Source organism: Arachis hypogaea, chromosome 3 (assembly GCF_003086295.3).
Source record: "Arachis hypogaea cultivar Tifrunner chromosome 3, arahy.Tifrunner.gnm2.J5K5, whole genome shotgun sequence".
Lineage (NCBI taxonomy): Eukaryota > Viridiplantae > Streptophyta > Magnoliopsida > Fabales > Fabaceae > Arachis > Arachis hypogaea.
The window spans coordinates 52,246,923-52,319,011 of record NC_092038.1 but is presented as its reverse complement, the minus strand read 5'-3'; the positions used below and the strand labels follow the sequence as shown (position 1 = coordinate 52,319,011).

General features: G+C 36.8%; 1 long non-coding RNA gene across 1 annotated transcript; it reads left to right on the top strand.

Annotated features, from left to right (window-relative positions):
- The first annotated feature begins 40,824 nt into the window (after positions 1-40,824).
- LOC112770665 (uncharacterized) lies at positions 40,825-66,857 on the top strand. Its single transcript, XR_003186635.3, has 4 exons — positions 40,825-41,125; positions 41,205-41,498; positions 43,262-43,360; positions 66,194-66,857. It is a non-coding gene; the product is annotated as an uncharacterized lncRNA (long non-coding RNA).
- The last annotated feature ends 5,232 nt before the right edge of the window (positions 66,858-72,089 follow it).

Sequence of the window (72,089 nt, the reverse complement as noted above, 5' to 3'; positions counted from 1 at the left end):
TCTTTAGGTAATATGTAACGTTTCATGAAACTTAGGATATGATAGGATTGAATTGATATTGGTTGTTAATGATTATTGTTAATTGATGATGATATTAATGATTGATGATGCAAAATGATGTTGTTGGTAATCAATGATGATTATTGAATGTTTTTTATAAATGATGTGAATGAAGAATTTTGACGATGGTGAACTAATGATGATGATGATTATAGAGATTGATTGTGAATGGTAAAGGTGTTTGAATTGAGTTGGATATGTTGGTAGTGATGTGAGATTATTTGGTAAGGTGCATGAAGTGTAAGATCGGGAATTGGTATGTTTATATTTGGTTTGGTTTGAGGTTTTGGAAAACTAGAGAACCTTGTATGTTTTGACAAAATTTTGTTTTTGATAAACTTTGACGAGGCATAACTTGATCTCTGGACCTTTGTTTTTGATGAAGTTTGATTTAAATAAAATTTGGGTCCGAGAGCTTTAAGACGTTTGAAGAACGGGAGAAAAATATTTTAAAAGAAAAAAGTTATGCATTTTAAAGTTTGGTAGGAAAATCTAAATTCTACAGCTTTTAAAGTTTTGCACTATCTGTCCTTGCTACAGAAATCAATCTGTAAGCGGGATTACACCTCCGTCCTTACTAAACAATTCATTAGTACGTGAGCGGGATGGAACCTCTGTCCTCACTACAGACGGGATAAAACCACCATCCCTGCACAATAGTTTACACACTGAGCAAGCAGGATTATACCACCATCCTCACCAGGCCAGAAACCTTCATCATATTCATAATCACTACTGTACACATTCCATTCATTCTCGGAATATCATACTCATAATCATCGTTATGCACATTCCATTCAATCTCATGAAATCACTTTTCTAATTAACCGCTTATATGCTAACAGGCCAAACTTTTATAATTCTCAATTTCAATTTATGCTCATTCCGTCCATACCACCATATCACTTCAATCTCACCATCAATCATATTTCACTTCATTCATGATCATAATCATAACCATTCATCATCTTTCATATCAATTCATTAGGTCTCATAACAGAAAATACTCTTTTAGTTCACCCAATGCACAGAGGTTTACAAGCTTGCCGGGAAGGCTAAACAGTTAAAAATAGGATTTTAGTACAAAAATAGGGCATCGTGCGTACGCATCATACTGTGCATATGCATGCACCAGGCGACTTCCCCAGCGTGCGTGTACGCATCATAGTGTGCGTATGCACAACTTGTAAAATTTCCAAGGTGTGCATACGCACCCCTCCTACGTACGCACACCCCCTCCTGCGTACGCACAAGTCTCAACACACACTCTGGTCTGTGCATGCATACAATATTGTGCATAGGCACACAAATAAGAATTTCTGGTTTTTTGTAACATTACAGAGTTCATTTTTTTATACCTAACTTCTGACGTTCATAACTTTCTCTACAAAACTCCAATTTCTCTCATCTTTATACCGTTTTAAAGCTCTCACAACCATCTTCAATTTGAAATCAAGTTTTCACTCAATTCCAAACTCCAAGAGCCAAGTTATATCCTGCCAAAGTTGGTTAAAATTGTATTTTTACCAAATTATGCCAACTCATAGTTCTCAAAACTCACAAACCAAAGCCAATTCAACCATACCGAAATTAATACCAAAACAGCTCAATCAAATGCCAACACACACCCAAATCAATAGCCACACTCCTATACATTACCTATTGCTCATCAATCCTTCTTTAATCATTCCACACCTAATTTTTCAGTTCATTCAAAATCTCTATTCACAATTTCACCACTTTCATAATTATCCTCAATCATCATCATAAATATTAATAATTTTCATTTATTTTATTACCTCACCATCAATATCCCTCACATACAAACTCTTTCCACAAACCATACCAAATATTCATTTCAATCAATCAATTTATGCAATTCATCCTATCTTAAAAGCCACAAGCCTAAGTTTCACACAACATTATATTATCTAGCAAAAATCAAAATCATACCTTGGCCGATTTCCTCCCAAGCTCGAAACACCACAAAAACCTTCCTAAAAAACTTCCAAGCCTCCAAAATGATTCCACAAGCTCTGGCCACCAACGCTCAATTTCAATCACTCCAAATTGCTAATTCAACTCTAAACCAACATGAATTTCAAGCTAGTTCACACAAATTATCACGATCAATAATAGGGTTCACAAAATCATCAAACCATAAGGGTATAGAGTTTTCTTACCTCTCCTTTAATGGCTCCATCGCGAGATTGACTTTTATGACTAACACTCCGACCCCTCCATTGACACTATCTATCTCGTCTACTCTGTTGGCTACTTCTATGACCTTCTCTCTGCCACCCTCCGCTGCAACTTCAAAGCTCCTTGCAACATCCACCAATTTTCAATCCACAAACAGACCATCAGATTCTCCACTTTGGCAATGTCGGTTCTAGGCAGGATGATCGCACTAAAGCTGCGTTTGGCTTTGACAACCTCCCAGTCGACGACGACGTTAAGAGAATGGCTGTTGACGTAACAATCATCGTGTTAAGCAATATGAGACTTTAGGTTTCGGAGTTAATAATGTTTAGCTGCTTAGAGAAGTTAGGTGTTGAAAACCTTCTGAGAATCTGAACTTAGAATTATGCTCAATTATAAACACTTTGAGAGACTGCAACCCTTCCAAAATTTGATCTGGCAATGTTTGCAAGCTTTTACATTGACCTATAAAGAGTTTTTGTACAGCGCTGAAGTTAATGGTTTTAGTTGTGACTGCCTCTAGTGTAGAGAGAGATCGAATCTCCAATGTCTTCAAAGAGGTAAGGCCCTTTCGCACTCCATTCGGGAAGCACGTTAACTCATCATCACTCCCATCAAAGGCAATTTAAAACTATGCAAATAGAGGAGAAGAAATGTTAGGGTGAGGCGAGGAGAGTTAGAACCCTATTAATAAGTGATTTGTAAAGAGTAATAGATGGGTATAATGGTAAATTTACTCTTTCTTAACGTTTTTTGTAATGTTTGCTGTTTTGAGGGATTTCATTGAAAAAAAAAATTGGTTCAGGGACCCAATTAAAACAAAAAAAGTATAGGGACCTAATTAAAAATTTGGAAAAACTATAAAGGTTAACAAAATAATTAAACTTTTTTTAGGTAGGGTAATTTTGTATATGATGAGTAGACATGTTGTGATTTTTGTTGCGGTTTGAGTCACAGGCTAAGCTACCTTTCCTAATGGGGTAGTTGTATGTACTTGGAAAACGATATTGAACTTGTATGGGCCCAAGAATAAGATGAGTCCCACGTAGAAGGTCTAATCTGCTAGTACCACCATGGTCGATGCCTCTACCTTACAATCTGACAATCTTTGAAACAAGATCGTAGACCTCAAGAACAAAATTGTTCTATTTTTTCATTGTAAAATAACTGACACAGGAAACACTTACCTCAAAAAAGCAACCTTGATTCTAAAGTTTAAATTTAAAGCATATTAAAGAAGCTAAGTTGTTTGGAGAAGCTTTCTCTCAACTGAAACATAGTACATTAATGAAGTTATTCTTGGTATAAAGGCATTGAAAAGTAGAGAGACAAAGACAAAAGAGGGGGTTTTCAACAGATCTTTAATGATCTCTACTTATATAAAGAAGATCCAAACTCTTGAAAAAGAAAAATAACGATCATATTTAATAAAGTGCTGCTATTTTCATATTTCATTTTATCTGTGTTTTTTCTCTTCTTCATTTTTTTATCTTAGAAAAAATTACAATTCATCAAGTTGTAATATAGACAAATCATAATTTCATATCTTAAGCCATATTACATTCTTGTAATTCTTAAACATTTCTATGTTCATTTGTATCTAAAGATAGCAAAGATTTAGCATGAGAAGGAAGATTTAATTGTGCTAACCTAGTTTTCCTAAAACAAGGGAACAATGGATGCCTCTTAAGTCTTTGAACTTCTCAGAATCAAGTTATGGAGATCCTATATTGTCATATTATTCGAGAATAACATCTTAAATTTTGAGAACACAATTATTTTTAAAATAAATATTTGAAATAGTTTGATGATGTATTTATATTGGAAGCACAATTTGAGATACTTCACATGGTGAGATTGTTCTATGGTCCATAGAGAACTTCATATCCAATATTAAAAGAATCTAAGGTATGAATAGTGTAACACCCTACCACAAAGAGCTTTACACCTAAGATGTAAAACAGAGGTGAAGAGGCACTACGACCTCTAAAATAAAAATATAAATACATATGATAGTCGAAGGAATGTAGTATACTAGGAGCCTTGAAGAATAGGTAAGACAAAATTGCAACATTAAAAGCGGAACACTCAGGAAAGAGATTACTTGCGTGTGAAGAAACTAAGGTTCAAAGGCATAATTAAACAGAAAGTAGGAATATAGGGTCAAGAATACAAATATCAAGCTTCGAACTCAGCCTGCGAAGCTAAGGTTGGCCAGAGAATAGTTACATACATATATATAAATAATCCATAACCCAAAATACATAAAAAACAGCCCTAGTTCTCCATAAACCTCTATGAGGACTAAAAGTAAAACATATATACATAGAGAGAATCTACACACACACACACACACACACACACACACACACACACACACACACACACACACACACACACACACACACACACACACACACACACACACACACACACACACACACACACACACACACACACACATATATATAACAAACAAAATAGAAGTATAAATCCAAAAAGCCCACTTCGTTGCAGAGAACTCCAGACGCCTACCGAGCTGCCTCCCGACTTGCATCTGAAAGCAACAAGACAATATGGAATGAGAACCGGAGGTTCTCAGCATGGTAAAGGTGCCATGCACATAAGATATAAAGTCTTGGGAATGCCAGAGGCAATCCTAGAATGCCGACACTTAGATTATAAAGCTTAAAGTACTTAACAGAAACCATAAAAAGGGTGGTCATCTAGAGAATCCTAAACCTAGCTTAAACTTGATCTCAACTCTAAACCTTTTTCCTCTTTCCTCCGTTCCTCCATCTCTGGTGAGTTTGCAAAGACAGACAAATAGACAATTACAAACACAGATAGGAAACAAGTAGTGCAAGTGGTAAATATAACAGTTAACATAATATATTCAATTAGACATTCCCAAATAACTGATGAATAGATTTTTGACGGTTTAGAATTTCACTAATGAAATCTCGTCGAAGTATAGTCTCTAAACCAACAATAATCCTCTCATACAAAAATTTGTTTGTCACAAGTACAAACCCCTAAAATCTATAAACCGAAGTATTTAAACCTCGGGTCATCTCTCAAAGGACTTGCAGGGTAGTGTTCTTGTCATTGGTTATGGATTTATTTATTTTGGGGTTTTAGATGAGAAAAATGAATAGCAAATGGTAATGAAATTGTATTAACAAAATGGTCTTGGCAAGGTTTGGTTGTCAAGGGTCTTCATCATTATCACTAGCCACAAGCATGGTAGTTGCAAGGATTAATCTCACTAAGTCATCCTTTAATCAAGTAGCAAAGGAAAGTCAAGTGAGTAATATCAATCCAAGTCCATAAGTCCTAGCTTTTCACTAATTGGATTATTGAAGGCTAGAGTCAATGGCTATCAACTATCAATCAATTGGACACTAGAAACTCAAGAAATCCTAAGTCACCTTCTCAAGCCAAGAACATAGAATTTTACTCTAACATCCTCTCAATCATTTCATCAAACACTTGGAGGGTAATGAAAGAAAGCATTTTTATTTGTAAGAATAAAAGGAATCAACAACCAACAATTACAAAGAATTTAACAAAACAACAATCAACAACATCACAATCACATGAATTATCTCAAATTGCATTATTAAAAAAAAAACAAAAGAACAAAAATATCTCAATTACAAAACCTAGAAACAAAATAAGAGAAATTACAACAAGAGAATAGAGATAGAAAGAAGAACCAAAGTGTAGCAATCATCAATTGAAGGTAGAAGTAGAAGGAGACTTGAATTAAATCTAGAACTATGAGATCCTAATCTAACCCTAATTCCTAATCCTAATTCTAGAGAGAAGAGAGAGCTTCTCTCTCTAACTCGTTCTAAAACTAAACTATGACTAATGATCAAAAGTATGAAAAAGTATGAAAAGTGTCCTCATTCCTCCTTCAATCCTTGGCTTAAATAGCATCAGAAATGAGTTGGATTGGCCCTACAAGGCTTCTAAAATCGCTGGCCACGTGTTGCATTAAGTGGGTAATGTGCCACCATCGGTGTGTCTGCGTACTGTGCGCGTGCGCGCGACTATGTGCGATGCAACTATGGCAAATCTTATATCGTTTCGAAGCCCCGGATGTTAGCTTTCCAACCCAACTAGAACCGCATCATTTGGACCTATGTAGCTCAAGTTATGGTCGATTAAGTGCGAAGAGATCGGCTTGACAGCTTTTACGTTTCCTTTATTTCTCCATGAGTTCTCCATTTCTACATGCTTTTCCTTCATTCCCTTGGTCCCATCTTTGCCTCCTAAACCTTAAGTCACTTAACAAACATATCAAGGCATCTAATGGAATCAAGGTGAATTGAATTTATTTATTTTAAGACCTAAAAAGCATGTTTTCACTCTTAAGCACAATTAAAGGAGAAGTTATAAAACCATGCTATTTCAATGGATAAATGTGGGTAAAAGGTCATAAAATCTCTTAAAATCAATACAATATAAACCCTACAAATGGGGTTTGTCAACCTCCCCACACTTAAACCAAGCATGTCCTCATGCTTAAGCTAAGAGAAAGCAAAGGGCATCAACATTTATTCAATGTAAGTAAACTATATGCAACCTAAACTATATGCAACTAAATGCGAAATGGTTTTACCTACTTGGTTAAAAATAAATCAATCTCCAAGACATATATGCACAAGTAGGGCCAAGATCATATAACGATTCATGAGTCCTACCAATTGAAGTATAAACATGAAGTTCACATAGACTTGCAAGAAGAACGCTCGTGAAAGCCGAGAATTAAGGAATTGAGCATCGAACCCTCACCGGGAGTGTTTGCACTCTAGTCGCTCGGTGTTTGGGGTTGATTCTCTCAATTCTCCCCTAATCATGCTTTCCAAGATTTGTTTTTCATCTAACAATCAACAATTATTCAATGCACGCATACAATTATCATGAGGTCTTTTCTTTAGGTTGTAATGGGGCTAGGGTCAAGGTAGGGTCATATATGGCTAGTGGACTTAGGATTTGAATCTTTGATTAACTTAAACTTTCCCACCTAACCTATATAATGACCTATACAATTAAGTACTAATCTAACTACCCATTCCTCACTTTTTCACATACTCATGCATTTTCTATTCATTTCACGACACTTATGCATTGATTTTATTTGAACTTTACTTTGGGGCATTTTGTCCCCTTTATTGCTTTTCTTTTTCTTTCAAACTATATACAAGAACATCAATGCATAAGGTCTATACATTTAATCAATACATGAGTATGTACCCAATTCCCTAATATAAAAATACAAAACACAAACACCTTTTTATCCCAACCAATGTCCCAAAGTTTTCCCACTCTTGACTGACACTCACACTCACTAGCCTAAGCCAATCAAAGATCCAAATAAAGGACATTCATTGTTTTCCGCTTTAAGGCTTGTAATGTGCTAAATTAAAGAACAAGTGGGTTAAGCGTAGGCTCAAAATCGGCTAACAAAGGAGAGTAAAAGGTAAGGCTATCTGGATAAGTGAGCTAATGAAATGATGGCCTCAATCATATAAATGCATGAATACAAGGAATAATGGGACATATAGATTCAAACAAATCAAAGATTACAATCATAGAAAGAGAACAATTACACGCAAGAAGGAAAATAAGTGGTTATAAGATGTAACCACACCATTAGGCTCAAATCTCACAAGCTTGTGTTCTTAGCTCAAAAACCATGTTCCAAAATAAATTCTTTCAAGCAAGTTCAACAAAAATTTTCAAATTGGTAGGGTGCCCTAAAAACATAGTTTTTTTTGGAAAAGAAATCATCACCATAACCAAGTAGTCCTAATATGAAAGAAGTGGTAAGAATATGTACAAATTCTAACTAACATGCAACCTATCATGCAATGCAATAGCTAATCTAACAAAGAAAATAAAAAATTTGGTGTTGAAAAGGAAATCTTTACCCATGGAGATCGGTCGAACGACCTCCCCACACTTGAAGATTGCACCGTCCTCGGTGCATGCAAAGAAGAGCAAGGTGGATGGGTGTTACAATTGATGGGCTCCTTCAAAAGGTTGTGCGGATGACTTGTTTGTTGCCCCATTTAAAAGCTTTTCCTTTCTTCTCTCTTGGTGGCCAACCTAAAAGGGAAGGAAAGAAGAACGACAATTAGGCCTACAACAAAGATATCAAAACAAGTAGAACGTAGGCCGGGGCTAATGCCAAATAAGAGTAAGGTTCTCTACTACATGGTAGCTACAACATGTGAATGAGAAATCAATATAAGCAAAAGGCATATCAACTGATACTTGATGCAAGAGTAAAGTTAAAGCATGGAGAGTATATTGAGCATCAAGATCAAATAAGAATTGACACAAACAAGATTAGTGATACGCATGAAAGCATTTAATTCTATCCTAACTCAATGATGAAGCGGTACAAGAAAAAAACAAAGGGTAATGAATTAGGAAGGACTAAAGCACTAATCTTGTGTGTTGACAAATATTGCAATTAATGTAACAAGTCATGAGGCACCAAAACAAATGCAAGAAATTCTCAACAATTGAGTGAGAGAATTCAACACCATTATTAAAATGAGAAATTTAGAAAATAAAATGAGAACAAATTATAGAAACAAAATTAAAATGCAAAGAATAAAAGTATGCAAATGTAATAGACAAAAGGAAATGGAAGAAGAGAAAAAAAATTTTTTTATATTTTTAATAATTTTTTTAGTATTTTAATTATTTATTTATTTATTTATTATTATATTTTTTTATTATTAAAATTTTTTTTTATATTAAAAGAGAAAAGAAAAAAAATCTTTCAAGAGAGGAAGAAGAAAAAATATGAAAAAGAAAGAAGAAGAGAAGAGGAAAGAAGGAGAAAGGAGGAAGGAGAAAAGCAGGGAGCAAATCCGCGCGCGTGCACACAGCGCGCTTACACGTGGATGAGGTTGGGAAGATCCGCGCGCGCGCGCACAGCGCGCTTACGCGTGGATGAGCTTGTGCTCCCAGCACAATGCTGGCACAACGCGCGCACAACTATCTGGTTTTTGTACCAAAAGTTGCGGAAGTGCAATGTGCACGCGCGCGCACAGCGTGCTAGCGCGCCGATGGCCGTTTTTTTTTTTTGCCCAAAAAGCGGAAAAAATGCCCAAGAGCTCCTTATAATGTCCAAAACTCTTCTTTATTCAATCAAATATCAAACAATTCACAAAAATACAATTTGATTTTAGGATTTATTCATCTACTACTAATGAATACAACATACTAACAACCAATCTTTACCAACAAATCAATATGAAATGAAAATCTACCTACAATGGCAACTCAAATCACTTATTAAACAAAACTAAAAGAGGATGGAAAGAGTTTACCATGTTGGGGTGTCTCCCACCTAGCACTTTTAGTTTAAGTCCTTAAGTTGGACATTTTGAGGGGCTTATTGTCATGGTGGCTTATGTTTGTACTCATCCTTGAATCTCCAAGGATCTTTGCTCCTCAATTGGTTGACAGAATTTCCAACCATCTTCATCAAGCTTGGGCAAAGTTCTACCCAAGATATGAGTCCCCATAGTTGGTCTTCACATAGCGAACCGGGATCCCATATCTTATCTTCACACCCATCCGTTAGTTGAGTTTCATGATTTTTTCGTACGGGTGGTTGACATAAAGGCGGTTGACACATAGAATTCTCTTTAGTCCACCAATTTCTCCTTCTAGACAAAGTGGTTCTTGTCCCATCATAATCCCTATACCTTAAAGCTTTGACTTTAGTGAGCTTTATACCAAATTTCCAACCACTACACAATTCTCTTTTTCCTTTAAGTCCACAAAGAGCTCTAAGTTGTCTATCCATTTCAATCAAACCATATTCAAGTGAGAAAGTGAGGCTTGAAGATAAAAAATTTACCCACTTGAATGTTGTGTAGGATGATGACTTAGGAAGGGTTGGTCCCAATGATCTTGCAAGCTCCACTCCCTTTTGCTCTTTCTTGATTATTTCCACCTCTTTGCAAGCTTCTTCAATTTCAACCTTTCCTCTTTTATCACATGGCTCAGTGTTGTCTTCAAGAACTTCATCTTGCCCAATGGAAGGTGATTCAATTTTGGATAGGAATTCATTAATGAATGAATCCATCTCTTGACCAACCTCTTCATATTCTTCAATTTCAATATACACCATGCCAACTTTTTCCTCTTGGTAGCTCTCTTTTGATTCACTCTCTTCTTCATTGTTCACCAAGGGTATGGGAGGTTGTGCACACTCTTTCGTAACTTTAACTTTATGTCCAATGGGAGAGGATTCCATTGTAAAGAGAAATTCATCTATGATTGAATCCATCTCTTGATAAGCCTCTTCCAAGTCTCCAACGATGACATGCCTTGGAGGTTGCGCACTCTCCTCAACATCAATATCAAGCTTCTTGGAAGAGTTCTCCATGATGCTACATTCCCATGGACTTTCAATATCTCCTAAATCTTCGACCACTTCTTCCTTTTCTTCAATAATCATGGCTTCCTCTAGTTGCTCCAATACAAAATGGCATCCCTCATCCCCCACCGGAGTTTCCAATCTCTCCTTCATGCTACGCTCTTCAATTGATTCTCCATATGTGGCTATGGAAGCATCTTAAGTGTTCAAACATTTGTAGGCTAAAGTATGCACTACCTTGGTCAAGTTAGTCACAAACTCAAGTGTATCCCGCTTCATGGCTTCTTGTCCTTGAAGTAACAACGTGAGAGAGTCATCTATTGGGGCTTGGGGTGAGTAAGAAGGTTCATTATTTTGGAGAGAGGGTTCATGGTAGGAAGGTGGTTCTTCTTGGTAAGGGTATGTAGATGGTGAGTATTGAGGTGGTTCTTGGTAATAATCATGATAGGGTTGTGGTGGTTCTATAGGTTCTTGCTCATAATGATCACAAGGATGTGGTATGGGTGATTGGTTATATGATGGATAAGGGTCACATAAAGGTACTTGGTAGAAAGGAGCTTGTGAGTATGGTTGAGCATCATGTTGAGGATAAGATTCATAGGTATATGGTGGTGGTTGATTGTCATAAAAGGAGTCACCATAACCATTGAATTGACATGCATTAGGATGAGAATTATACCTATAAGTGTCCGGAAGTTGATGCCAATAGGAGTGATCAATTCCTTGAGGCTCCTCCCATCTTGGAGTGTTCCATTCTTGGTACATGTTAGCATTGAAGTCCACATTTCCTACAACACAATTAGAACCAAACTCAAAGCCAAAGTGAGAATTCATAGTGAGAGAACAAAATAAAACTAACAAAAATTAAGAAACAAACAAAAGATAAACCTATTCACAATATTCACATATGTACAATAACCAATAACACAACACCATTGCAAATCCCCGGCAACGGCGCCATTTTGATGAATAGATTTTTGACGGTTTAGAATTTCACTAATGAAATCTCGTCGAAGTATAGTCTCTAAACCAACAATAATCCTCTCATACAAAAATTTGTTTGTCACAAGTACAAACCCCTAAAATCTATAAACCGAAGTATTTAAACCTCGGGTCATCTCTCAAAGGACTTGCAGGGTAGTGTTCTTGTCATTGGTTATGGATTTATTTATTTTGGGGTTTTAGATGAGAAAAATGAATAGCAAATGGTAATGAAATTGTATTAACAAAATGGTCTTGGCAAGGTTTGGTTGTCAAGGGTCTTCATCATTATCACTAGCCACAAGCATGGTAGTTGCAAGGATTAATCTCACTAAGTCATCCTTTAATCAAGTAGCAAAGGAAAGTCAAGTGAGTAATATCAATCCAAGTCCATAAGTCCTAGCTTTTCACTAATTGGATTATTGAAGGCTAGAGTCAATGGCTATCAACTATCAATCAATTGGACACTAGAAACTCAAGAAATCCTAAGTCACCTTCTCAAGCCAAGAACATAGAATTTTACTCTAACATCCTCTCAAGCATTTCATCAAACACTTGGAGGGTAATGAAAGAAAGCATTTTTATTTGTAAGAATAAAAGGAATCAACAACCAACAATTACAAAGAATTTAACAAAACAACAATCAACAACATCACAATCACATGAATTATCTCAAATTGCATTATTAAAAGAAAACAAAAGAACAAAAATATCTCAATTACAAAACCTAGAAACAAAATAAGAGAAATTACAACAAGAGGATAGGGATAGAAAGAAGAACCAAAGTGTAGCAATCATCAATTGAAGGTAGAAGTAGAAGGAGACTTGAATTAAACCTAGAACTATGAGATCCTAATCTAACCCTAATTCCTAATCCTAATTCTAGAGAGAAGAGAGAGCTTCTCTCTCTAACTCTAACTACTTCTAAAACTAAACTATGACTAATGATCAAAAGTATGAAAAAGTATGAAAAGTGTCCTCATTACCCCTTCAATCCTTGGCTTAAATAGCATCAGAAATGAGTTGGATTGGGCCCACAAGGCTTCTAAAATTGCTGGCCACGTGTTGCATTAAGTGGGTAATGTGCCACCATCGGCGTGTTCGTGTACTGTGCACATGCGCGCCCCTATGTGCAATGCAACTATGGCAAATCTTATATCGTTTCGAAGCCCCGGATGTTAGCTTTCCAACCCAACTGGAACCGTATCAGTTGGACCTATGTAGCTCAAGTTATGGTCGATTAAGTGCGAAGAGGTCGGCTTGACAGCTTTTGCGTTTCCTTTATTTCTCCATGAGTTCTCCATTTCTACATGCTTTTCCTTCATTCCCTTGGTCCCATCTTTGCCTCCTAAACCTTAAGTCACTTAACAAACATATCAAGGCATCTAATGGAATCAAGGTGAATTGAATTTATTTATTTTAAGACCTAAAAAGCATGTTTTCACTCTTAAGCACAATTAAAGGAGAAGTTATAAAACCATGCTATTTCAATGGATAAATGTGGGTAAAAGGTCATAAAATCTCTTAAAATCAATACAATATAAACCCTACAAATGGGGTTTGTCAATAACGCATAGCAAGCAAACCAAACAAAATGCACATGAAGCATGCCTATCTTATGGCTGATGAGGCTCATCTGTCGGTTATCAAGCCAACCTGACAAGTCCGGTTTGCTAAACCATGGACTGTCCCCATCGTGCATCCCCATGAGTCTATGCATAGCTTTTTCTCTTTCATTCATAATTCATAATTCATAAATATATATAACTTTACTCAATCGGGGTTAACCTTCCTGGAAATTTCTAAGTGCCCAGTCACACTTACGACGTAGGGTCAACAAAGTATCAAGTCTCAACCTGGAACACGTGGTGGCAAGCTACGGTACTTTCCCAGGAAAACTCGTATATCAGATAATGATTTCATTATGGCTGTAAAATCACTATATACATCATATGTTTGCATCTTTATACATAGTTTGTCATAACCCAGAGCAAGTGGGACAAAACCACAACCCTTGCATCTACCCGGGGAGCCTCTCTACTAACCAACCTGGGCAAGTAGGGAAAAACCACAACCCTTGCGTCTATCTAGGAGGTACGCTCTCATATGCCCAGGAGGAACAAAGGATGGGATCCTAACCCCCTACCATCTCGCTGGGGGCAATTTTACAATACCAAGAGGAACAAAGAAGGGGATCCTCACCTTCACCATCTCCTAGGGTCGCACTTTCAAGAAAGAGTGCTCATATGCAACATTTATTCCTTTCATTAGCCAGTTTCATAATTCAAATAGTTTATATATATACATATACATACATATGTATCTTACCTCCTCATACCAAAAACACCACTTTTCAAACTTTCTTCATCTATAAGTTACTACCTATTCCTAGCTCCATCTCACTATTAGACATTGATGCGTGAGCATATTTTCTGTCTTTTCCTAGTGAATTTACATTCAAATTGTTGATTTTAATCAAGAATTAATCATTTTCTAGCCACTATAAATGCTACTTTGAGTTGTGTGCAATTCCATTCATTTTAGGTAGCATTCAGATAGATTTGATGGAGTTTTTGTAGAAAAAGAGAAGAAAACAAATGATGCTGTCAACTCCGACCTTCCTTCACTCCAATAGAAATAACATGAGCTAAAAAGGTCCAATTGACGTGATTTTAGTGGCATTAGAAAGCTAACATCCAGAGCTTTCTAACAATATATAATAGTGCATACTTCTTTTTTAGCACAATCGGCCTCAATGGCACCAAACTTGGGATTCTCCCCTTAGTCATTAGTTTAGTATTAAAAGGAGAAGATCACCCTTATTTAGGATCTTTCCTCGCATGTTTTGAATTTCATATTACTTTTCTATCAGTATGAGTCACTAAACCTCCTAGGTTGAGGCAAGGAGCTCTGTTGAGTTTTATGGATTAATAAAAGTACTACTGTTCTATTTTCAATCCGTGTTTGATTCTATTCTAAGATGTATCTTCTTTCTTCATCTTTATGAATGAGTTGAACCGGCATAAGGTTATCTCTATTCTACATGGGTTTAGAGTGAGTCTTTCATCGGACAATGATGAACCACAAGCTTGATTATACATCTCTTAGATAGCTAATCCACGACTTCGTTGGGGACTTCTCGAGACATCAGTTTAGCCGAGGTATGAGGAGATTAGAGTCTTTGTGGTAAAGGCTAGAACCAAAGGCGCAACATTCTCTGATTCAGAAGATTTGACCTTGTCTGTGGTGTTTTGAGTAGGATCATCAAGGGGAATAAACTGCAGGAGCTTTACCCTCAATTAGACTGGATCCGCACTAACCCTGGGGTTCAGCCTGGAGGAAGATTGGCAACCTCTCAAGAAAGGCGTTGATCTCATACATCCTACCATAGAAGAAATCATTCACAGTTGGAGTAAATGGTAAGACCAGAGTAATCCAGAAGAATAAAGCATCTCCGAGGCCTTAACCATCTTCTTATCATTACATTCACCATCACTGAGTAACATTTTATTTATTTTACTTTATGCGCTTAAAACAAATAAACAAATTTTCTATCTGCATGACTAAGATCTACAAGATAGCCACAGCTTGATTCAAGCTGACAATCCTCATGGGATTGACCCTGACTCACCTTAGGTATTACTTGGACGACCCAGTGCACTTGCTAGTTCAATTGTACGGAGTGTGGGAATCAGTGCACCAAGTTTTTGGCGCCATTGTCGGGGATTGTTCGAGTTTGGACAAACTAACAAATTATCTTGTTGCTTAGATTAGGTATTGCTTTTTTTAATCTTGTTTGAGTCTTTTATTTTCTTTTTAAAAAAATAAAAAATTTTGCAAAACCTTTTCTTTTCTTTATTAATCTTTATCTTTGGTTTGAGTCTTTTGTTCTTGTTCCTTGAAGGTTTCGAATTTCTTGCTTTCTTTTTTCAAAAATAATTCAAAAATAGTGTCTTTTGTTTGAGTCTAGTGTCAAATCTTAAGTTTTGTGTCCTTTGTGTCTTTCTTTTCTAAAAAAATTTTATAAAAATTGTTCTTGGTGTTCATCTTGAATTTTCAAATTTTGTTCTTGGTGTTCATCTTGATCTTCAAATTGTTCTTGCTTATTTCCTTGTTTTGATCTTAAAATTTTTAAGTTTAGTGTCTTTTTGTGTTTGTCTTTGAAATTTTAAAAAATTTAGGGTCCATAGATCTAAAAATTTTATGTTTGGTGTCCTTTTGTTGTTTTTCTCTTTCTTCATTAAATTCAAAAATTAAAAAAAAATTAAATATCTATTCTCATCTTTCCTTAATTTTCGAAAATCTTGCATATTTGATTTCAAAATTTTTAAATTTGGTGTTTTCTTGTTAGTCAATGCAAGATTTAATTTTAAAATCATATCTTTTTAGAATCTTTTCAAATCTTTTCTTTTAATTTGATTCTTTCTTATCTTATCTTTTTTTTTAAATTTAATTTTCAAATCTTTTTAAATTGAAAACTATCTTTTTTATTTTGATTTCAAATCTTTTTAATTTAAAACTTATCTTCTCTAATTTCCTTTTAAATCTTATCTTGTCTCTCTTTTTTCAAAATTTAAAACCTACCTAACGTATCTTATCTTTAATTTAAAACCTTTTTCAAAATTCAAATCTTTATCTTATCCTATCTTAATTTCAAATTTCAAAATCAAATCTTTTTCAAAAATCAAATTTCAATCTTATCTTTTTAACTTATTTTCAAAACTTTATCTTATCTTGTTTCTAATTTTAATTTCAAGTTCTAAATTCAAATCTTTTCTAATCTTTTATCTTATCTTAATTTCAAATATTTCTTAATTAGTTACTTATTTTTCCTTTCTTCTTTTTTAAAACTTCCTAACTGATTCTTCTCTCACCTATTTTCGAAAATTCTATTCTATTTCTCTCTCCTCTTTTTTGAAATTCATCATTCAATTTCCAATTCTTTTTAATTAATTAAGCTTCTATTTTCAATTTTAAATAATAAATAAAAATAAAAACAAAAATATTTTAATTCTAGCTTCCTTTCTCTTCTTAATTTTCAAATTCTCCTTCTCTTTTATTCGAATTCTTCATCTCATTCCTCTATCTTAATTCTTCTTTATTCTTCATATCTCAGAGAGAGTTCTCTATACTTTGACATAGAGACTCCCATTTTTCTTTGTCTCATTTTTATGTATGCAGGAATACCGAAGTCACTATAGATCCAAAGGGGAATGCACGAATTGGGAGACCTCTAGGCTCCTATACATTTGACACTCCTATTAACTCAGATGCCTTTAAGGTCAACCTAGACTAGGTCCTACTATTACGGCAAAAGTGCCAGTTTCATGGACACCCACAGGAAAACCCTAGTAAGTTCATATCCGACTTCCTGTAGTTCTAAGACACTGTAGAGGCCAATAGAGTGGACCCTGAAGTCCCTAGACTAAAACTCTTCCCATTTTCTCTGGGTGATCAAGCAAATGAATGGTTGCATATGAAACTAAGAGGAAGAGTGAACACCTGGGAAAAGGTTGTTCACAAATTTCTGAACAAGTTTTCTCCCTCATAGAGATTAACTAAGCTAATGACAGATGTTCAGAACTTCAGGAAGAGAGAGAACGAGTCTCTCAATGATGCTTGGGATAAGTACAAGTTGATGTTCAGGAATCGCCCTCCCCATATGTTCTCAGGATGGGGCAAGATAACCATCTTCTATGAAGCCATCTCTAAGATAGCCAGGAAGACAGTAGATCACTTTGCAAATGGTTTTTTGTACTTTATAGAGACACATGAAGAGGCAAATGAGCTCATTGAGATAGCTACCAATAACCAGCATTTATACTCCTGTGAGGAGACCACAGTTAGGACAGAAGTTCTAGACATGAAGATCTTAAAAGAAGGTAGAAGAGTAGTCTTCACCAAGGAGACCAAACCTCAGGAGCATGCTACTGAGGGACTTAAGGCAATCAAGGACTAGGAGGATTCTTAGAAACCCATTGAGCACGCCCCTACAGAGGAGAAGGAACTTCAAGTTGATTCTTCTCTGGGCATGCAAGAGAAACCTGTGATTAGCACAAAACTTGCCCTTGCAGAGGTGAGAGAGCCTCAAGAGCTACCTTTCCTAGGAAAGCAAAAAAAACCAGAAAATGAGGAACTGGCTCATTTCCTAGCAGCACTCAAGAAGCTTCAAGTTAATATCTCTTTTGCAAAGGTATTGAAAAAAAAAGACTCGCTACATGGCCTGTGTAAAAGGCATTCTTTTTGAAAAGAAGGACCTAAGGGGAGATGAGACTGTGGTACTGACCAAAGAGTGCAGTGCTTTAGTCCAGAATGAACTACCAAGGAAGATGCCAGACATAGGGAGCTTTTAGCTCCTATGTCCTATTGGAAAGATCACTTTTGACAAGGCCCTGTATGATCTTGGCTTCAATTTAAATCTGATACGTTCATCTGTGATGAAGAAGCTGGGAACCCAAGAGGCACAAGAAACGAGGATTACCTTGCATGAGGACTGGATGGTGTTCGAGGTTGTTCACCCTCCATTACCCCCGGACAAGGGAGGCACTTGCATAAAGGATTCAGCATTCAAGCCTCCCCCCTGATTGAAACCAATTCAATCCCTCCTAAGACCAAACGTAAGTTTGGTGTTGGATGTACACTATCCACCAAGGAGAAAGGCCCCAAAAGGAAGATGCCTAGGGGTTGAAAAAACAAAAATATTCACCATAGAAGACGGCAATATTCACTTATCTCATCATAGTATTCACCATGGAAGAGGGAAATGGCACAAAGGTATATCAACATATTACTGCAAGCCCAACCCTACCTCATGCAGCGAACAAGATCCTGTCTCTTAAGCGTATTAAGCTAATCCATGAGAGCACAAGAAGGATGCTCCCAGTAAGGAGTAAGGATTTAATCCTCTATGACTACCTTCCTCCTTGAAAGGAGCTGTCCGTCAAGCTAATGACGTTAAAGAAGCGCTTGTTGGGAGGCAACCCAACCATAATTATTATTATTTATGTTTTTCTTTGAATTTGTTTTTCCTAGTTATTTTATGTATGTTTATGATCATGTGCATTAGTCAGAATAGAGACAGTAACACTCAGAGGATGGTTGGAATTCATCCAACGCTCTATCTTCCTACTAGCAACAGGTCCAAAGTGATCATAAACCGAGCCATCATGATCCATTGCACATGCTCGAAAATGAGGTGGAAGTACATGAGGTGATACCTCTAGAGTTTTACAAAGTGGCAGACAAGCCCTCCACCAAAGCAATGTTAGCTTTTCCTCATGTTATCTGTCACCTATGCAATTCAGCTGGAATTGTCATAGAAGGCGACATTTCAATTGAGGAAGAAAAACCCATCTCTAAAAGTAGGATAGAGCATACTAGAGAGTCGGCACATGAGCAACAACATTAGCATGTGGAGCCGCCTAAACATGAGATCCCTGAGATGCCTCAAGGGATGTATTTTCCTCCCCAAAGCTATTGGGATCAATGGCATACTTCTATGGGAGAATTAACCTCTAACATGAATCAGCTGAGGATGGAGCATCAAGAGCATTCTACCATCCTCCATGAAATTAAAGAAGATTAAAGAGCTACGAGGAAAGAACAACAGAGACAAAGGCATGACATTGAAGACATCAAGTGCTCTATTGGGTTCTCTAGAGGAAGTGGCAGCCGCCGTCACTAAGGTGGTCCCGTTTCATCACCCTTTGCTTTTATTTTTTTGTTTTCTATTATGTTTTATTGTCTGTTCTCTTGTTCTTATTGCATGATCATTTATATTTATGTCTTAAAGTTATAAAATGTTCCATATATCTCTCACATTGCTTAAAAGAAAATTATATTTGAAAAAGAATAGGGATATACATGAATTTCGAGTTATATAATAAAGATAGTTCAATTATTTTGATATGGTGGCACTACTTTTGTTTACTGAATGTATAAATAAATAGTGCATATTTGAAATTGGAGTTAAGAATGTTGGCTCTTGAAAGAATGATGAAAAAGGAGAAGTATTATTGGTCCTGAAAAATCCAAAAAAAATTGATTCTTGAAGCAAGAAAAAGCAGCAAAAAGAAATAGAAAAAACATGTTGCAATAAAAGAAAAAAAATGTATACATGCATGCGAAAAAAAAGCAATAGAAAAAGTCATCTTTAAACCAAAAGGCAAGCGCATGTGTCTGATGAGTGGATTTTTGTGTGGTATAGAATTCACAATTGAATTCTCGTTGAAAGTATAGCTTTTAAACTAACAAAGAATCCTTTCATACAAATATTTGATTGTCACAAGTAACAAACCCCTATAAAAATAACTGAAGTATTCAAACCTCGGGTCGTTCTCCCTAGAAATTGCAATAAAATGTTTTTGTCATTGGTTATGAAGTATGTTTTGGGGTTTTTGTAGTAAGAGACAAGAAATGTAAATGGCAAAGGGAATGAACTAACAATTAAGAAAGCTCTTGGCAAGGTATGAGAACTAGAAGTCCTATCCTAGTTGTCCTTATCAATTGTGATGAGAATTGTTCATTGCTCCTACTTAGTTAACCTCTAACAATGGAGGAAAGTCAAGTGGATGAATTAACTTAAGTCCACAAGTCCTAGCCAACTCATAATGAAAGACTAGCTTTAGTGGCATTCAAGTCAATTAGCAACTTCTAATTATCAATCAACAAAGGAATTAGATAACTCAAAAGTCACCAATTACTTAACCAAAGCCAAGAGGAACAAAATCTAATTCATAACTAAAAGATGCATTTCATCAAACACATAAAAGGCAATAAAGGTAAACAACATAAATTGCAAGGATTAAGGAGAGATCTAACTACAATGGCATGAGATCAATAATAGAGAATCAAAGCAAACATGAAAAGATATTAAAATCATAAATTGCATTGAAAGAGAAATGGAGATCTATATAAGAATTCATAAAGCAAAAGGAAAATTAAAGCAAGAGAAGAAGTAGATCTAGATCTAAGAAATTAAACTAAACCCAATCCTAATTATAGAGAAAAGAGAGAGCTTCTCTCTCTAGAAACTAACTTTTCCTCAAAAACTAAACTAAACTAAACTATTGTGATGGATGCCTTGATTCCCCTTTGAATTCTGACTTAAATAGCATCAGAGATGAGTTGGATTTGGGCCTGGGAAGCCCAGAATTTTCCCCCAGCATTTTTGCCTTTAAGTGAGTCACGTGCGAGCATCGACGCGTACGCGCCATGTACGCGTACGCGTCGCCATGCGACTTCAATTTTACGCTGCGCGTCAGCTGTGCTTGTGCGTCGATGAGTTCATCCCAAATCCTTGATTTTCCATGATTTCTTCACTTGCATGATTTTCCTCTTCATCCCTTTGATCCATTCTTAGCCTTTCCATCTTGAGTTCACTAACAAACATATCAAAGCATCTAGTGAAATCAAAGGTGAATTAATATTGACACATTAAAGGTCTAAAAAGCATGTTTTCACACTTAAGCACAAATTAGGCGACAATCATGAAACCATGCTATTCCATTGGATAAATATGGGTAAAAGGTGATAAAATCCTCTAAATTGAGCACAAGATAAACCCTAAAATGAGATTTATCAATCTCCCCACACTTAAACCTTTGCATGTCCTCATGCTAAAATCAAGAGAAAACAAAGGGTATCAACATTTATTCAATACAAACTAACTAAATGCAACTATCTAAATGAATGCAACTACTTGGTCAAAATAAATAAATTCCCAAGAGATCATATATAGGCACAAGGGCCAAGGGCTAGCAAATCTAATCCACAATTGAATTGAGTTATTAAAGATTTTTTACAAACTTGCATGAAGAGTGATGATTCTAGGTGGAGACATGTAATTGAGCAATCAAACCCTCACCAGATGTGTTTGCACTCTAGTCGCTCAAGTGTTTAGGGTCGATTCATTCAATTCTCCCCTAATCATGCTTTCCAAGATTTATTCTTCTTCTAACAATCAACAATTATTTCATGCATGCATATAAATATCATGAGATCTTATTCATCGGTTGTAATAGGGCTAGGGTCAAGGTGGGGTGCTTATTTGGTTAAGTGAGCTTGAATTTGAATCTTTGATCAACTTAAGCTTCCCACCTAACCTATGACAACCTATACAATTAAGTACTAACCTAACTACCCATTTTTCACTTTTTCACATACTCGTGCATTTTCTTTTCATTTCACAACACATATGCATTGACTTTATTGAACTTTACTTTGGGACATTTTGTCCCCTTTTATTGCTTTCTTTTTCTTTTTTTTCCTTTCTTTTTAGTATTTTTTTTCTTTTGTATATGTATAATTTTTTTCTTTTTCTTTTCTAATTTTTTTTCTTTTTGCAATAAAGGAAGTATCAATACATATGGTCTTACATTTAATTAACAAACAAGTATGTACCCAATTCCCAATATTTACAACAAAAAAAAACAAAAACATCCTTTTATCCCTACCAATGTCCCAAGTTTCCCCACACTTGAATGATACTCACTCTCACTAGCCTAAGCTAATCAAAAATCCAGATAAAGGACATTTATTGTTTTTCGCTTTAAGGCTTGTAATGTGTTAAAATTAAGAACAAGTGGGTTAATCGTAGGCTCGAATTTGGCTAACAATGGCAGACAAAAGGTAAGGCTATTTGGGTAAGTGAGCTAATGAAATGATGGCCTCAATCATATAAATGCATGAATACACAAAATAATGGACATAAAGAATCAAACAAACAAAGATTACAATCATAGCAAGAGAACAATTACACACAAGAAGGAAAATAAGTGGTTATAAGATGTAACCACACAATTATGCTCAAATCTCACAAGGTTGTATGTTCTTAGCTCAAAGACATGATCTACAATATATATATAATTCAAGCATGTTCTATGAAAAGTTTTCACTTAAATCAATTGAGATGTCAATGTCCTACTAAGAATGTTTTTCTTGGAAAATATCATGATTTTGACTAAGCTTATTATACGTATATATGCAAAATAAGAAAATACAACTAAAATCCTAAATGACCTAAAAATGGAATGCAAAAGTGTTGGGATTAGAAACTTGTCAGCCAAGAATGGTGAACGGTCGGACGACCTCCCCACACTTAAAAGTTTGCACCATCTTCGGTGCATTCAAGACGAACAAGGGGGTACGACAACTCTCCAAGTTGCCACCTTCAACCGGTAGGTCAACCGGTGCTGCGTGTTCTTTCTTCGCTTCCCCTGAAATTAGAAGGCATGATAGTAAGAAAAGTAAATGCAAAAGCAAGGAAGCATACATTGTTGGAATGAGGTAATAATCACTAGAATTGAGTGAATAAAATAGTGTGACATTGATGAATATAAGTGTGTGGCTCTAAATTGCACGCGGTTTAGAGCACATACTAGCATGAAAAGAACTATGTCACAATTACACAAAAAGAAACATTCACTTCACTCATCCTAATGTTCTTGAGATGCTCTAAACTTGTAGGTGAAGACACTCAAACAAGCAATAAAGAAGCATGGAAACATTCAAGCCAAAAATATATGGATGCATATAATCGAAAAACACCACGCATTAAGATAAATGCACAACATCCATCGAGAAATTGCCTAATCAAAGGAAAGGATTCAAATCACATGGTGGCCAAATCATGCAATTAAAAAAATATAGAGTACTTGAAGGGCAATTTACATTTACTTGGTATTCCCAAAATTAACCATAAAGAACTCAAAAACCAAGTGACAAAATATAACCTCAATCAAAGAATCCAACAATGAGTATAAACAAAATGATGTTAAGGTAACATCCTGTTTAGTACTCAGCAACAATAAATAGTAAACAAGATTAATAATCCAACACTTATAATAAAAAATAGAAAAAATCTACTAACAAAATAACTAATTAACTAAATAAGTAAAAGAAATGGTTATAATTGGTGTTTAGTAGTGTTAGATGATGGTAGAGAAAGGGGAAGAAAGGAAGAGAAGAGAGATGAAGGAAAGGGATGGAAAGAGGAGAAGAAAAGAAGATGGTGGAATAAGGCTAACCACGTGTGCGCATAGTGGATGCGTAAGCGTGGTGGTGGTGAAATGGGAGCGACGCGTACGGTGGAGCACACGTACGCATGGTTTGTTATTTGGAGCGGCAACGCGTACGCGTGGGTTGGGTTGTGCTAGAGGCACAATGCTAGCCCAACCTTCGCACAACTCTTGGGTCAATGTATGGAGGGGTGAAACTTCTGCATCCACGCGTACACGTAGCGCATGCGTGCGCGTGAATGGTCGAAAATACTTGGGTCACGCGTACACGTGGTGTACGCGTACGCGTGGGTTGGTGCTCTATTTTTCAAAATTTTCCATGTTTTTGCACCAAACCAAGCATTCCAAACCTCCAAACAGCTACTAAAATACCATGAAATCTTATTTAACATGCTAAACTACCAAATAACTTCACAATCAAAACAAAACATGAAATCAAATCTATTTTGCCAATATTTACAAAAGAGAAAAAATGAAAAGAGTTTACCACGGTGGGGTGTCTCCCACCTAGCACTTTTATTTATTGTCCTTAAGTTGGACTTATGGGGTGCTCCTCATCAAGGTGGCTTGTGCTTGAACTCATCTTGGAACTCCCACCAATGCTTGGTTCTCCATTGTGCCCCAAGACTTCTCATAAGTTGCACCAAGTCTTGATTGAGTTCTTCACAAGCTTGGGGCTCCCAAAGTCGATCCTCATGTATGCCGAGATCCCATATCTTGTTTCTACACCCATCTTCAAATTGATCATCATTATTCCATTTGGGTGGTAAGCAAGAGGAATTCTCAATCAAGCAACCAAACATCATCGTAGACCCAAGCAATCTAGTTCTACACCAACCCTTGCTATTATGCTTGGAACATGTCACCATAATGAACCTTGATTTACAATGCCAACCACTAACAATCTCCCTTTTGCTCTTAAAACCACAAAGATGTCTAAGTTGACCATCCGTTTCAAGCAAACCATATTCAAGGGGAATCATAAAGCTTAAGTATAAGGAATTTACCCACTTGAATGAAAGAATGGATGGTGATGGCTTGGGGAGAGGTATCTCCAATGTCCTTGCAAGCTCTACTCCCTTGTGTTCTTCCTTAATTACCTTCACCTCTTTACAAACTTCTTCAATTTCAATCCTTTGTTCGTCAATTTCATCTAACTCTTCTCCATCTCTCAAGTCATAGATGGGAGAATTAGATAAATCTACCTCTACATTGCTTTCTATCTCATTGGGAGAAGGTTCTTCAAGTTCAAAGGATTCACCACCAAGAAGGTTGGATGCATGATCTTCATCACCAAGGGAACTCAATTCTTGCTCCATTCCCTCCAAGTCTTCATTCAAGAATTGTTTTGGAGGTTGTGCACTTTCCCCCTTCAACATCTAATTCAATCTCCTTGGAGGAGTTTTCTTCCTTAACTCTAGGTTTCCATGGAGGTTCCGCATCTCCTAAATCTTCAACCACTTCTTCCTTTTCTTCAACAATTAAAGCTTCCTCCAATTGTTCCAATACAAAGCAACATTCCTCATTTTTCACCGGTGTTTCCAATCTCTCTGTCATGCTAGGCTCTTTATTTAATTCTCCACATGTGGCCATGGAAGTTCCTTGAGTGTTTAAGCGTTGCAAGGCTAAACGATTTACTACCTCGGCTAAGGCGGCCGTGAATCCTAGTTCCTCCCTCTTTATCTCTTCTTGCCTTTGAAGGAATAAGGAGAGAGAATCATCCATTGGGGCTTCGGGTGGATAGGAGAGTTCATCATTTTGGAGGAGAGGTTCATAATAGGAAGGTGGTTCTTCTTGGTGGAAATATAGAGGTGGTGCATGTGAAAGGTATGGATCTTGGGAGTATTGATGTTGGAATTTTGGTGGTTCTATAAATTTTCTTACATAATGGTCACAAGGATGAGGTAAGGGTGATTGGTCATATGATAGATGAGGGTCATAGGAGGGAGTTTGGTAAAAAGGGGCTTGTGAGTATGGTTGAGGGCTATGTTGAGGAGGTGGTCCATAGGCATGTGGTGGTGGTTAGTGACACATACAATAAGGACTACCACATCCATTAGATTGGTATGCATTAGGATTAGAGTTATACCTATATGAGACCGGAGGAGTTTGTTGCCAAGAAGGTTGCCATGAGCTTGTGGCTCCTCCCAACCTTGATTGTTCCATCCTTGATGCACATCCTCATTGAAGCTTTCATTTCCTACAACATAATCGTAACCAAACTCATAGCAAAGTGAGAATTCATGATGAAAAGAGAAAATAAGAAACAAAAGCTAATAAAAAATAATGAAACAAAGTCCTAAAACTAGCAAAAACTAACAAGCAATCCAAAAATCAAGCTATTCACAATATTCACATATATACAATAACCAATAACATAACACCATTGCAATTTTCCAGCAACGGCGCCATTTTGATGAGTGAATTTTTGTGTGGTATAGAATTCACAATTGAATTCTCGTTGAAAGTATAGCTTCTGAACCAACAAAGAATCCTTTCATACAAACATTTGGTTGTCACAAGTAACAAACCCCTATAAAAATAACCGAAGTATTCAAATCTCAGGTCGTTCTCCCTAGGAATTTCAATAAAATGTTCTTATCATTGGTTATGAAGTATGTTTTGGGGTTTTTGTAGTAAGAGACAAGAAATGTAAATGGCAAAGGAAATGAACTAACAATTACGAAAGCTCTTGGCAAGGTATGAGAACTAGAAGTCCTATCCTAGTTGTCCTTATCAATTGTGATGAGAATTGTTCATTGCTCCCACTTAGTTAACCTCTAACAATGGAGGAAAGTCAAGTGGACGAATTAAATTGAGTCCACAAGTCCTAGCCAACTCATAATGAAAGACTAGCTTTAGTGGCATTCAAGTCAATTAGCAACTTCTAATTATCAATCAACAAAGGAATTAGATAACTCAAGAGTCACCAATTACTCAACTAAAGCCAAGAAAAACAAAATCTAATTCATAACTAAAAGAGGCATTTCATCAAACACATAAAAGGCAATAAAGGTAAACAACATGAATTGCAAGAATTAAGGAGAGATCTAACTACAATGGCGAGAGATCAATAATAGAGAATCAAAGAAAACATGAAAAGATATTAAAATCATAAATTGCATTGAAAGAGAAATGGAGATCTACATAAGAATTCATAAAGCAAAAGGAAAATTAAAGCAAGAGAAAAAGTAGATCTAGATCTAAGAAATTAAACTAAACTTAATCCAAATTCTAGAGAGAAGGGAGAGCTTCTCTCTCAAGAAACTAACTTTTCCTCCAAAACTAAACTAAACTAAACTACTGTGATGGATGCCTTGATTCCCCTTTAAATTCTGACTTAAATAGCATCAGAGATAAGTTGGATTTGGGTCTGGGAAGCCCAGAATTCGCCCCCAGCATTTTGCCTTTAAGTGAGTCACGTGCAAGCATCAACGCGTACGCGCCATGTACGCGTACGCGTCGCTTGGCAATTTCCTATCCACGCGTATGCGTCATGTACGCGTACGCGTCATGTACGCATACTTATCGCCATGCGACTTCAATTTTACACGTGCACGTCAACTGTGCTTGCGCGTCGATGAGTTCATCCCAAATCCTTGATTATCCATGATTTATTCACTTGCATGCTTTTCCTCTTCATCCCTTTGATCCATTCCCAGCCTTTCCATCCTGAATTCACTAACAATCCTATCAAGGCATCTGGTGGAATCAAAGGTGAATTAATATTGACACATTAAAGGTATAAAAAGTATGTTTTCACACTTAAGCACAAATTAGGAGACAATCATGAAACCATGCTATTCCATTGGATAAATGTGGGTAAAAGGTGATAAAATCCTCTAAATTGAGCACAAGATAAATCCTAAAAATTGGGTTTATTAGTGTCCAAGGCTTTGAGCATCAATGGTTAGGAGGGTCTAAAAGAAATAAAATCTTGGCCTAAGTAGCTCAAACAAGCTGTCCCTAACTATATGCTTGTGGTGTGAAGGTGTAAAGTAAAATGCTTAAGATTGAGCAGTTAAAGTTGTGATCCAAAGCAAAAAAGATTGTGCTTAAGAACTCTAAACACCTCTATCTGAGGATTCTAGCAAAGCTAAATCACAATCCAAAAGGGTTCACCCAATTAAGTGTCTGTGACATTTATGTATCCGGTGGTAATACTGGAAAACAAAGTGCTTAGGGCCACGACCATGATTCTAAAAAGATGTGTCCAAAAATAAAAAAGAACTAAACTAGGAGATTCAATAATATCATCTGGATTCTAAGTTCCTAAAGATGCCAACACTTCTGAGCTTTAACGGATAGTGAGATGCCAAAACTATTCAGAAGCAAAAAGCTACTAAGTTCCACTCATCTAATTGAAACTGAGCTTCATTGAAAACTCTTAAGATTTATTGTATTTTACTCTTCTTTTTATCCTACTTTTTTTAATTGCTTGGGGACAAGCAACAGTTTAAGTTTGGTAGTGTGATGAGCAGATATTTTATACGCTTTGTGACATCATTTTCATATAGTTTTTAGCATGTTTTGTTTAAGTTTTATTATATTTTCATAGGTTTTAGTGTATAATTCATATTTTTGGATTCTACTATGAGTTGTTGTGTTTTATGGTGATTTCAAGTATTTTCTGGCTGAAATCTGAGAGTTTTAACAAAGTCTGATACAGAGGCAAGGAAAGCGTAGCAAATGTTGTCAGGATCTAACCTCCGTGCATTCAAGCAAGCATTTCTGGAGTTGCAAAAGTCCAAGTGGAGCGTTCTCAATGGCTATGGAAAGCTAACATCAAGGGCTTTCTAGAAATATATAATAGTCTATACTTGTCTTTGGAGATGAAGGCCCAAAACTGGCGTTCAACGCCAGCCACCTACCCTTTTCTAACGTCCAGCGCCCACAAGGGAGTAGCCAGCGTCCAAACGCCCAAAAAGGACCCCCAAGTAGGCATTCAACACCCAAGGAGCCTCCTAGCACGTGAATCTCACTCAGGCTCAGCCCAAACACTCACCATGTGGACCCCAAAAGTGGATTTTCGCCCTACAAGCATAAGCCTATCATATTTCTGTAACCCTTAGTCATTAGTTTAGTATTAAAAGCAGCAGATCACCCTTGTTTAGGATCTTTCCTAGCATATTTTGAATTTCATATTACTTTTCTATCAATATGAGTCACTAAACCTCCTAGGTTGAGGCTAGGAGCTCTGTTGAGTTTTATGGATTAATAAAAGTACTATTATTCTATTTTCAATCCGTGTTTGATTCTATTCTAAGATGTATCTTCGTTTTCATCTTTATGAATGAGTTGAACTGGCGTAAGGTTATCTCTATTCTACATGGGTTCAGAGTGAGTCTTTAAATTCGACAATGATGAACCACAAGCTTGAATATACATCTCTTAAACAGCTAATCCACGACTTCGTCGGGAACTTCCCGAGACATCAGTTCAGCCGAGGTATGGGGAGATTAGAGTCTTTGTGGTAAAGGCTAGAACCAAAGGCGCAGCATTCTCTAATCTGGAAGATTCGACCTTGTCTGTGGCATTTTGAGTAAGATCATCAAGGGGAATGAACTGCAGGAGCTTCACCCTCAATCAGACTAGATCCGAACTAACTTTGGGGTTCAGTCTGGAGGAAGATTGGCGACCTCTCAAGAAAGGCGTTGATCACATACATCCTGCCATAGAAAAAATCATTCACAATTGGAGTAGACAGTGAGACCGGAGTAATCCAGAAGAATAAAGCACTTCCGAGGCCTTAACCATCTTCTTATCATTACATTCACCATCACTGAGTAACATTTTATTTATTTTACTTTTATGCGCTTTAAACAAACAAACAACTTTTGTATCCGTCTGACTAAGATCAAGATAACCACTTCTTGATTCAAGCCAAAAATTCTCGTGGGATCGACCCTGACTCACCTCAGGTATTACTTGGACAGCCCAATACACTTGCTGGTTCAGTTGGAGTGTGGGAATCCGTGCACCAGCGTATGCGTGGACCACACGTATGCATGGGTATGCATTTGGGCAAAGACGTGTACGCATAGCCATCCTCGCGTACGCATGCAAACCAGGCAAAATCGACTAGTCACGTAAGGGAGTTTTGCATATGGAAAAATCCCAGGCCACCGTACGCGTCGGCCACGTGTACGCATGGCCGTAGGTTTTATCAACATAACTTTTTCATTTTAAAACATTTTTCATCTGTTCTTTGAACAGCACAAACTTCACGGACCCAATTTTCATTTGAACCAAGTTTAAAATCATTTGGGGGTCTGGAAGCCAAGTTATGGCTCACTGAAGTTCACCTAAAAATCATTTTTTCACAAAATCTCAAAACCTCTCTTTTTATTTAAAAGCAACTCAACCTCAACATTCCATACATAATAACTCACCTCCCAACATACTAATAACAACCACCATAACTATTCAACCAATAATAACAATATCACCATGAACACTAATCATTCAACATACTCATGCATTCCAACCTATCTTATGGCCATCTAGTCTAGGTTTTCACAGAACATTATATATTAAATACATGAAACCTAAACCATACCTTGACCGATTTTCACATATTTTTGAGACACCACCAAGGCACCCAAAAAGGTCCAAAGTTACCCAACAAAAGCACTCAACCTCCACCAAGCTCCAAAGCTTACAATTTAAGCTCCAACATATACATATACACACCTAATACATATATACAACACATATACACCCAAATTCAATACCCAATACACAAAATTAGAGAATTAACTGGAGTTCTAGAATTCTCACCTTACCAATGGAAAGTTGGGACAAGACTTGGCAAGTTCACCAAGTTAATTTGATCCTAAACACTGAAATTACACGAAATCTTAACACCAAAGTCCTAGAATTTGAAATTAAAGAATGAACATATGGGAAAGAAGGTGAGGCTTAATAGTAACTTGATTATATGGTTTTTGTAGAAAACTCCAAGAGAAATGCGTGGCTGCTGACTGCTCATCAATCGGAGTTCCGAATTGAAAGATATAAGCAATTGAAGATTGGAGGTGATTAGGTTTTCCTCCTCCTCTTCTCACTGTAACTCTCCCCCCCTTTTTTGCCAAGTCCAGCGTGCTTCCCTTTGAGGGAAGGGACAAGATCTTTAGCTTTTTTCATTTTAATGGTCATTTGGTTGGGCCATGGTCCCAATATGTGCCCGGTTCGACCAGTTCGGCTCGTTTGGCCCAATTTTGGGCCAAATTTTTTAAAATTAGTATCAAAATTCTTATTTTAATTTGCTCTATCTTATTTTGCTATAAAATTTATGTTTCTAATTTATTTTATTAAAATTTAATTTATTGACTAATTATTCGCTAATTTTGCGGGGTTTACATCCTACCCACCTAATTAAGAATTTCGCCCTCAAAATTCAGATTCAGTTGCCTGAAAAGAGGTGCGGGTAGTCCTTTCGCATATCTGGTTTGGTTTCCAAGTGTATTCCTCGATTTCAGATCCACTCTCAGCATCCTCTGCTAACAAAACTCATCCTCTGTGTAGCCACTTAGCACTGGTATTATATTAGTAATTCTGACTGAAGTTACTGGAAGTGTTAGGTCCTTTCTTAGTTTAACCGGTTTAGGTTCTAATATGTGATTAGAATTAAAAGTGTATTCTTGAAACTGTGAGACGTGAAATATGTGATTGGTATTGATTATCAAATTCGGAAACTAATAGTAAGATGTCTGATGCTCCAGTTTTAGATCAGCACAGAGGCTTTTAGCACACCGTGAAGCCTTATCTACTTCCTGATGTATAGTCTCGTTTAATATTTCCGATAAACAGTTTGCACTGATGGGGGGAATGGATTTGGATTAACTGACCCACAATCACCTAACAGCATTACTTCCTATACTAGTCCTCAATAACCCCTTTCATTATCATTAGCAACCTCTTTGTACTTTCATTGTGAACCCTTCCATGATTACCACATTTTGGATGACTCTTTATACTCGTTCCTTATCTTCGAACGTGTTAAATGTTTAGTCACACGCGTCACCACATTATCCATTGCTTCGGGTCCCTCAACCCTGTCTTATCAAAATTGGGATACATTTTAGCAAACCTCGGTTGAATCGAAATCCATTCTTGATGGCTTCGGATAATAGTTTACGTTCCCACTTTCTGCATTAGGCATACTAATCTCTTCTTATACTTTTGAATCCGTTTCTTCATTCCTCCCAATCTCATTCTTTGTTTCCCTCGATCTCTTCTTGATTCTTTCTTTCTTTACCAAACTTCGACATCCTCGATAGCTTTCTATCGTCTTCTTACGCTTCTTGTATCTGTCTTTGCCACATTCTAAGACTGCAATAAATTTAGTTTGACTCCTTCAGCTACACCCTTAATATCCAAGTTAGAGTTCTAACTAACCTAGCATTCCTTTCTCCGAAATTTATATCCAAGCATTCTTCAGAAACTTCTTGCTCAGGGCATCCGTTACCACTTCACGATGTTGTATTCTCACGCATCTTAAACCCCTTTAATAATACATTGCAATAATTTTGATAGTTAATTAAGTTCGGTATTATGACTACTGGCACAGAGGTTAATCCTTCTCTTGAGATCCGAAAGCTCTCTTAGCATTCAGGCATCCATATAGGTGGTGCATTCTATTGCGTCTACTTAATCACAAGCAATACGATCAACGAAAATTAAAGCTCTAAGGTTCCTAATAATGTTGCGGGCTCATTTTCGGGTCCAAGAATTTTGCCCTAAGAAATCAACGCCTTGATGGTTACAGCTTGGATTCACACGCGATACTAATATAGGCTCAAGTTGATTTTCAAAATGACATTAAGCTTGAAAGACGAATGAACAATACGAACGGTGTGCATGAGAAATCAGAAGGGAAATCTTATATAGGATCAAACAGAGTTGTACCAAAATAATAGAATGCACATGAAAAAGAACAAAGGTGCATCTCAAGAAAAGAATTCAAATCAAAGACCTTCAGTAGAAAGAACAGAGCGTATAGAGTAAAAGAAGTCTCAGCTGATTTGGAAGAATATGGTTTGCAAATAAGAGCAATTCCACTCACAACGAGCTTCCAATATTCAAGGAATACGTGATTATACCAACACAAGTTCAGGCTCATCCTGGTAGAATCAAAATTCATGCGCGTAAGGAGTAAAATTGAAAAGATGATCAAGTCATTTAAGAAGAACTCCAGATACCGTTTCAACGCATATTTCAAAAGAAAGATTAGATCGACTCGCAAAGATTCGTTGGCACACTCTCTCTGCATAAGGCTTCCTGTCATTCTCTTTCTTCTTCTTCGGCATAACCGGTGATTCCCACTGAGAAATAATTGGTCAGACAATTCCCTCTTCTAGTACTCCCTTCAACTCAATCATAAGTTCTACTGGTTATAATGATGTCTTCGCTTGTGGTGTAATCAACAGTGATCCAATTTTCGGCACAAGTCTATCACAAACTCACTTTCTCTCTTAGATGGAAATTCTGGTACACCTTCAAGAGTTGTCTCAAAAACTTTCTCGTAGTAGGAATTTGGTCTCATCTTCACTCGCCTCTTAACAATTAACAACTAAAGGTTGAATTCGCTCTATTCCTCTTCCTCGAAGTTTTACTGTCACTAGATTTCAAACAATAACTCTGTGTAGCCCTCAACACTCCTGATTCCTTAGATATAGTCCAACCTGCTTCCGCTACGTCACTTTGATCCTTAACCTTCAAGAACTTAACTACTCCTCTAAGTTAACTAAATATAGCTCCATCTCAACAACTAATAATTTTTGACTAATCATCGAGTTGGACTTTACGATTATCAACGCTTGTCATTCATTACGAATGAATATCATATATTAATGATATACAAGGAAGTTAGAAATTTAACTGCTAGTTCGTGATTACCTCCTCATACCTAAAACACCACTTCTCAAACTTTCTTCATCTCTAAGTTACTACCTATTCCTAGCTCCATCTCACTATTAGACATATTAATAAGATCTAGGTCTAAAAGAGTGAAAATAGAGGTTTAGAGGTTTAAAAATCATGTTTAAAAACACAAAAATCTCATTTGCTAAAAACAGGAGTCACGCGTACGCGCGGGCCACGCGTACGCATAGCCATCCATGCGTACGCTTGCAAACCAGGCAGAATCGACTGGTCGCGTAAGGGAGATTCGCGTATGCAAAAATCGTCGGTCATGAGTATGCATGGGTGTACATTTTATTAAAATTTTTAACCAAGTTTGAAACTTGCAAAATGCTCATTTTAAACCCCAAACTTCCGACGCACATAACTTTTTTATTTTAAAACATTTTTCATCTGTTCTTCAAACGGCGTAAACTTCACGAACCCAATTTTCATTTGAAATAAGTTTGAAATCATTTGGGCATCCGAAAGCCAAGTTATGGCTCACCGAAGTTCAGCCAAAAAAACATTTTTCACAAAATCTCAAAACCTCTATTTTCATTTAAATTCAACTCAACCTCAGCATTCCATACATAAGAACCCACCTCCCAACATACTAATCACAACACCACAACCACCACAAGTTAACAAATACAACCATATGCATAATTTCTCGACAATATCAATAGAATCATCAATATATCGCCACCCTTTTCTATATATTCACATCACAATCATCAACCCATTACCCAACAACATAATGTCATAGTAACCAACAACATCTAGCAACTATTCAACCCATAATAACAATATCACCATGAACACTAATCATTTAACATACTCATGCATTCCAACCTATCATATAGTCATCTAGCCTAAATTTTTACAGAACATTATATATTAAATACGTGAAACCTACACCATACCTTGGCCGATTTTCACATATTTTATTTTGAGACACCACCAAGGCACCCAAAAAGGTCCAAAGTTACCCAACAAAAGTACTCAACCTCCGCCAAGTTCCAAAGCTTACAATTCAAGCTCCAACATATACATATACACACCTAATATATATATATATATATATATATATATATATATATATATATATATATATATATATATATATATATATATATATATATATATATATATATATATATATATACACAATACATATACACCCAAAATTCAATACCCAATACACAAAATTAGAGAATTAACTAGAGTTCTAAGATTCTCACCTTACAAACGGGAAGTTGGGACAAGACTCGGCAAGTCCACCAAGTTAATTTGATCCTAAACACCGAAATTACACAAAATCTCAACACCAAAGTCCAATAATTTTGAAATTAAAGAATGAATAGCTGGGAACGTAGGTGAGGCTTACCGGTAACTTGGTTATATGAGTTTTGTATAAAACTCCAAGATGAATGTGTGACCGCTGACGGCTCGCTAATCGAAGTTCCGAATTAAAAAATATAAGCAATTGAAGCTTGGAGGTGATTAAGTTTTCTTTCTCCTCTTTTCACCGTAACTCTCCCCCTTTTTTTGCCAAGTCCAGCGTGCTTCCCTTTGAGGGAAGGGACAAAAGCTTCAGCTCTTTTCATTTTAATGGGCATTGGGTTGGGCCATGGGCCCAATTTGAACTCGATTCAATCTGTTCGATCCAATTTTGTGTTAAATTTTTTAAAATTAGTGTTAAAATTTTTATTTTAATTTGCTTTATTCTATTTTACTATAAAATTTACGTTTTTAATTTATTTTATTAAAATTTAATTTATTAAATAATTATTCGCTAATTTTACAGAATTTACAAATAAAACATAATTAAACACATATTAACTTGAAACTTTTCAAGTAAGAAATATAAAGAGTCAAAGGTTCAGAAGAAATATACACTAACGTATATATACCGATTTGGTTCAAATGCCTACTTTTAATTTTCAAAAATACTTGAGACTTTTTACCATTAGATTAAGAGTACAAATGATATTATTTTTACAAATTTTTTTCTAACTACAAAATAATTCAGATTGAATCACAACCGAATTTAAAAACCTTAAATATTTTATTAATCTTTTTAAGCAAGGCTCAAATTGAATACTCTACTAATTTTCAATGAGTTAATAATACTCGTAAATCTTGTTAACATGTCACATCTGCTTTCTCCTTCTTTCATCTTGAAGTATTCATATATGCTAACCAAGAAATTCATTTTAGTTTTTTTTTAGTTCTTTAGTACCTTCATGATGAAGCATCTTAAATATGGCCCATATTTCTTGTGCAAAGCCATAAGATATGATCCTGTCATGCTAAAATTTATTGATAGTATGGATCATAATGTATTTTGCTTTAGAATTCAATTAGAACTTAGCCTTGTGATTGTCAGTCCACTTATCTTCGGGATTACAATTTCTAAGGCGTTGAAACAACTTGAATGAAAAAAGGTAAAATAGATATGATTGAAAAGATATAATATTCAATTATATATACTGGTTTAGACGTTACTTGCCTAAATTCAATTTTTAACCATAGTTGCAATTTCGTTATAAAATAGTCTTATAACAAAAAAAATCTTCTTAGGCTAAATCTTGACACAGATTCCATGAATATAAGAACCGTAAATATTTTTTTTCTTCAGTTTTTGTTTTCAGGCTAAGCAATGACCAAATTATTATTGAATCTAAAATTTAAAATATTCTTATCTCAACGTTTCTCAGACTAAGTTTGATTACTACTGGCCCTTCAAGTTTTAAAAAACAAATTTTATTTACCAAAATGGCCCTTCAAATTTTATTTCATAGAGAAATCAATCTTTACAACAATTTGTTCATTTACTTGGAAGGATTAATTTGAAAATTTCAAAAATCAATCATGTTAAATGTATAGAAAAAACCATTACTAATTAATCGCTGCGTATATAAGTACATATTTGGCATCTCATAAATTTTTTATTATGCTATTGGAAACAAGTTTGATTATTCGTATATTGCAAGCTTGATATTCTACTATGACAGATTAGATTATTCCGGAATTAATGATTTAATTATAAAAATATATAAATTAATATGTATAAATATACAATAATATCTAATAAATAATTTGGTGACTTATTTTATTTTAGTGTATATAAACTATTTTATATAAAAATATATAAAGACTATTTTATTAAATAGGTGGATATTAACTTACCTAAATTTTTAACAGAATTTGATGTATGACTGATTTGCATAATAAAATAAAATGTTAAAAATTAATTTGGTAGTTAAAATTTATTAGAGACTAAAAAGGTCTAATACAAATTTGAAAATTGATTTAAAATATTACTAAAAAGAAAATTTAAATCTTAAAAAATTATAAAGAAAAAAACAAATAAATAAATAGAATAACTAGGACAAATCGCAGTATTAAGTCAGTTTGGATGAGATACTACATGATTCAACTAAACTAAAAAATGAGACATGGATCAATCAAAAACATATCTCTATGTAATTCGAATCAATCTAACTCGAACTAAAAACAGTAGTAATTCGAATCAATGCTGTTCGAATTATGAGGGAGTATGCATGCTAGGTAGTTCGAACGGAATTGATTCAAATCATGCATGGGGTAGTTCGAATCACTCTAATTCGAATTATGCATGGGAAGTTCGAATCACTCTGATTCAAATTACTTGGTGAGCAATTCGAAATTGGTTGTTTCGAATTAGGAAGCCCCAGATGTGTATAAATATGGTGTGAACGTGAATTGAGTTCATTTGAGTGGGACAAAATGGCTAATGAAGAGAGTTTTGTAGTGTTGGTGCATTATAGAGGGTCAATTAAGAGAAAAACACGCTCTGGTGTGAAGTTTACTGATAAAGATTCACTGAAAATCTGTCAGGCAACCACTAACATAATGTCTATCGATCGGCAGCCCTAACTGGTATGCCATGTTATGTAGTGTAATAGTGCACTCTCCGAATGGCATATGAAACGTGTACGTCTCCGGACGCCAACGCTCAACAAACGCGCTGACCAGGGGCTTATCCAGTCTGAACCATCTCTCGTTCAACCTCGCAAGATGATATAAGCCGGTCATCTGCAAGTACAGAACATACCTCTTGTCCAGACGCATACCCTGCTGCCGTCGCATGCTCGAAATACATTGCTGGGGATGGAAACAGAATGTACCAGGATATAAAAACCACTAACATCATTCACTAACAAAACCACTAACAAAACCAATAACAAAACCACTAACAAAACCACTAACATCATTCACTATCAAAATCACTAACAAAACCACTAACATCATTCACTATCAAAACCACTAACAAAATCACTTGTATGACAATCCTATCTAACTTAGCAACGGTACATAATGACTACCATTCTAACACACCAAATTTAAAAATATATAAAAAAAATAACTTATTCACTCCTATTTTAAAAGAACAAGTTCGCACTAACCTCTTCATTGATAATACTAGCTATATGGACTACTCCATCCAAACGATAAAGTCGGTTCGGATTATCTCCCATCGGCTAAATATTTTGCTCAAGCCTTTGTTAGAGTTGTACTTGCTCGTTTTCTCTGAGATTTGGTGGGGCATGGATTCAGAATAGTGGTTCGAATGAGGTTACTTCAAACTCTTTATATAGGGAAAACAGGGAGTAATTCGAAACAGCCTGTTTTAAATTACTATAGGCACGAAATTTTGGACTAGTTCGAATGATGCTGTTTTGAATTAGTGTATGTATAATTCGAATTAAGATTATTCGAATTAGTGTGTGTTAGTATGTATGTATAATTTAAATCAATATAATTCGAATTACTATAGTATGTATAATTCGAACTATATAAAAAAATACTCTTAGTAAAATCTTATAATGTTTTTATCTTTGATAAAATTGTATAAAACTACCCTCTATTTTGTTTATATGCGTTATTTGCCCGAATAACTATGAAAAAGGGGTTTAACCCTTGACATAGTTTTAGCATGGGCAACGCAAGACGTCCGCATCTGGCGGCCGCAGACAAAACCAACCGTATAATCTCAGTGGACCATGGTCCTACTTACTTAGTGAGTTAGAGGCCACAATTATTAGGGAAAAAAGATACGTCTAGAAGAGTGGATCACAATTTTCTTATGTACGAAATAGATGGTTCGCACTTCGCACCAAAACAACAACAAAATCTGAAAAATGGAAACAATATTATTCTTTCATTAGGTAAAAGTTTCATGAGTTAATAAATAACAAAATAAACTTATAGTATCTCAAAACATCATAATGTTTACAATATTATTATTAAACAACCAGGAGATTTATTTTGTATATTTTTAGTGTTTCTTAAAAAGTAAATTATTTACAAGGATGGCAATTTGATTAAATTCTTTATATTATTAATTTATTATCACCAGTTGTCGATAGTCATAACTTTAATTTTAACCTAATTCCTACTTTGACCGACTGTAGATAGCTTGATTATTTGAAAATGTTATAACTCGTATTATATTTATTGGTGAATACAATGTGTATAATTTTTACATATGCGATCTTAAGATGACCATTACTTCAATCTACTAACTAGTGGGCTTTGGTCAAAATATTAGGAATGGAAAAAATATTTTATAATACTAATATATATAAACAGCTTTCTTAAAAAAAATTAACACCCAAAAATAGTCCCATTCATATATATATATATATATATATATATATATATATATATATATATATATATATTCCGTTAGGTAACCAATATGGATTCAACCAACCAACTTTAGTCAACTCTTATTAAATTACATGTTAGACTTACTAAAACAAAAAATATCCCACCTCATTTATCCTCCCCCTAATCCTAGTTTTACCTTTCATTTCTCACCTTTGACTTTTCTCTTCTTTTACCGCAGTTGCTTCAGTCTCCCTTTCCTATCGCACCATCGTCCTTGCCGTCACCAACGCACCTTAGCGTCGCTGCCTTTCCTCCCCGTCGTGCCGCTTTTGCTGTGTGGCGCCCTCCCTGTCACGCCGTTGTTACTGTGTCATGCCTTCCTCGTGGAGCATTGCTGCTACGTCACGTTGTTCGTCATCCATCCCAACCGTCGCACTTGGAGTCGCTTGTCTCCGCCTCCACGTCGTGTTGTTGCCATTCTGGTCTCATTCGTCATGCTGTCAAACCTTGCCATTCTAGTATCTCAAAAATCGATATAACATTGATTGATTATGCTTCACTGCATACTTTGAGTGTCTCTCGTGAAATAGGACTTGTTCTAATGGCAATAGTTTAAATTTTATATGCATGACTGTCTATTAATTGATGTTGTTAGTCGATCGTTACATCTCTCATGGTATTAGGTTTGGCCAACTTGTTACTGATGATTTGTGTACACGAAAACACTAATAGGTTATCATAGACGAAATAGAAATAATAAGTAATGCGAATCACGAAGTTTGAGAATATTAGAAGTTACTTTTCAGAGGATCGTTCAGTTTCCACTTATGATTCTTGTTTGTGTCTTATGATTGGTGCACTGTCTTTTCTTTTTGGAGTTCTTTATTTCGGATAACTTTTCTGAACCATGCTTTGATTCCTTTTTTTTATCATATTCCATCATTCATATATATCTTTTTTGACCATATTTTAAATGTCTACTTGAATTTTTTGGAATATCCATCTTTGTCATAGCTTGAATTTATCTTCATGAATCCTATTATCTGAGTTGATCTGGAACTTGTTTTGGCGTAACATACAATACATGAACCTTTTCCATTTTATATATATTTTTAAGGATAAAAATTTTTGTAAAGTGGGTAGATTGTAACAATTTGTATTTTTGAAACTTCTATTATAAATTGTTTACGATTTATTTTATTAATCTAAACTTATTTTGTTTAGAGGACTATTTCATTAAAAGTAACTACATTAATTTTATGATTATTAAAGTTTAAACTAATTATGATTTATTCTATTAGTTTGAACTATTTATTAGAAACTATTTTAATAGACAAAATTAAATTAATTTTTATAATTATTACTATTTGAGTTTAGATTAATTAAAATTATTATATAATTTTGTTATAATAAGATATTTTACATAATTGAAACTATAATTTTAATAATCTATTAAAAATGAATATTTTATAATTTAATTTGGGTAATTAATATTTCAAGTTTAAAATCTTTAAGCATGAGTACATATCGGTACTCCTTGATGAACTTAGAATTGCTAATATACTTATACTTCTTATAATCATTATGTTACTAATGCCATTTATCACTACGGCAGAAGCGGAGAGTAGCAGCGGATAAGTAGCGGCAGTGGCCATAATTGCCGCAGATTGAAAGGATAGCGGCAGAGTTGAGCGGCGGTCTAGTAAAAGCCGCTCATCAGTCCTGTATCGCAGCTGGACAGTGAAAAAATGCTGGCAAATCTGCATACATATCTTTAAGCTTCTTTTTCTGTTTGGCGCGAACAAGGGAGGGAACAAGGGCGCGAAACAACCCACACTGCCTATGCCGTAACATCCCCGGCGACCGCTGCAAGAAACGCCGCTAGGTGAGGTTCTTATCTTAATTCATTTTTCAATTCCACTTTTTATATTCTAACCAATAATTGATTTCCCCTCATTTTTAAGAAACCTGCGAGTTGAGCTTTGTAACGCGCCAAACACAGCCTTCGCTGCTCTACCGTGCATCATTGCTGTCAATCCATCCACAGTTCTTGAAACCCTACCCCCTCATCCACAGTGTGCGAAATCCCTTTCCTCAGCTCCACCCTGCGCCTCTGTGTGGTTTTCGAGTCGCAGAGCCCCATCTGTACTTCTCTCACCGGCGTCAAAGTTTCCTATATCCTCGATCGTGCACGACACCATTACACCTTCCTCCATCGTGAGCCAATCCGAGCTATCGTAGCCTCTCCCCTGTCACTGGTTCGTTCTTCCACACTGAACTTTCCTTTTTGTTTTCATTCTTGGTTCAGGATTCTGAAAAGGAATTTGTCTATATCTTATGCTAATTTGGGTTAATTGCTGCTGTTTAGATAGTTTGAATTGGTTAGATAAATAGATTTAGTTTCCAATTAATCTGAATTCTCTGGGTTAGATAGTTTGCTTTACAATTTTATCTGCTCTGATACTAAGTTCATAGATAATTTATGTACACTGTAACCTTGTGAAACTTTTATTGTTGGATTGATTCTTATCTCACAATCCAATTCTCAATAAGCTACAAATGTATGTGGTGGTACTTTGTTATTGACTTTTTCAAGTGACAAATGAACATTGGTATTTTTATATTTCATATGATGTGCTACTGGTGGGTTATTTGTGCTTTACACCTCGGTCTTTATTTTAAACAGATTTGCTAGAAAAAGGAGAACATTTTATTTCTTCAAAATTTATATTTGATAACTTTGATCCATCCAAATGGCTTTGATGGAATATTTTTAAATTTTCTTGCTTAGTTGAATCTCTTTGAAGTTTGTACATGTCATTGTACAATTTTACAATTTTTTCTTGGCGTTTAGTTTCTGAGATAGCTGCATTATGGAGTTTTTGGTTTATTGTGTCCGGTTCATTGAAAACATGAAAGCTTATTGATTATATTTTCTTTATATTGTACCTAGTTCTATTCCATGTTTTGCAGCATTCATGCATGGTATCATCTGATTCATGAATGGAATGTTAAAATCAAGAAGCCTATCTAAGTTCTAACAAACATATAGACACATGACCCTTTATCCCATTTTATATTTGTGTGATTGGTAACTGTTGTGATCAACATTATGACAATGACATAGAGAAGTTGGATTTGTATTATTATTTATGTGAAATTAGAAAATAGTACTTAATTAATTTAAAAAACTAGCTAGCTTAGCTTGATTATATTTTAATTATTAGTAGAGAAATTATTGTAGAGTAGAGAGGATTTTGATGGTTTTACATGTATAAATAATAATGGACTTATTATAGAATGTGCATGTTTAATTTAATTTATCATTTATTTACTTGACTTCAATTTCTTTGCCTTGGTGAAAGTTTCCTCTTTCTTTTTCATTTTTGGTTAATACAGTTTACTGTTTCATTGCAAATGAAGCCAAAATTTTGGAAGAACTCAATTATATGCTTCATTATTGTTACTATAATTATCACTGTTATAGCATCTTTCTTCCATGGCTCAAATCTAAATAAGGGTACTCCAATAATTCAGCTGTCATTCCCATTATCTCTGTTCTATTATGCTTGTTTCTTGCAGAAAGTTAGGATTTTCAGTTAGATTTGTATTCAAAGTATTAACTACATTGTTAGTGTGCTTCTCACAAATACTGGATTTCTATTTTTGGGGTTTTATCTTTAATTTTTTAAGTCATGGAATAACTAAGAAAATAGAGCTAATATATTTTGGAGTGTAGGGTATTAGTTACTTAAATACCACGTGATGTTGTTTTGGTGAATATATTCCTTGACACAGTCAAATAGCTTATTAGTTTCTGATTGTGATTTGAGATACCACAGTACTCATCCATCTCTCTCCTCAAGTTTTTATGCTTCTTTCTTTTTGTTTTTATGGAACCCTACTGGGATCTCCAGTGAAAAGTATATCCTTGCAGTAACTGCATGTTTTTGTTATTTTCTTTTGGATTTTGGGAATTGAAATCGCACTGTTTTAATACAAATTTATTTAAAACTGAAAGCGTGTAGAGGATCTTCAACGGTGTCGGTTACTAAGTACTGCAAAAAGAAATTGCAAAATTGTCTCTAAGGAGAAGCTTCTAGAGCATATTCTGATCAAGGTTATTTTTCTTTTAACTTTGTGATTTGTTATGAGTATGATGATTCTGATTTATTATTATTGTTCTATACATCTTTTTTCTGTGTGAGATGTAGAATTGATCTTATCTTAGCTAAGAAAATGAAAATAATAAGAAACAATTGAGACTAATACAAAATATGATATTGTTAAAGTGTTATAAGCAATATTCAGCATTGTGAACTTCTTAACACAATCACTAGTTCAGTGTTATTGCACATATACATTTTCAATACTTTGAGAGTTCTCAATCTGAAAAGCATGTTCAGATCAAAGGGACTTAATAGGTAACTAATCAATAATTAAATAGGAGTAGCCATGCTTAATATTCTTCAGCTATATTTTCAAAACAACATTGAGTCTTATTTGTATAAATTATTAACCAAGAAACAGAAATTGAAGTCAACCTATAGAAATTCATACATTGTATACATGTGTACTCAAGTTGATAACTACTATCCACATATTATTCAGAAAATTCAATATTTAAATAATATCCATATATATATATATATATATATATATATATATATATATATATATATATATATATATATATATATATATATAAAAGGAATATGAGAGTTTGGTGTCTAATTTTCGCTTTTTCATTTTAATCCCATTAATAAATAATGTTTAATATAATTATCGTTTTAAAATTTGATAAAAAAATGTAATTATTAGTTAATTTTTCTTTATTCTTTGTACAGTTACTTTTTTATTCTACACATAACTTCTACCCATGTTGTCTTCTTCTTTATTTTATGGAGTACATGTAGTATTCTCTCCCTATCTTTATTTCACTTAATTAAAAAAATAATAATAAATGTGTATGAAAAATAGTAAAAAAATAATAAAATTAAAAATTAAAAAATAATAATTAGAAAGGATAATGTATAATATGATGAAATAATATAATTAAAATAAAAATAAATAATCTTAAAAAATAATAAAATAAAGATAATTAAAGAGGTTCAGGATAAGATTGAAGAAATATATTTTTTTATCTATTAAAATTATGGACAGAGATAAAAAAAATATTTTGGATACAAATTTTTAAATTTGCTTCTAATTAAATAGGACTGAAAATAATTTGCTTTTAATTTAAATTTGTTTCTTTTAACATTTTACATGTAAATAATTTAAGATATTTTATTTTTTTATAATTTATTTTTAATTATTATTAAATTTATAATTTTAAAATAAAAATATAAAATTAATTTCTTAAACTCAATAGAAAAGCGGCTCAACAGGCACGATAGTGCCTAGTGAGCCACTAGTATATATTAATAAAAATAAATTATTCTTGAATGTGTTCTGCAACTTAAAAGACTTTGAAAATTTTAGTTCATTAAAAGTCTATACTTATCCTTAATAAAAACAAGGTGGATGGTAGAATATTCTTGAATGTGAGTTGATGAATGACTTGAAGTATAAGCTTCAACACAAGACCAGAGAGGATACTGGTATTGCAGATTTCATCATCGTTGACATGGGTGAGGTAAACTATGTCCAGGATCTGAGAGTAAGTGAGATCAAAGGGGTTGGGATAATGGTTTCCTCTGCTTGATGGTGCATTGCTTATAGTCCCTCTAATATAATTATTTATGTCTTTCGTTCTATTGAGTTAAACTTTTAAAAGAATAATTTCATGACATTTGAATTAGGTTAATACTTGTTTTATTTCCTTACTTAAATGGGATTTCATGCTAAATATTTTGCACTAAATATTTTTTCAGTTGTGGTCAAAATTTGAACATAGTTAAAATTAAGCCGTTTGCATATTTGTCTGAATCGCACTAAAAATTTCAAAGCTTCTTTCATGTCCATGCAGATCAAATATGCACCTTAAAAAAGGCCATATTACTATTAAGAGATGCAATTACCATACTTTTCCAATTATTACAATTTAGCACCCAAGGGCCCTCCAACTTTTTAGTTGAAATGGTTTGGGTATAGCAATAAAAGATAGCAAAGGCTATAAAGGAATTATAATGCAATCTAATCATTCCTGCGTTATTTTCCGTTCAACAATTTCACACCTTATTTTTAATTATTATTTAATTCTAACTTTTACTCTTGTGTTTTTTTTTCCTCATTTTTAAGGAAGTTTTTCTTTATCTTTTTATTTTTTAGACTTAGGATCAGCAATTCTTTCTGCCAGTAATTTTTTAGAAAGCACAGAATTTTGTAATGAATAAGCAACCTACCCAATACCTTTTGTGTGCTACAAGGTTTTGCTTCTAATAATTTCTCGAATTTAACTCTTATTCTACTCCCCTATTTCATAATTATGATGAACTGTTATTGGTTCTTCGGACACATCTCATTTTTTATCACCATTTTTTTGTTTTATGTCTTTGTTTACAGTTTATTCCTTTGTTTTTGCTATTTCATTAAATTAGACATTGATAAGAGCTGGATTACAAAGCCATGAGGTAATGCAGATTACAAGGATGGTCTGAATAGATTCCTTGACTTTGCATTTTCTAATGCATCATCCGATGGGATGATACATTGTCCATGTCCTTTGTGTGGATTCCGATTTTTTTAAACTAAAGAGGATGCGTATGATCATCTTCTAATGAAACCCTTTTCCCCTAATTATACCTTTGGGTTACATCACGGTGAGAGGATCATAGACGAGAGATCCAGTGGTAGAGAAGAACTAGAACCCACTGAAAATTTAGGAGATCAAATGCGTGATATGGTCTATGATGCATTCAACTTACTGGGATTGTAGAGTGATGACGAAGACTCAATGAATGAGCATGTCGGAGATGTTGCAGAGGGGTTGCCATACTTATCTGATGAACCTAGCTGCGAGGCTCGTGCCTTTCATGACCTGCTTGAGGACTGCGAGCAGGAATTATATCCGGGATGCTCAAGATTCTCAAAGTTGTCTTTCTTGGCGAGGCTGTACCATATAAAGTGCATGTGTGGAGTGAGCGACAAGGCTTTCGGGTTGATTCTAGAGCTATTGGGGGACGCCTTTGAGCATGCAAAGATTCTGAAGACCTTGCATGATGCCAAGAGGATCATAAGGAAGCTCAGTATTGAGTACAAGAAAATAGATGCATGTCCAAATGACTGTATGCTATATCAGGGCTCCGACTAAGACCTGTCTAGATGCAAACGGTGTAGAGCATCCAGGTGGAAGCAAAAAACCCGGAAGAATTTTCTAGTAAGGATCAACGTTGTTGTCAAGAAGAATAGGAAACCTCTGCTGGCAAAGATTCTCTGTTACTTTCCTCTGATTCCACGGTTACAGCAATTATTCATGTCCAGCAAGACATCCATGGACATATTGTGGCACAAGAGAGGAACCAACTCTAACTGTTCTTTGAGGCATCCCAGGGACGACGAGGCCTAGAAAGCATCTGACAGGAGATATATTGAATTCTCTGGTGATCCGCAGAGTGTTCGCTTAGCCTTGGCCAGTGATGGCTTCAATTCTTATGGAAACCTGAGTTCGAAGTACTCAATATGGCTAGTTATTCTTATTCCGTACAACCTACCCCTCTGGATTTGTATGAAACAAACCAACAATGTTCTCTCCATGATTATTCTGGATCTTAAAATGCCTGGCAATGACATAGATGTCTACCTACAGCCCCTGATCAATGAGTTGAAGCAATTGTGGGCCGGTGTTAATACGTACGACGCTAGTGAGAAGAAAATGTTCAAGATGCATGTTGTCTTACTGTGTACTATCAGCGATTTTACTAGTTTGGACAATTTATCTGGCTGGAATACGTACGGGGGGAGAGCTTGTCCCACGTGCAATTTGGATGCCGAGACTAAACGACTTACCTTCAGTTAGAAATGGTGTTTCATGAGTCACCGTCGCTTCTTGAATCACAATCACAAATATAGACAGGACCGGACTAGATTTGATGGTAAGGTAGAGAACAGATCCCACTTGTGAAATTAACTGGCAGGGATATCCTAAGACAGTTGGAGGGTGTGCACGTCTCACTTGGGAAGGTGCAATCGGTTGCTGGTAAAAGAAAACGCAGACAGTAGACCGTGGTGCAAGACGAGTCTCCTTGGAAAAAGATGAGTATATTCTTTGCCCTCCCATACTGGGAGAACAACGAGTTACGTCACAACCTAGACGTGATGCACATAGAGAAGAATGTGTGTGATAACATTGTCTTCACCATGTTGAACGAGAGTGGTAAATCCAAAGACCACTTAAAAGCTCGAAAAGATCTCCAGTTGATGGGAATCAAGCATGACATGTGGCCACTTGAAGGTGGAAAGTATCCTCTGCAGTCTTTACCATGTCCAATCCACAGAAGGATGTCTCTCTGAGGACCATCAAGAATGTGGTCTTTCCAGACGGGTACTCTAGCAACATCTCTCGCTGTGTTGATTTAAAACAGCGCAAGTTATTAGGCTTAAAGAGTCATGACTGCCACATTCTAATGGAACATCTATTGCCAATTATGTCAAAGCATGTATTGCCCACCCAGTGTCTACCGTCTTGGCAGAGTTATTGGTGCACGAAATTGCAATCACACTTTTGCAATTCCGCACAACTAACCAGCAAGTGCACTGGGTCGTCCAAGTAATACCTTACGTGAGTAAGGGTCGATCCCACGGAGATTGTCGGCTTGAAGCAAGCTATGGTTATCTTGTAACTCTTAGTCAGGATATCAATAATTATCAGGGTTGATTGTGAAAAGTAAAAGAACATGAAATAAATACTTGTTTTGCAGTAATGGAGAACAGGTTGAGGTTTTGGAGATGCTCTATCTTCTGAATCTCTGCTTTCCTACTGTCTTCTTCTTCAAGCACGCAAGACTCCTTCCATGGCAAGCTGTATGTAGGGTTTCACCGTTGTCAATGGCTACCTCCCATCCTCTCAGTGAAAATGTTCAACGCACCCTGTCACGGCACGGCTAATCATCTGTCGGTTCTCAATCAGGTTGGAATAGAATCCAGTGATTCTTTTGCGTCTGTCACTAACGCCCAGCCTTCAGGAGTTTGAAGCTCGTCACAGTCATTCAATCCTTGAATCCTACTCAGAATACCACAGACAAGGTTTAGACCTTCCGGAATCTCTTGAATGCCGCCATCAGTTCTAGCTTATACCACGAATATTCTGATTAAAGAATCCAAGAGATATCTACTCAATCTAAAGTAGAACGGAGGTGGTTGTCAGGCACACGTTCATAGTTGAGAATGATGATGAGTGTCACGGATCATCACATTCATCAGGTTTAAGAACAAGTGATATCTTAGAATGGAAGCAAGCATGATTGAATGAAAAACAGTAGTAATTGCATTAATCCATCAAGACACAGCAGAGCTCCTCACCCCCAACCATGGGGTTTAGAGACTCATGCCGTAGAAGATACAATGAGAAACGTGTAAAGTGTCATGAGGTCCAGATATAATGTCAAAAGATCCTATTAATAGTGAACTAGTAACCTAGGGTATACAGAAATGAGTAAATGACGTAAAAATCCACTTCTGGGTCCACTTAGTGTGTGCTTGGGCTGAGCATTGAAGCTTTCATGTGTAGAGACTTTTTCTGGAGTTAAACGCCAGCTTTTATGCCAGTTTGGGCGTTTAACTCCAATTTTTATGCCAGTTCCAGCGTTAAACGCTGGGAATTCTGAAGCTGATTTGCAACGCCGGTTTGGGCCATCAAATCTCGGGAAAAGTATGCACTATTATACATTTCTGGAAAGCCCAGGATGTCTACTTTCTAACGCCGTTGAGAGCGCGCCAATTGGGCTTCTGTAGCTCCAGAAAATCCACTTCGAGTGCAGGGAGGTCAGAATCCAACAGCATCTGCAGTCCTTTTCAGCCTCTGAATCAGATTTTTGCTCAGGACCCTCAATTTCAGCCAGAAAATACCTGAAATCATAGAAAAACACACAAACTCATAGTAAAGTCCAGAAAAATGAATTTTAACTAAAAACTAATAAAAATATAATAAAAACTAATTAAAACATACTAAAAACATACTGAAAACAATGCCAAAAAGCGTATAAATTATTCGCTCATCACAACACCAAACTTAAATTGTTGCTTGCCCCCAAGCAACTGAAAATCAAAATAGAATAAAAAGAAGAGAATATACTATAGACTCCAAAATATCAAAGAAACTTAGCTCCAATTAGATGAGCGGGACTAGTAGCTTTTTGCTTCTGAACAGTTTCGGCATCTCACTTTATCCTTTGAAGTTTAGAATGATTGACATCCATAGGAACTCAGAACTCAGATAGTGTTATTGATTCTCCTAGTTAAGAATGATGATTCTTGAACATAGCTACTTTTTGAGTCTTGGCTGTGGCCCAAAGCACTCTGTCTTCCAGTATTACCACCGGATACATACATGCCACAGACACATAATTGGGTGAACCTTTTCAGATTGTGACTCAGCTTTGCTAGAGTCTCCAATTAGAGGTGTCCAGGGTTCTTAAGCACACTCTTTTTGCCTTGGATCACAACTTTATTTCTTTCTTTTTCTTTTTCTCTTTCTTTTCTTTCTTTTTTTTTGTTTTTTTTTTTGCTTTTTGATTCACTGCTTTTTCTTGCTTCAAGAATCAATTTGATAATTTTTCAGATCCTCAATAACAGTTCTCCTTTTCCATCATTCTTTCAAGAGCCAACAATTTTAACATTCTTAAAACAACAAATTCAAAAGACATGCACTGTTCAAGCATTCATTCAGAAAACAAAAAGTATTGTCACCACATCAAACTAATTCAACTAGTTTCAAAGATGAATTCAAAATCCTGTACTTCTTGTTCTTTTGTGATTAAAGCATTTTTCATTTAAGAGATGTGATGGATTCATAGGACATTCATAGCTTTAAGGCATAGACACTAAGATACTAATGATCATGTAGTTAGACACAAACATAGATAAACATAAGCATAAAAATTTGAAAAATAGAAAATAAAGAACAAGGAGATTAAAGAACGGGTCCACCTTAGTGATGGCGGCTTGTTCTTCCTCTTGAAGATCTTATGGAGTGCTTGAGCTCCTCAATGTCTCTTCCTTGCCTTTCTTGCTCCTCTCTCATGATTCTATGATCTTCTTTAATTTCATGGAGGAGGATGGACTGTTCTTGGTGCTCCACCCTTAGTTGTCCCATGTTGGAACTGAATTCTCCTAGGGAGGTGTTGATTTGCTCCCAATAGTTTTGTGGAGGAAAGTGCATCCCTTGAGATAAATATCTCCATCTCCCATGGCTCAGAGGTGGAAGCTTTTGCCTTCCCTTTCCTCTTTCTAGAGGTTTCTCCAGCCTTAGGTGCCATAAATGATTATAGAGAAACAAAAAGCAACGCTTTTACCACACCAAACTTAGAAGGTTTACTCATCCTCGAGCAAAAGAAGAAAGGAGAGAGAGAGTGGTGGGGTAGGTGGGGATTGATCTGCAAAATTGTGATCAATACTTTTCACAACTCAAATAATCCCCGGTAATGAATCCAAAAACTTGGTGTTCAATACCACGGCATAAACACAACTTCGCACAACTAACCAGCAAGTGTACTGGGTCGTCCAAGTAATAAACCTTACGCGAGTAAGGGTCGATCCCACAGAGATTGTTGGTATGAAGCAAGCTATGGTCACCTTGTAAATCTTAGTCAGGCAAACTCAAATGGATATGGATGATATACGAATAAAACATAAAGATAAAGATAGAGATACTTATGTAATTCATTGGTGGGAATTTCAGATAAGCGTATGAAGATGCTTGTCCCTTTCGTCTTTCTGCTTTCCTACTGTCTTCATCCAATCCTTCTTACTCCTTTCCATGGCAAGCTTATGTAAGGGTTTCACCGTTGTCAGTGGCTACCTCCCATCCTCTCAGTGGAAATGTTCAACGCACCCTGTCACGGCACGGCTATCCATCTGTCGGTTCTCAATCAGGCCGGAATAGAATCCAGTGATTCTTTTGCGTCTGTCACTAACGCCCCGCCTTCAGGAGTTTGAAGCACGTCACAGTCATTCAGTCATTGAATCCTACTCAGAATACCACAGACAAGGTTAGACCTTCCGGATTCTCTTGAATGCCGCCATCAGTTCTAGCCTATACCACGAAGACTCTGATCTCACGGAATGGCTGGCTCGGTTGTCAGGCGAGCGCTCGGTTGTCAGGCGATCAACCATGCATCGTGTATTAGGAATCCAAGAGATATTCACCCAATCTAAGGTAAAACGGAGGTGGTTGTCAGTCACACGTTCATAGGTGAGAATGATGATGAGTGTCACGAATCATCACATTCATCAAGTTGAAGAACAAGTGATATCTTAGAACAAGAACAAGCGGAATTGAATTGAAGAACAATAGTAATTGCATTAATACTCGAGGTACAGCAGAGCTCCACACCTTAATCTATGGTGTGTAGAAACTCCACCGTTGAAAATACATAAGAATAAGGTCTAGGCATGGCCGAATGGCCAGCCTCCCAAAGAGGGTTCAATCATAAAAACATGATCAAAAGCTCTCTCATACAATAGTAAAAGGTCTTACTTATAGAGAACTAGTAGCCTAGGATTTACAGAGATGAGTAAATGACATAAAAATCCACTTCCGGGCCTACTTGGTGTGTGCTTGGGCTGAGCAATGAAGCATTTTCGTGTAGAGACTCCTCTTGGAGTTAAACGCCAGCTTTTATGCCAGTTTGGGCGTTTAACTCCCATCCTTGTGCCAGTTCCGGCGTTTAACGCTGGGAATTCTGAGGGTGACTTTGAACGCCGGTTTGGGCCATCAAATATTAGGCAAAGTATGGACTATCATATATTGCTGGAAAGCCCAGGATGTCTACTTTCCAACGCCATTGAGAGCGCGCCAATTGGGCTTCTGTAGCTCCAGAAAATCCACTTCGAGTGCAGGGAGGTCAGAATCCAACAGCATCTGCAGTCCTTTTTAGTCTCTGAATCAGATTTTTTGCTCAGGTCCCTCAATTTCAGCCAGAAAATACCTGAAATCACAGAAAAACACACAAACTCATAGTAAAGTCCAGAAAAGTGAATTTTAACTAAAAACTAATAAAAATATACTAAAAACTAACTAGATCATACTAAAAACATACTAAAAACAATGCCAAAAAGCGTACAAATTATCCGCTCATCACAACACCAAACTTAAATTGTTGCTTGTCCTCAAGCAACTAAAAATCAAATAAGATAAAAAGAAGAGAATATGCAATGAATTCCAAAAACATCTATGAAGATCATTATTAATTAGATGAGCGGGGCTTTTAGCTTTTTGCCTCTGAACAGTTTTGGCATCTCACTCTATCCTTTGAAATTCAGAATGATTGGCTTCTTTAGGAACTCAGAATCCAGATAGTGTCATTGATTCTCCTAGTTAAGTATGATGATTCTTGAACACAGCTACTTATTGAGTCTTGGCCGTGGCCCAAAGCACTCTGTCTTCCAGTATTACCACCGGATACATACATGCCACAGACACATAATTGGGTGAACCTTTTCAGATTGTGACTCAGCTTTGCTAGAGTCCCCAATTAGAGTTGTCCAGGGTTCTTAAGCACACTCTTTTTGCCTTGGATCACAACTTTATTTCCTTCTTTTTTCTTTCTTTTTCTTTTTCTCCCTTTTTTTTTCGTTTTTCTCCTTCTCTTTTTTTTTCGAAAATATTTTTTTTTGTATTCACTGCTTTTTCTTGCTTCAAGAATCATTTTTTTATGATTTTTCAGATCCTCAGTAACATTTCTCCTTTTTCATCATTCTTTCAAGAGCCAACATTCATGAACCACAAATTCAAAAGACATATGCACTGTTTAAGCATACATTCAGCAAACAAAAGTATTGCCACCACATCAAAATAATTAAACTGTTATAAAATTCAAAATTCATGCAATTCTTTTCTTTTTCAATTAAGAACATTTTTCATTTAAGAAAGGTGATGGATTCATAGGACATTCATAACTTTAAGGCATAGACACTAAGACACTAATGATCACAAGACACAAACATAGATAAACATAAGCACTAAAATTCAAAAAAAAAACAGAAAAATAAAGAACAAGGAAATTAAAGAACGGGTCCACCTTAGTGATGGCAGCTTGTTCTTCCTCTTGAAGATCCTATGGAGTGCTTGAGCTCCTCAATGTCTCTTCCTTGTCTTTGTTGCTCCTCTCTCATGATTCTTTGATCTTCTCTAATTTCATGGAGGAGGACGGAGTGTTCTTGGTGCTCCACCCTTAGTTGTCCCATGTTGGAACTCAATTCTCCTAGGGAGGTGTTTAGTTGCTCCCAATAGTTTTGTGGAGGAAAGTGCATCCCTTGAGGCATCTCAGGGATTTGATGATGAGAGGGGTCTCTTGTTTGCTCCATCCTCTTCTTAGTGATGGGCTTGTCCTCATCAATGGGGATGTCTCCCTCTATGTCAACTCCAACTGAATAACAGAGGTGACAAATGAGATGAGGAAAGGCTAACCTTGCCAAGGTAGAGGACTTGTCCGCCACCTTATACAGTTCTTGGGATATAACCTCATGAACTTCTATTTCTTCTCCAATCATGATTCTATGAATCATGATAGCCCGGTCTATGGTAACTTCGGACCGGTTGCTAGTGGGAATGATTGAGCGTTGTATAAACTCTAACCATCCTCTAGCCACGGGTTTGAGGTCATGCCTTCTCAATTGAACCGGCTTTCCTCTTGAATCTCTCTTCCATTGGGGCGCCCTTTTCACAAATGACTGTGAGGACTTGGTCCAACCTTTGATCAAAGTTGACCCTTCTAGTGTAAGGATGTTCATCTCCTTGCATCATGGGCAAGTTGAATGCCAACCTTACATTTTCCGGACTAAAATCCAAGTATTTCCCCCGAACCATAGTAAGCCAATTCTTTGGATCCGGGTTCACACTTTGATCATGGTTCTTGGTGATCCATGCATTGGCATAGAACTCTTGAACCATTAGGATTCTGACTTGTTGAATGGGGTTGGTAAGAACTTCCCAACCTCTTCTTCGGATCTCATGTCGGATCTCCGGATATTCACCCTTTTTGAGTTTGAAAGGGACCTCGGGGATCACCTTCTTCAAGGCACAACTTCATAGAAGTGGTCTTGATGCACCCTTGAGATGAATCTCTCCATCTCCCATGACTCGGAGGTGGAAGCTTTTGCCTTCCCTTTCCTCTTTCTAGAGGTTTCTCCGGCCTTGGATGCCATAAATGGTTATGAAAAAACAAAAAGCAATGCTTTTACCACACCAAACTTAAAAGGTTTGCTCGTCCTCGAGCAAAAGAAGAAAGAAGAGAGTAGAAGAAGAAGAAATGAGAAAGAAGGGAATGGCTTTGTGTTCGGCAAAAAAGGGGGAGAAGTGGTGTTTAGGTTGTGTGAAAATGAAGGAGTGAAGATGGGTTTATATAGGAGTGGGGGGGCTCATGGTTCGGTCATGTATGGGTGGGTTTGGGAGGGAAAGTGGTTTGAATTTGAAGGGTGAGGTAGGTGGGGTTTTATGAAGGATGGATGTGAGTGGTGAAGAGAAAGATGGGATTTGATAGGTGAAGGGTTTTTGGGGAAGAGGAGTTGAGGTGATTGGTGAATGGGTGAAGAAGAGAGAGAGTGGTGGGGTAGGTGGGGATCCTGTGGGATCCACAGATCCTGAGGTGTCAAGGAAAAGTCATCCCTGCACCAAATGGCATGCAAAAATGCGTTCTGGCCAATTCTGGCGTTAAACGCCGGGCTGATGCCCATTTCTGGCGATTAACGCCAAGTGCTTGCCCTTTTCTGGCGTTTAACGCCAGTCTGGTGCCCCTTTCTCGCGTTAAACGCCCAGAATGGTGCCAGACTGGGCGTTAAACGCCCATCTGCTAACCTTACTGGCGTTTAAACGCCAGTGGGTTCTTCCTCCAGGGTGTGCTGTTTTTCTTCCTGTTTTTCTTTCTGTTTTTGCTTTTTCAATTGATTTTGTAACTTCTCATGATCATCAACCTACAAAAAACATAAAATAACAAAAGAAAATAGATAAAATATAACATTGGGTTGCCTCCCAACAAGCGCTTCTTTAATGTCAATAGCTTGACAGAGGACTCTCATGGAGCCTCACAGGTGCTCAGAGCAATGTTGGAACCCCCCCAACACCAAACTTAGAGTTTGAATGTGGGGGTTCAACACCAAACTTAGAAGTTGGTTGTGGCCTCCCAACACCAAACTTAGAGTTTGACTGTGGGGGCTCTGTTTGACTCTGTCTTGAGAGAAGCTCTTCATGCTTCCTCTCCATGGTGACAGAGGGATATCCTTGAGCCTTAAACACAAAGGATTCTTCATTCACTTGAATGATTAATTCTCCTCTATCAACATCAATCACAGCCTTTGCTGTGGCTAGGAAGGGTCTGCCAAGGATGATGGATTCATCCATGCACTTCCCAGTCTCTAGGATTATGAAATCAGCAGGGATGTAATGGTCTTCAACTTTTACCAGAACATCCTCTACAAGTCCATAAGCTTGTTTTCTTGAGTTGTCTGCCATCTCTAGTGAGATTTTTGCAGCTTGCACCTCAAAGATCCCTAGCTTCTCCATTACAGAGAGAGGCATGAGGTTTACACTTGACCCTAGGTCACACAAGGCCTTTTTGAAGGTCATGGTGCCAATGGTACAAGGTATTGAAAACTTCCCAGGATCCTGTCTCTTTTGAGGTAATTTCTGCCTAGACAAGTCATCCAGTTCTTTGGTGAGCAAAGGGGGTTCATCCTCCCAAGTCTTATTTCCAAATAACTTGTCATTTAGCTTCATGATTGCTCCAAGGTATTTAGCAGCTTGCTCTTCAGTGACATACTCATCCTCTTCAGAGGAAGAATACTCATCAGAGCTCATGAATGGCAGAAGTAAGTCCAATGGAATCTCTATGGTCTCATTTTGAGCCTCAGATTCCCATGGTTCCTCATTGGGGAACTCATTGGAAGCCAGTGGATGTCCATTGAGGTCTTCCTCAGTGGCGTTCACGACCTCTCCTTCCTCTCCAAATTCGGCCATGTTGATGGCCTTGCACTCTCCTTTTGGATTTTCTTCTGTATTGCTTGGAAGAGTACTAGGAGGGAGTTCAGTAATTTTCTTGCTCAGCTGACCAACTTGTCCCTCCAAGTTTCTAATGGAGGATCTTGTTTCAGTCATGAAACTTTGAGTGGTTTTGATTAGATCAGAGACCATGGTTGCTAAGTCAGAGGTGTTCTGCTTAGAACTCTCTGTTTGTTGTTGAGAAGATGATGGAAAAGGCTTGCTATTGCTAAACCTGTTTCTTCCACCATTATTATTGTTGAAACCTTGTTGAGGTCTCTGTTGATCCTTCTATGAGAGATTTGGATGATTTCTCCATGAAGGATTATAAGTGTTTCCATAGGGTTCTCCCATGTAATTCACCTCTTCCATTGAAGGGTTCTCAGGATCATAAGCTTCTTCTTCAGATGAAGCTTCCTTAGTACTACCTGGTGCATTTTGCATTCCAGACAGACTTTGAGAAATCATATTGACCTGTTGAGTCAATATTTTGTTCTGAGCCAATATGGCATTCAGAGTGTCAATCTCAAGAACTCCTTTCTTCTGATTAGTCCCATTGTTCACAGGATTCCTTTCAGAAGTGTACATGAATTGGTTATTTGCAACCATTTCAATTAGTTCTTGAGCTTCTGTAGGCGTCTTCTTCAGATGAAGAGATCCTCCAGCAGAGCTATCCAAAGACATTTTGGATAGTTCAGAGAGATCATCGTAGAAAATACCTATGATGCTCCATTCAGAAAGCATGTCAGAGGGACACTTTCTGATTAATTGTTTGTATCTTTCCCAAGCTTCATAGAGGGATTCTCCTTCCTTCTGTCTGAAGGTTTGGACTTCCACTCTAAGCTTACTCAATTTTTTTGAGGTGGAAAGAACTTTGCCAAGAAGGCATTGACTAGCTTTTTCCAAGAGTTCAGGCTTTCTTTAGGTTGTGAGTCCAACCATGTCCTAGCTCTGTCTCTTACAGCAAAAGGGAATAGCATAAGTCTGTAGACCTCAGGGTCAACCCCATTAGTCTTGACAGTGTCACATATTTGCAAGAATTCAGCTAAGAACTGGTGAGGATCTTCCAATGGAAGTCCATGGAACTTGCAATTCTGTTGCATTAGAGAAACTAATTGAGGCTTAAGCTCAAATTTGTTTGCTCCAATGGCAGGGATAGAGATGCTTCTCCCATAGAAATCGGGAGTAGGTGCAGTAAAGTCACCCAGCACCTTTCTTGCATTGTTGGCATTGTTGTTGTTTTCGGCTGCCATGGGTTCTTCTTCTTTGAAGATTTCTGTTAGGTCCTCTACAGAGAGTTGTGCCTTGGCTTCTCTTAGCTTTCGCTTCAAGGTTCTTTCAGGTTCAGGGTCAGCCTCAACAAGAATGTTTTTGTCCTTGCTCCTGCTCATAAGAAAGAGAAGAGAACAAGAAAATGTGGAATCCTCTATGTCACAGTATAGAGATTCCTTGAGGTGTCAGAGGAAAAGAAAAATAGAAGGCAGAATTAGGAAATTCGAACTTATCAAAGAAGATGGAGTTCAAATTTTGCATTAAGGAATAGTGTTAGTCCATAAATAGAAGGATGTGAGAAGAAGGGAAGTAATTTTCGAAAATTAAGTAAAGGGTTTTGAAGACATTTTGAAAAACACTTATTGATTTTCGAAAACCATGATTAAGAAAGAAGTAAAGTGATTTTTGAAAAAGATTTTGAAATTAGAAATCAAAAAGATTTGATTGAAAACTATTTTGAAAAAGATGTGGTTAAGAAGATATGATTGGTTTTAAAAAGATGTGATTGAGAAGATATGATTTGAAAAACATTTTAAAAAGATTTGATTTTGAAAATTAATGACTTGGCTATCAAGAAAAGATATGATTCAAACATTAAACCTTTCTCAACAGAAATGGCAACATACTTGAAATGTTGAATCAAATCATTAATTGATAGCAAGTATTTTTGAAAATAGAAAGAAATTAATTTTGAAAAAGATTTGATTGAAAAGATATGATTTGAAAAAGATTTGATTTTGAAAAGATTTTGAAAACTAAAAAAATTTGATTTGAAAACAAAATCTTCCCTCTTGTGCCATCCTGGCGTTAAACGCCCAGAATGGTGCACATTTTGGCATTTAACGCCCAAACTACTACCCTTTTGGGCGTTAAACGCCCAACCAGGCACCCTGGCTGGCGTTTAAACGCCAGTCTGTCTTCTTTACTGGGCATTTTGAACGCCCAGCTTTTTCTGTGTAATTCCTCTGTTGTATGTTCTGAATCTTCAATTCTCTGTATTATTGACTTGAAAAGACACAAATTAAAAATATTTTTGAATTTTTAATAGTGAGGAATAATCAAAATGCAACTAAAATCAAATAACAATGCATGCAAGACACCAAACTTAGCAGTTTGTATACTACTGACACTAATGAGAATGCATATGAGACACATAAACACTCAAGTCAAGAGAATTCAAAGATCAGAGTAAGAAATCATCAAGAACAACTTGAAGATTAATGAAGACACATGCATGACTGCAAGAAGAACAGAAACATGCAATTGACACCAAACTTAAAAAAAGAATAGAGTCTCAATAAGAAACATAAAATATTTTTTTGTTTTTATGATTTTGTAATTTTTTTTGGATTTTCGAAAATTAAGTGGAAAAGAAAATAAAGGTATCAAAATTCTTGATGAGAATTCCAGGAATCATGCAATGTTTAATCTAAGACTCCGGTCCAGGAATTAGACATGGCTTCACAGCCAGCCAAGCTTTCAAAGAAAGCTTCGGTCCAAAACACTAGACATGGCCAATGGCCAGCCAAGCCTTAGCAGATCACTGCTCCAACAGCAAGATTGATAGAAATCAACAAGCTCTTGTGATGATAAGTTGAAACCTCGGTCCAATAGAATTAGACATGGCTTCACAGCCAGCCAGACTTCAACAGATCATCATGAAACACTAGAATTCATTCTTAAGAACTCTGAAGAAAAAAAAATACCTAATCTAAGCAACAAGATGAACCGTCAGTTGTCCAAACTCAACAATCCCCGGCAACGGCGCCAAAAACTTGGTATGCGAAATTGTGATCAATACTTTTCACAACTCAAATAATCCCTGGTAATGAATCCAAAAACTTGGTGTTCAATACCACGGCATAAACACAACTTCGCACAACTAACCAGCAAGTGTACTGGGTCGTCCAAGTAATAAACCTTACGCGAGTAAGGGTCGATCCCACAGAGATTGTTGGTATGAAGCAAGCTATGGTCACCTTGTAAATCTTAGTCAGGCAAACTCAAATGGATATGGATGATATACGAATAAAACATAAAGATAAATATAGAGATACTTATGTAATTCATTGGTGGGAATTTCAGATAAGCGTATGAAGATGCTTGTCCCTTTCGTCTCTCTGCTTTCCTACTGTCTTCATCCAATCCTTCTTACTCCTTTCCATGGCAAGCTTATGCAAGGGTTTCACCATTGTCAGTTGCTACCTCCCATCCTCTCAGTGGAAATGTTCAACGCACCCTGTCACGGCACGGCTATCCATCTGTCGGTTCTCAATCAGGCCGGAATAGAATCCAGTGATTCTTTTGCGTCTGTCACTAACGCCCCGCCTTCAGGAGTTTGAAGCACGTCACAGTCATTCAGTCATTGAATCCTACTCAGAATACCACAGACAAGGTTAGACCTTCCAGATTCTCTTGAATGCCGCCATCAGTTCTAGCCTATACCACGAAGACTCTGATCTCACGGAATGGCTGGCTCGGTTGTCAGGCGAGCGCTCGGTTGTCAGGCGATCAACCATGCATCGTGTATCAGGAATCCAAGAGATATTCACCCAATCTAAGGTAGAACGGAGGTGGTTGTTAGTCACACGTTCATAGGTGAGAATGATGATGAGTGTCACGGATCATCACATTCATCAAGTTGAAGAACAAGTGATATCTTAGAACAAGAACAAGCGGAATTGAATAGAAGAACAATAGTAATTGCATTAATACTCGAGGTACAGCAGAGCTCCACACCTTAATCTATGGTGTGTAGAAACTCCACCGTTGAAAATACATAAGAATAAGGTCTAGGCATGGCCGAATGGCCAGCCTCCCAAAGAGGGTTCAATCATAAAAACATGATCAAAAGCTCTCTCATACAATAGTAAAAGGTCCTACTTATAGAGAACTAGTAGCCTAGGATTTACAGAGATGAGTAAATGACATAAAAATCTACTTCCGGGCCCACTTGGTGTGTGCTTGGGCTGAGCAATGAAGCATTTTCATGTAGAGACTCCTCTTGGAGTTAAACACCAGCTTTTATGCCAGTTTGGGCGTTTAACTCCCATCCTTGTGCCAGTTCCGGCGTTTAACGCTGGGAATTCTGAGGGTGACTTTGAACGCCGGTTTGGGCCATCAAATCTTGGGCAAAGTATGGACTATCATATATTGCTGGAAAGCCCAGAATGTCTACTTTCCAACGCCGTTGAGAGCGCGCCAATTGGCTTCTGTAGCTCCAGAAAATCCACTTCGAGTGCAGGGAGGTCAGAATCCAACAGCATCTGCAGTCCTTTTTAGTCTCTGAATCAGATTTTTTGCTCAGGTCCCTCAATTTCAGCTAGAAAATACCTGAAATCACAGAAAAACACACAAACTCATAGTAAAGTCCAGAAAAGTGAATTTTAACTAAAAACTAATAAAAATATACTAAAAACTAACTAGATCATACTAAAAACATACTAAAAACAATGCCAAAAAGCGTACAAATTATCCGCTCATCAGGGATCCTGTGGGGTCCACAGATCCTGAGGTGGCAAGGATAATTCATCCCTGCACCAAGTGGTGAGCAAAAATGCTCCTTCTGCCAATCCTGGCGTTAAACGCCGGGCTGGTGCCCATTTCTGGCGTTTAACGCCAGCTTGGTGCCCATTCCTGGCGTTTAACGCCAGTCTGGTGCCCCTTTCTGGCGTTAAACGCCCAGAATGGTGCCAGACTGGGCGTTAAACGCCCATTTACTGCCCTTACTAGCGTTTAAACACCAGCAAATTTTCCTCCAGGGTGTGCTGTTTTTCTTTCTATTTTTCATTCTGTTTCTGCTTTTTCAATTGATTTTTTGACTTTCCATGATCATCAACCTATAGAAAACATAAAATAACAAAGGAAAAATAATAAATATAACATTGGGTTGCCTCCCAACAAGCGCTTCTTTAATGTCAGTAGCTTGACAGTGGGCTCTCATGGAGCCTCACAGATACTCAGAGCAATGTTGGAACCTCCCAACACCAAACTTAGAGTTTGAATGTGGTTCAACACCAAACTTAGAAGTTGGTTGTGGCCTCCCAACACCAAATTTAGAGTTTGACTGTGGGGGCTCTGTTTGACTTTGTTTTGAGAGAAACTCTTCGTGCTTCCTTTCCATGGTTACAGAAGGGGAACCTTGAGTCTTATAGTTTGCACTGTCTGTAAGCCACGGAGCTTCCTGAATAGCAAATAATTGCTCATCCAGAAAGGTTTCAGAGATCTCAGTATGAAGGAGGGATGCTCCTGCTACTGGTTTTATCCGGGGACAGGTGATCAGCTACTTGATTCTTGTCCCTTTTCTGTCTCTTATTTCTATATCAAACTCTTGCAGAAGCAACACCCATCTTATGAGCCTGGGTTTTGAATCCTGCTTTGTGAGTAGATATTTAAGAGCAGCATGGTCAGTGTACACAATCACTTTTGATCCTACTAAATAAGATCTGAACTTGTCAATGGCATAAACCACTGCAAGTAACTCTTTTTCTGTGGTTGTGTAGTTCTTTTGTGCATCATTTAGAACACGGCTGCCATAATGAATGACGTGCAGAAGCTTACCATGCCTTTGTCCTAATACTGCACCAATGGCATGGTCACTGGCATCACACATTAGTTCAAATGGTAATGTCCAGTCTGGTGCAGAGATGACTGGTGCTGTGACCAGCTTAGCTTTCAGGGTCTCAAACGCCTGCAGACACTCCTTATCAAAGATAAATGGCGTGTCAGCAGCTAGCAGATTACTCAGAGGTTTGGCAATTTTTGAAAAATCCTTTATAAACCTTCTGTAGAATCCTGCATGCCCCAGAAAGCTTCTAATTGCCTTAACATTGGTAGGTGGTGGTAATTTTTCAATTACTTCAACTTTAGCTTGATCCACCTCTATTCCCTTGTTTGAAATTTTATGCCCAAGGACAATCCCTTCAGTCACCATAAAGTGACATTTTTCCCAGTTTAAAACTAGGTTAGTCTCTTGGCATCTTTTCAGAACAAGTGCTAGATGGTTAAGGCAGGAGCTGAATGAGTCTCCAAATACTGAAAAGTCATCCATGAAGACTTCCAGAAATTTCTCTATCATATCTGAGAAGATAGAGAGCATGCACCTCTGAAAGGTTGCAGGTGCATTGCACAGACCAAAAGGCATCCTTCTGTAGGCAAATACTCCAGAAGGACATGTAAATGCTATTTTCTCTTGGTCCTGAGGATCTACTGCAATTTGGTTGTAACCTGAATAGCCATCCAAAAAGCAGTAATATTCATGACCTGCCAGTCTCTCCAGCATCTGGTCTATGAATGGTAAAGGAAAATGATCCTTCCTGGTGGCTGTGTTGAGCCTTCTGTAGTCAATACACATACGCCACCCTGTAACTATTCTTGTAGGAACCAGTTCATTTTTTTCATACGCCACCCTTCTTAGGGACAACGTGGACAGGGCTTACCCAGGGGCTATCAGAAATAGGATAAATAATCCCAGCCTCTAGTAACTTAGTGACCTCTTTCTGCACCACCTCCTTCATGGCTGGATTTAGCCGCCTTTGTGGTTGAATCACTGGCTTAGCATCATCCTCCAATAGGATCTTGTGCATGCATCTTGCTGGGCTAATGCCCTTAAGATCACTTATGGACCACCCAAGAGCTGTCTTGTGTGTCCTCAGCACTTGAATTAGTGCTTCCTCTTCCTGTGGATTTAGAGCAGAGCTTATGATCACTGGAAAAGTGTCACCTTCTCCCAGAAATGCATATTTCAGGGATGGTGGTAGTGGTTTGAGCTCTGGTTTAGGAGGCTTATCTTCTTCCTGAGGAATTTTCAGAATTTCTTTTATTTTCTTTAGTTCCTTCAGATCAGGCTGAACATCTTTAAAGATGTCATCTAGCTCTGATTCAAGACTTTCAGTCATATTGACCTCCTCCACCAAAGAGTCAATAATATCAGTGCTCATGCAGTCATTTGATGTGTCTGGATGCTGCATAGCTTTGACAACATTCAACTTGAAATCATCCTCATTGACTCTCAGGGTTAATTCCCCTTTTTGGACATCAATGAGGGTCCGTCCAGTTGCTAGGAAAGGTCTTCCTAGAATGAGAGTTGCACTCTTGTGCTCCTCCATTTCCAGCACTACAAAGTCAGTAGGAAAGGCAAATGGCCCAACCTTGATAATCATGTCCTCAATTATGCCTGATGGGTATTTAATGGAGCCATCAGCAAGTTGGAGGCATATCCGGGTTGGTTTGACTTCTTCAGTCAACCCAAGCTTTCTGATAGTGGATGCAGGTATTAGATTGATGCTTGCTCCAAGATCACACAGGGCTGTCTTGGTGCAAGCACCTTCTAATGTGCATGGTATCATAAAGCTTCCTGGATCTTGAAGCTTTTCTGGTAAGCTTTTTAGAATGACCGCACTGCATTCTTCAGTGAGAAATACTTTTTCAGTCTCTCTCCAATCCTTCTTATGGCTTAAGATCTCTTTCATGAACTTAGCATAAGAAGGTATTTGCTCAAGTGCCTCTGCAAACGGAATCTTTATTTCAAGAGTCCTTAGATAGTCTGCAAAGCGGGCAAATTGCTTATCCTGTTCCGCTTGGCGGAGTTTCTGAGGATAAGGCATCTTGGCTTTGTATTCTTCAACCTTAGTTGCTGCAGGTTTATTCCTTACAGAAGTGGTTGAAGAAGCCTTTTTAGAGGGATTATTGTCAGCATTCTCAGGTGTTTGATCCTCCCTTGGCGTCTGAACGCCAGGATTGGGTGAAGATTGGGCGTTTAACGCCAACTTCTCTCCCTTTTCTGGCGTTTGAACGCCAGAACTGGGCAGGGAATGGGCGTTTAACGCCAGCTTTCCCCCTTTTTCTGGCGTTTGAACGCCAAAAGTATTCCTCTCTGGGCTCTTACTGTCCTCAGAGGGATTTTGGACAGTGGTTTGGTTATCCTCTGTCAATTGTTCCTTATTTGGCTTTTTGCTACTTTGAGCAGTGTTATTCAATGTCTTCCCACTCCTCAGTTGAACTGCTTGACATTCTTCTGTTATCTGTTTAGATATTTGCTGTTTTGCCTGATTCAACTGCAATTCTATGTTCTTGTTAGCAATTTTAGTTTCTTGGATCATCTCTTTAAATTCTGCTAACTGTTTTGTCATCAGGTGTAATTGCTGAGTAAGCTCAATCATTTGTTCTTGAGGATTAGGATCAGTGGCTGCTGCCATGACTTCCTCTTTTGCAGAGAACTCATTGCTAGAGTACAAATATTGATTTCTAGCAACAGTGTCTATAAGCTCTTGAGCCTCTTCAATTGTCTTCCTCATGTGTATAGATCCACCAGCTGAGTGGTCTAAAGACATCTGAGCTTTTTCTGTAAGCCCATAGTAGAAGATGTCTAACTGTACCCACTCTGAAAACATTTCAGAGGGGCATTTTCTTAGCATACCTCTATACCTCTCCCAGGCATTATAAAGGGATTCATTATCCTCTTGTTTAAAGCCTTGGATGTCCAGCCTTAGCTGTGTCATCCTTTTTGGAGGGTAAAATTGATTCAGGAATTTGTCTGATAACTGTTTCCATGTCTTTATGCTTGCTGTAGGTTGGTTATTCAACCACCTCTTAGCTTGATCTTTTATAGCAAATGGAAACAGTAATAATCTGTAGACATCCTGATCCACCTCTTTATCACGTACTGTGTCAGTAAGTTGTAAGAATTGTGCCAGAAACTCAGTAGGTTCTTCCTGTGGAAGACCGGAATACTGGCAATTTTGCTGCACCATGATAATGAGTTGAGGGTTCAGCTCAAAGCTGCTTGCTTTGATGGGAGGTATACAGATGCTACTCCCATATGCAGCTGTAATGGGGTTAGCATATGACCCCAAAGTCCTTCTGGACTGCTCAATTCCACTTAGGTCCATGATGGAGAAAGGGAAATGATATAGATTGCAAGTAGATTAATTTTTTTTAATGACCGAAAATAATAAAATAAAACAAAAGGAAAATAAAATAAAATGTCGAAAACTAAAAGAAAAATAAAATCAAAGCAAATTGAAAACTAAATCAATCAACTAATTAAAAAGATTTTGGAATTGGCAATTAAAAAGATATGATAGAAAATTATTTTGAAAAAGATTTAATTTTTTTTTTTGAAATGAGGAAAGAGAAAAACAACAAAATGACACCAAACATAGAATTTTTAAGGATCAAAAAGGGACTAAGGACATGCAAATTCGAAAAATTAAAAGAAAACAAAAGCATGCAATTGACACCAAACTTAAAATATGAAACTAGACTCAACTAAAAGACTCTAAACTAACAAAAATAAAATAGTCCTAATCTAAGCAACAAGATAAGCCGTCAGTTGTCCAAACTCGAACAATCCCCAGCAACGGCGCCAAAAACTTGGTGCACAAAATTGCAATCTGATGAGCGGATAATTTATACGCTTTTTGGCATTGTTTTTATATAGTTTTTAGTAAGTTTGAGCTACTTTTAGGGATGTTTTCATTAGTTTTTATGTTAAATTCACATTTCTGGACTTTACTATGAGTTTGTGTGTTTTTTCTGTGATTTCAGGTAAATTCTGGCTGAAATTGAGGGACTTGAGCAAAACTCTGAAGAAGGCTGACAAAAGGACTGCTGATGCTGTTGGAATCTGACCTCCCTACACTCGAAATAGATTTTCTGGAGCTACAGAACTCCAAATGGCGCGTTCTCAACGGCGTTGGAAAGTAGACATCCAGGGCTTTCCAGAAATATATAATAGTCCATACGTTATTCGAAGATTGACGACGTAACTTGGCGTTGAACGCCAAGTTCATGCTGCTGTCTGGAGTTAAACGCCAGAAAAACGTCACGATCCGGAGTTGAACGCCCAAAACACGTCATAACTCGGAGTTCAACCCCAAGAGAAGCCTCAGCTCGTGGATTAATCAAGCTCAGCCCAAACATACACCAAGTGGGCCCCGGAAGTGAATTTATGCATCAATTACTTACTCATGTAAACCCTAGGAGCTAGTTTATTATAAATAGAACATTTATCTATTGTATTAGATATGTTTGATCACTTTAAGTCTTTGATCATTCGGTCTTGTGACCACAAGGGGGCTGGCCATTCGGCCATGCCTGAACCTTTTACTTATGTATTTTCAACGGTGGAGTTTCTGCACACCATAGATTAAGGGTGTGGAGCTCTGCTGTACCTCAAGTATTAATGCAATTCTATTGTCTTTTATTCAAATCCCTCTTATTCTTATTCCAAGATATTCATTCGCACCCAAGAACATGATGAATGTGATGATAAGTAACCCTCATTATCATTCTCACTTATGAACGCACGTGATTGACAACCACTTCCGTTCTACATGCAACAAGAGCTTGAATGTGTATCTCTTAGATTCCCCAACAGAATCTTCGTGGTATAAGTTAGATAGATGGCGGCATTCATGAGGATCCGGAAAGTCTAAACCTTGTCTGTGGTATTCCGAGTAGGACTCTATGATTGAATGACTGTGACGAGCTTCAAACTCCTGAAGGCTGGGCGTGATGACAAGCGCAAAAGAATCAATGGATTCTATTCCAACCTGATTGAGAACCGACAGATGATTAGCCGTGCTGTGACAGAGCATAGGAACGTTTTCACTGAGAGGATGGGATGTAGCCATTGACAACGGTGATGCCCTACATACAGCTTGCCATGGAAAGGAGTAAGAAGGATTGAGTTGAAGCAGTGGGAGAGCAGGCGTCCTTGAGCCATACAGTATCTTCATTCGCTTATCTGAAATTCCCACCAATGAGGCTGCATGAGTACTCTATCCCTTTTATTACATATTTTCTTATTTCTATTTTCGAAAACCCATAAACCAATTTAATCTGCCTAACTGAGATTTACAAGGTGACCATAGCTTGCTTCATACCAACAATCTCTGTGGGATCGACCCTTACTCACGTAAGGTTTATTACTTGGACGACCCAGTACACTTGCTGGTTAGTTGAACGGAGTTGTGTCCACTCGTGCCAATTTCAAATTCCATAATTTTACAATTACGTGCAACTACAGCACCAAGTTGATGAATGCAACTCAAAGAATAGTGATCACAATTTCGTCCACCAAGTTTTTGGCGCCGTTGCCGGGGATTGTTCGAGTATGGACAACTGACGGTTCGTCTTGTTGCTCAGATTAGGTAATTTTCTTTTCAAAAATCTTTTTCAAAATTTTTCTTTTATTTTTCGTTTTTCCAAAAATGTTTTTCGAAAAAAATTAAAATAAAAATACAAAAAAATTAGAAAATCATAAAAATCAAAAAAATATTTTGTGTTTCTTGTTTGAGTCTTGTGTTAATTTTTAAGTTTGGTGTCAATTGCATGCTTTTAAAATTTTTCTTGCATTTTTTCGAAAATTTCATGCATTCATAGTGTTCTTCATGATCTTCAAGTTGTTCTTGACAAGTCTTCTTGTTTGATCTTGATGATTTCTTGTTTTGTGTCTTTTGTTGTTTTTCATGTGCACTTTTGCATTCATATTTTCCATGCATTAAAGATTTCTAAGTTTGGTGTCTTGCATGTTTTCTTTGCATCAAAAATTTTTCAAAATTATGTTCTTGATGTTCATCATGATCTTCAAAGTGTTCTTGGTGTTCATCTTGACATTCATAGCATTCTTGCATGCATCTTGTGTCTTGATCCAAAATTTTCATGTTTTGGGTCATTTTTGTGTTTTTCTTTAAAAATTCAAAAATCAAAAAAATATCTTTTCCTTATTTTCCTCCAAAATTTCGAAATTTTGGGTTGACTTGGTCAAAAATTTTAAAAATTAGTTGTTTCTTACAAGTCAAGTCAAAATTTCAATTTTAAAAATCTTATCTTTTTAAAATCTTTTTCAAAAATCATATCTTTTTCATTTTTTTTATCATTTTAGAAAATTTCAAAATTATTTTTCAAAATATTTTCAAAAATCTTTTTCTTATCTTTATATCAAATTTTCGAAAAATTAGCTAACAAGTAATGTGATTGGTTCAAAAATTTGAAGTTTGTTACTTTCTTGTTAAGAAAGGTTCAATCTTTAAGTTCTAGAATCTTATCCTGTAGTTTCTTGTTAGTTGAGTCTTTTTAAAAATTAAATCTTTTTCAAAATATCTTTTTATTAAAATTTTTATCTTATCTTTTTATCTTTTATCTTATCTTTTTCAAAAATTTTATCTTTTTCAAAATTTGATTTCAAAATATCTTATCTAACTTCTTATCCTCTTATCTTTTTCAAAATTTGATTTCAAATCTTTTTCAATCAACTAACTAACTTTTTGTTTGTTTCTTATCTTTTTCAAAACCACCTAACTACTTTTCCCTCTCTAATTTTCGAAAATTCTCCCTCTCTTTTTCAAAAATTCTTTTTGTTTTAAATTTTAATTTTAATTATATTTTGTCTTTGATTTTCGAAAATTACTAACCTCTTTTTCAAAAATTATTTTCGAAATCTTCCTTCTCTTTTCTTCTTCTATTTAATTATTTAATTACTAACACTTCTCTTCACCTCTCTTCATCCAAAAATCCGAATCCCCATCTCCATTCTTCTAACCCCTTTCTTCTTCTACTAACATAAGGGAGTCTCTATACTGTGACATAGAGGATTCCTCTTTCTTTTCTTGTTTTCTTCTCTTTCATATGAGCAGGAACAGGGAAAAAGGCACTCTTGTTGAAATTGATCCAGAACCTGAAAGGACTCTGAAGAGAAAATTAAGAGAAGCTAAATTACAACAATCCAGAAACAACCTTTCAGAAATTTTCGAACAAGAGAAGGAGATGGCAGCCGAAAATAATAATAATAATGCAAGGAGAATGCTTGGTGACTTCACAAAGCCAACGTCCAAGTTTGATGGAAGAAGCATCTCCATTCCTGCCATTGGAGCCAGTAACTTTGAGCTTAAGCCTCAACTAGTTGCATTAATGCAACAAAACTGCAAGTTTTATGGACTTCCATCTGAAGATCCTTATCAGTTTTTAACTGAGTTCTTGCAGATCTGTGAGACTGTAAAGACGAATGGAGTTGATCCTGAAGTCTATAGACTCATGCTTTTCCCTTTTGCTGTAAGAGACAGAGCTAGAATATGGTTGGATTCACAACCTAAGGATAGCCTGGACTCCTGGGATAAGCTGGTCACTGCCTTCTTGGATAAATTCTTTCCTCCTCAAAAGCTGAGCAAGCTGAGAGTGGATGTTCAAACCTTCAAACAAAAAGATGGTGAATCCCTCTATGAAGCTTGGGAAAGATACAAGCAGCTGACCAAAAGATGTCCATCTGACATGTTTTCAGAATGGACCCTATTAGATATATTCTATTATGGTCTCTCTGAAGTTTCGAAAATGTCATTGGACCATTCTGCAGGTGGATCTATTCACCTGAAGAAAACGCCTGAAGAGGCTCAAGAACTCATTGATATGGTTGCAAACAACCAGTTCATGTATACCTCTGAGAGGAATTCCGTGAATAATGGGATACCTCAGAAGAAAGGAGTTCTTGAAATTGATGCTCTGAATGCCATATTGGCTCAGAACAAAATGTTGACTCAACAGGTCAACATAATCTCTCAAAATCTGAATGGATTGCAACATGCATCCAACAGTACTAGAGAGGTAGCTTCTGAAGAAGCTTATGATCCTGAGAACCCTGCCATGGCAGAAGTTAATTACATGGGTGAACCTTATGGAAACACCTATAACCCATCATGGAGAAATCACCCAAATTTCTCCTGGAAGGATCAACAAAAGCCTCAACAAGGCTTTAACAATGGTGGACGCAATAGGCTGAGCAATAGTAAGCCATATCCATCATCTTCTCAGCAACAGACAGAGAATTCAGAACAAAACACTTCTAATTTAGCCAATATTGTCTCTGATCTGTCAAAAGCCACTTTCAGTTTCATGAATGAAACAAGATCCTCCATTAGAAATTTGGAGGCACAAGTGGGCCAGCTGAGTAAGAAAGTCATTGAAACTCCTCCCAGTATTCTCCCAAGCAATACAGAAGAAAATCCAAAAGGAGAGTGCAAGGCCATTGATGTGATCAATGTGGCCGAATGCACAAGGGAGGAGGAGGACGAAAATCCTAGTGAGGAAGACCTCCTGGGACGTCCCTCAAGCAAGAAGGAGTTTCCCATTAAGGATCCAAGGGAATCTGAGGCCCATACAGAGACCATAGAGATTCCATTAAATCTCCTTCTGCCATTCATGAGCTCTGAAGACTATTCTTCCTCTGAAGAGGATGAAGATGTGACTGGAGAGCAAGTTGCTCAATATTTAGGAGCTATCATGAAGCTGAATGCCAAGCTGTTTGGTAATGAGACTTGGGAAAGTGAACCTCCCTTGCTCATTAGTGAACTAGATACTTGGATTCAGAAAACTCTACCTCAAAAGAAACAAGATCCTGGCAAGTTCTTAATACCTTGTACCATTGGCACCATGAGCTTTTTCAAAGCTCTATGTGATCTAGGGTCAGGGATAAATCTTATGCCACTCTCTGTAATGGAGAAGTTAGGGATCATTGAGGTACAACCTGCCTTGTTCTCATTGCAATTGGCAGATAAGTCATAGATGTCAACAGAGGTGAATTAGTCCTTCAATTGAATGGGGACTACCTTGTGTTTAAGGCACATGGCCATCCCTCTGTGACAAAAGAGAGTAAGCATGAAGAACTTCTCTCAGTTCAGAGTCAAGAAGAGCCCACACAGTCAGACTCTAAGTTTGGTGTTGTGAGGCCACAACCAAACTCTAAGTTTGGTGTTCAGACCCCATATCCAAACTCTAAGTTTGGTGTTGGGACTACACTAACATTGACCTGATCACCTTGTGGCTCCATGAGAGCCACTGTCAAGCTATTGACATTAAAGAAGCGCTTGTTGGGAGGCAACCCAATTTTAATTATCTAATTTTTATTTTATTGTTATTTTGTGTTTTATTAGGTACATGATCATGAAGAGTCACGAAAAAATCAAAAAAAATTAAAAACAGAGTCAAAAACAGAAGAAAAAAATTTTTCACCCTGGAGGTAGCACAGACTGGCGTTCAACGCCAGTAAGATGCATCTGGCTGGCGTTCAACGCCAGAACAGAGCACCATTCTGGCGCTGAACGCCAGAAACAAGCAACATCCTGGCGCTGAACGCCAGGAATGTGCCTGGAGGAGACAAGCTGGCGTTAAACGCCAGCAACAAGCATGAAACTGGCGTTCAACGCCAGAAACATGCATTACATGGGCGTTGAACGCCCAGAACGTGCACCAATGGGCGTTTGAACGCCAGAATAATGCACGAAGGCAATTTACATGCCTATATGGTGAAGGAATGGTATTTCTTTTCACCTCAGGATCTGTGGACCCCACAGGATCACCTCAGGATCTGTGGACCCCACAGGATCACCTCAGGATCTGTGGACCCCACAGGATCCCCACCTACCATATTCCCACCTTTTCTTTCAATCCT